This window comes from Hyla sarda, chromosome 5 (assembly GCF_029499605.1).
Source record: "Hyla sarda isolate aHylSar1 chromosome 5, aHylSar1.hap1, whole genome shotgun sequence".
Lineage (NCBI taxonomy): Eukaryota > Metazoa > Chordata > Amphibia > Anura > Hylidae > Hyla > Hyla sarda.
Window position 1 is genome coordinate 380,847,565 of NC_079193.1, and position 60,948 is coordinate 380,908,512.

Genomic DNA, 60,948 nt, shown 5'->3' on the forward strand with positions numbered 1-60,948 from the left:
GAGTGTAAGCTCCTATGGTCAGGACTCTTACTCCTCCTCCTGTATCTCCTCTTATTTCTTATAGAGTGTAAGCTCCTATGGTCAGGACTCTTACTCCTCCTCCTGTATCTCCTCTTATTCCTTATAGAGTGTAAGCTCCTATGGTCAGGACTCTTACTCCTCCTCCTGTATCTCCTCTTATTCCTTATAGAGTGTAAGCTCCTATGGTCAGGACTCTTACCCCTCCTCTTGTATCTCCTCTTATTCCTTATAGAGTGTAAGCTCCTATGGTCAGGACTCTTACTCCTCCTCCTGTATCTCCTCTTATTCCTTATAGAGTGTAAGCTCCTATGGTCAGGGCTCTTACTCCTCCTCCTGTATCTCCTCTTATTCCTTATAGAGTGTAAGCTCCTATGGTCAGGACTCTTACTCCTCCTCCTGTATCTCCTCTTATTCCTTATAGAGTGTAAGCTCCTATGGTCAGGGCTCTTACTCCTCCTCCTGTATCTCCTCTTATTCCTTATAGAGTGTAAGCTCCTATGATCAGGACTCTTACTCCTCCTCCTCCTGTATCTCCTCTTATTCCTTATAGAGTGTAAGCTCCTATGGTCAGGACTCTTACTCCTCCTCCTGTATCTCCTCTTATTCCTTATAGAGTGTAAGCTCCTATGGTCAGGACTCTTACTCCTCCTCCTGTATCTCCTCTTATTCCTTATAGAGTGTAAGCTCCTATGGTCAGGACTCTTACTCCTCCTCCTCCTGTATCTCCTCTTATTCCTTAAAGAGTGTAAGCTCCTATGGTCAGGACTCTTACTCCTCCTCCTCCTGTATCTCCTCTTATTCCTTATAGAGTGTAAGCTCCTATGGTCAGGACTCTTACTCCTCCTCCTCCTGTATCTCCTCTTATTCCTTATAGAGCGTAAGCTCCTATGGTCAGGACTTTTACTCCTCCTCCTCCTGTATCTCCTCTTATTCCTTATAGAGTATAAGTTCCTATGGTAAGGACTCTTACTCCTCCTCCTGTATCTCCTCTTATTCCTTATAGAGTGTAAGCTCCTATGGACAGGACTCTTACTCCTCCTCCTGTATCTCCTCTTATTCCTTATAGAGCGTAAGCTCCTATGGTCAGGACTTTTACTCCTCCTCCTCCTGTATCTCCTCTTATTCCTTATAGAGTGTAAGTTCCTATGGTCAGGACTCTTACTCCTCCTCCTGTATCTCCTCTTATTCCTTATAGAGTGTAAGCTCCTATGAACAGGACTCTTACTCCTCCTCCTGTATCTCCTCTTATTCCTTATAGAGTGTAAGCTCCTATGGTCAGGACTCTTACTCCTCCTCCTCCTGTATCTCCTCTTATTCCTTATAGAGTGTAAGCTCCTATGGTCAGGACTCTTACTCCTTCTACTCCTGTATCTCCTCTTATTCCTTATAGAGTGTAAGCTCCTATGGTCAGGACTCTTACTCCTCCTCCTGTATCTCCTCTTATTCCTTATAGAGTGTAAGCTCCTATGGTCAGGACTCTTACTCCTCCTCCTCCTGTATCTCCTCTTATTCCTTATAGAGTGTAAGCTCCTATGGTCAGGACTCTTACTCCTCCTCCTGTATCTCCTCTTATTCCTTATAGAGTGTAAGCTCCTATGGTCAGGACTCTTACTATTCCTCCTGTATCTCCTCTTATTGCTTATAGAGTGTAAGCTCCTATGGACAGGACTCTTACGCCTCCTCCTGTATCTCCTCTTATTCCTTATAGAGTGTAAGCTCCTATGGACAGGACTCTTACTCCTCCTCCTGTATCTCTTCTTATTCCTTATAGAGTGTAAGCTCCTATGGTCAGGACTCTTACTCCTCCTCCTCCTGTATCTCCTCTTATTCCTTATAGAGTGTAAGCTCCTATGGTCAGGACTCTTACTCCTCCTCCTGTATCTCCTCTTATTCCTTATAGAGTGTAAGCTCCTATGGTCAGGACTCTTACTCCTTCTACTCCTGTATCTCCTCTTATTCCTTATAGAGTGTAAGCTCCTATGGTCAGGACTCTTACTCCTCCTCCTGTATCTCCTCTTATTCCTTATAGAGTGTAAGCTCCTATGGTCAGGACTCTTACTCCTCCTCCTCCTGTATCTCCTCTTATTCCTTATAGAGTGTAAGCTCCTATGGTCAGGGCTCTTACTCCTCCTCCTGTATCTCCTCTTATTCCTTATAGAGTGTAAGCTCCTATGGTCAGGACTCTTACTCCTCCTCCTGTATCTCCTCTTATTCCTTATAGAGTGTAAGTTCCTATGGTCAGGACTCTTACTATTCCTCCTGTATCTCCTCTTATTGCTTATAGAGTGTAAGCTCCTATGGTCAGGACTATTACTCCTCCTCCTCCTGTATCTCCTCTTATTCCTTATAGAGTGTAAGCTCCTATGGTCAGGACTCTTACCCCTCCTCCTGTATCTCCTCTTATTCCTTATAGAGTGTAAGCTCCTATGGACAGGACTCTTACGCCTCCTCCTGTATCTCCTCTTATTCCTTATAGAGTGTAAGCTCCTATGGACAGGACTCTTACTCCTCCTCCTGTATCTCTTCTTATTCCTTATAGAGTGTAAGCTCCTATGGTCAGGACTCTTATTCCTCCTCCTGTATCTCCTCTTATTCCCTATAGAGCGTAAGCTCCTATGGTCAGGACTCTTACTCCTCCTCCTGTATCTCCTCTTATTCCTTATAGAGTGTAAGCTCCTATGGTCAGGACTCTTACTCCTCCTCCTTCTGTATCTCCTCTTATTCCTTATAGAGTGTAAGCTCCTATGGTCAGGACTCTTACTCCTCCTCCTGTATCTCCTCTTATTCCTTATAGAGTGTAAGCTCCTATGGTCAGGACTATTACTCCTACTCCTGTATCTCCTCTTATTCCTTATAGAGTGTAAGCTCCTATGGTCAGGACTCTTACTCCTCCTCCTGTATCTCCTCTTATTCCTTATAGAGTGTAAGCTCCTATGGTCAGGACTATTACTCCTCCTCCTGTATCTCCTCTTATTCCTTATAGAGTGTAAGCTCCTATGGTCAGGACTCTTACTCCTCCTCCTGTATCTCCTCTTATTCCTTATAGAGTGTAAGCTCCTATGGTCAGGACTCTTACTCTTCCTCCTGTATCTCCTCTTATTCCTTATAGAGTGTAAGCTCCTATGGTCAGGACTCTTACCCCTCCTCCTGTATCTCCTCTTATTCCCTATAGAGTGTAAGCTCCTATGGTCAGGACTCTTACCCCTCCTCCTGTATCTCCTCTTATTCCTTATAGAGTGTAAGCTCCTATGGTCAGGACTCTTACTCCTCCTCCTGTATCTCCTCTTATTCCTTATAGAGTGTAAGCTCCTATGGTCAGGACTCTTACGCCTCCTCCTGTATCTCCTCTTATTCCTTATAGAGTGTAAGCTCCTATGGTCAGGACTCTTACTCCTCCTCCTCTATTTCCTCTTATTCCTTATAGAGTGTAAGCTCCTATGGTCAGGACTCTTACTCCTCCTCCTGTATCTCCTCTTATTCCTTATAGAGTGTAAGCTCCTATGGTCAGGACTCTTACTCCTCCTCCTCCTGTATCTCCTCTTATTCCTTAAAGAGTGTAAGCTCCTATGGTCAGGACTCTTACTCCTCCTCCTCCTGTATCTCCTCTTATTCCTTATAGAGTGTAAGCTCCTATGGTCAGGACTCTTACTCCTCCTCCTCCTGTATCTCCTCTTATTCCTTAAAGAGTGTAAGCTCCTATGGTCAGGACTCTTCCTCCTCCTCCTCCTCCTGTATCTCCTCTTATTCCTTATAGAGTGTAAGCTCCTATGGTCAGGACTCTTACTCCTCCTCCTCCTGTATCTCCTCTTATTCCTTATAGAGCGTAAGCTCCTATGGTCAGGACTTTTACTCCTCCTCCTCCTGTATCTCCTCTTATTCCTTATAGAGTATAAGTTCCTATGGTCAGGACTCTTACTCCTCCTCCTCCTGTATCTCCTCTTATTCCTTATAGAGTGTAAGCTCCTATGGTCAGGACTCCTCCTCCTCCTGTATCTCCTCTTATTCCTTATAGAGTGTAAGCTCCTATGGTCAGGACTCTTACTCCTCCTCCTCCTGTATCTCCTCTTATTCCTTATAGAGTGTAAGCTCCTATGGTCAGGACTCTTACTCCTCCTCCTCCTGTATCTCCTCTTATTCCTTATAGAGTGTAAGCTCCTATGGTCAGGACTCTTACGCCTCCTCCTGTATCTCCTCTTATTCCTTATAGAGTGTAAGCTCCTATGGACAGGACTCTTACTCCTCCTCCTGTATCTCTTCTTATTCCTTATAGAGTGTAAGTTCCTATGGACAGGACTCTTACTCCTCCTCCTGTATCTCCTCTTATTCCTTATAGAGTGTAAGCTCCTATGGTCAGGACTCTTACTCCTCCTCCTGTATCTCCTCTTATTCCTTATAGAGTGTAAGCTCCTATGGTCAGGACTCTTACTCCTCCTCCTGTATCTCCTCTTATTCCTTATAGAGTGTAAGCTCCTATGGTCAGGACTCCTCCTCCTGTATCTCCTCTTATTCCTTATAGAGTGTAAGCTCCTATGGTCAGGACTCCTCCTCCTGTATCTCCTTTTATTCCTTATAGAGTGTAAGCTCCTATGGTTAGGACTCTTACTCCTCCTCCTCCTGTATCTCCTCTTATTCCTTATAGAGTGTAAGCTCCTATGGTCAGGACTCTTACGCCTCCTCCTGTATCTCCTCTTATTCCTTATAGAGTGTAAGCTCCTATGGTCAGGACTCTTACTCCTCCTCCTGTATCTCCTCTTATTCCTTATAGAGTGTAAGCTCCTATGGTCAGGACTCTTACCCCTCCTCCTCCTGTATCTCCTCTTATTCCTTATAGAGTGTAAGCTCCTATGGTCAGGACTCTTACTCCTCCTCTTGTATCTCCTCTTATTCCTTATAGAGTGTAAGCTCCTATGGTCAGGACTCTTACTCCTCCTCCTGTATCTCCTCTTATTCCTTATAGAGTGTAAGATCCTATGGACAGGACTCTTACTCCTCCTCCTCCTGTATCTCCTCTTATTCCTTATACAGTGTAAGCTCCTATGGTCAGGACTCTTACTCCTCCTCCTGTATCTCCTCTTATTCCTTATAGAGTGTAAGATCCTATGGTCAGGACTCTTACTCCTCCTCCTGTATCTCCTCTTATTCCTTATAGAGTGTAAGCTCCTATGGTCAGGACTCTTACCCCTCCTCCTGTATCTCCTCTTATTCCTTATAGAGTGTAAGCTCCTATGGTCAGGACTCTTACTCCTCCTCCTCCTTCTGTATCTCCTCTTATTCCTTATAGAGTGTAAGCTCCTATGGTCAGGACTCTTACTCCTCCTCCTGTATCTCCTCTTATTCCTTATAGAGTGTAAGCTCCTATGGTCAGGATTCTTACGCCTCCTCCTGTATGCACAAAGGTTCACAAACTTATTTGAGTAAACCTTGTAAACCCATGTTTTAATAATCTAGATCACTCGATACAGAAATATATATGAGTGGTAAATGCCGGTTCACCGATGTTAAGTGACTATTTCCTCCCTACGATCATACGACCGCCAACATATGATATGGATAAAAAATATAACTGCTATTAATATCCTCTAAAAGTCACCAAATACTTGTGCCCCCCCCCTCCAAAATAACAATAACCAGATTGATGAATACATCTCCAAAGGATCAGTTATGGAAAGTTCTTCCCCTGTTTGTGATGGGTTTTCCTGTGTTTTCGAGCCTTGTCCTTCTATTCTTATTGTTCTCATGTGGGATCTTTGAAGGGTCCATGGGGAGGAACTTTAAGATCCGCCGTAGGGGCACGACTGTCAGGTTTGTCAGGTTTTGTTGTAGTGTCCGTCATTTTGGGAAAGATTAAATCTGACATTACTACCGACATAGGCTCCAAACAGAGTCTCTGATACCAGTGTGAACATGGCCTTATATCTAACGCTCTCCTATGTTGGTTGTAGTCTAATAACTTCACAGAGATCACATGAAGGAACCCGGCATTTCACCGACCAAACATGAAAGCAAATAGAAACATGAGAGGAGTAAAATCTAAATATCGCACCTTATAGATCCTGAGGTCAGGTATCTGTCATGTCCACCATCTTGGGAGAGAATAGAGTGAGAAAACATTATACAGTAATAGACATTTTGTTCTGAACAAGAGTGGACAGCTGTTTACTCGGCGTTGCCAAAAAGGTACATAGATGACGTATTTTAGAAAGTTCAAAATGCAAGGGAGGAATTTCTTTTTGTTTAGTAGAGAATAGACTGTAATAGTTCTGAGTCTCGTAGCAGGTGGACTGTCACAGCAAAGAAAGATGAAGAAAGAGGCAAATGTAGCAAAAACACTTTACTTTCTTATAATAATGCTGAACTAGGTGAATGGTGGATTCGGGAACATGAGCTTCTGCTTTATATTTGAAATGTCGTCAGGGTTCGGCTTCCAGCTGACTGTCAATCAAACAGGGACAGGGATGGGAGGGGGAGCGAGGAGGCATTCCCGGCTTTGGCACTTGGGAACACCGCGCTTTGTCTCTTTCCACCACATGGCCATCCGTTTAGGGCTGGCTCAGCCTATAGGGAAAATAGGCAGCTGCCTAGAGCGCCCTCTTGATGTGGCGCGAAGCTCTGCCTGCCACAAGAAAATTAGACAACCAGTATCTGAAACAACCTTCAGCCTACATGAGGAGGGGGCTTGTTACAGTGTGTCACCTCAGTAGTAAGGTTGGGCGTGTCAAAGAACAAGCCAATGGGTGGAGACTAGGGTGGCGAAAAACCTTGCACCAGTCCTGTATCTGTCTTCTTATCCATGTCTCATTATAACGTTCTTGATACTTCTTACATCCAAGATATTGTTACGGTACAGAGTAGAAAGAGTAATGAGACCGGAATTACCTCTGCACCCCTGAATATGCACCCCGCACCAACTTCACACTATTTGTCCTCACTACATTGGTCAGAAATCCAAAACAGCTCTACAGTCCATATACTTACATGAGAAACAAGCGATAGTCTTGTGGTACCTACCAGGAACTTTTTACCGTGGCATTTTATTTAGCACATGAGGTCTTGACACAGATAGAGCAACGGCCATTTCATGCACAGGAATGGAGGAGCATGAAACGGCCGTCGCCCTGTCTGTGTCCAGACCACATGACAGGGTAAAAGGTTCCAGGTATTGTTACAGTGTATCTATACAGTGCGTTTTCTGCAGAGAATACATCAGTGGTACAAATCTCTCTCCTGTTGTGGATTCTAGAACTTGATTTCCCAACTAAGAAGCCTCCAGCTGTTGCAAAACCAGAATGCCCAGGCAGGCTGGTAGTTGCAGTTTTGCAACAGCTGGAGACACACTAGTCTGGAAACACTGGCCTAGACTTTGTTAACAACTTTCTATATAAGCCTCTCCAATATGTTTCACAGTCACAGCAACATCATCAGGGGTAGTGAGGCTCCACTTACAATCTCACTACCTCTGATGATGCTGATGTTACTGTGAAACATGTCAGGGAAGCTTCTATAAAGTATGCTGGGAGTTGTAGTTTTGCAACTGCTGGAGGTCCAAAGAATGCAGAACGCTGCTATAGAAGGAACAGATCAGCTCCCCTACACAGCAGCAGCACCAACTTCTTCTGATAGTTTGTTACAATGTATCGGTAGAATGTATCATTTTTATAGTCCTGGCTGTTTGGATCCTTTTAGACTGGAAACAGTTATAATAAAGTTTTCATTTGGGTCAGGACGGGGTTATCAGCCTCAAGATGGAAAAGACTCCCAGTCACTGACAGGAAGCAGAGATCTTGCAATATATCAAGGAGCAGAGAAGAAATCTGATACATTGATGCTAGATTCCACTTACTCATTGAGAGGAGGACGGAGATGTCTGATGGTCTCCGCAGAATCTGTCGCCCGTGTGTCCAGCTCCAGCGCAGTGGTCAGGACTGACGGAGTTGCACTTGTCTTGTGAATTCCAGCACATTCTTTACCAAACTGGTTCTTCTGCCTCAGTTCTACCCAAAATGTACAGTAGTCAAGAATTCTCCATCACTAATGGCCTCCGGAGAGCTGCAGTAGAGAAGGGGGGAGGACAGTAGCCTCAGGGGGTGATGGGTTTACATGTAGACTCTAAGGCAGGGCTCCCTGACCTGCGCTCTCCAGCTGTTCCAAAACTACAACTCCCAGCATGGTATGATGAGACTTGTTTTACAACAGCTGGAGAGCCATAGGTTGGGGTCCACTGTCCTATAGGGTGGGGGTCAAAGTATGAATCATTATCCATAATCCCTTGTACAAGTCCTGAGTCTTCTGAGCAACCCTTGAGGCCGCCACTATAACTTCCAGCCATAAGTGTCCACAGGGGGGCACTCATGTGCGCACTCGAGGACTATAAAGAGAGCTGTGCTTACTTCTCAGCCAGTGAGTGTTGGCTGTTAACAGCAGCTAGTACTCACCAGTAAAAAATGAACCTGTTAATTTTCTGCAGTCCATACAGGTGAAACTCGAAAAAATAGAATATTGTGCAAAGTTAATTTATTCCAGTAATGCAACTTAAAAGGTGAAACTAATATATGAGACTCGTTACATGCAAAGCGAGATAGTACAAGCCGTGATTTGTCATTATTGGGATCATTATGGTTACAGCTCTTGAGAACCACAAAGTCATCCCCCCCCAATTACTATGATTTGGGGAGCCATGTCATCTCCCCCCCCCCCCAATTACTATGATTTGGGGAGCCATGTCATCTGCCCCCCCAGTTACTATGATTTGGGGAGCCATGTCATCTGTCCCCCCCCAATTACTATGATTTGGGGAGCCATGTCATCTGCCATGTCCTCTGCCCCCCAATTATTATGTTTGGGGGAGCCATGTCATCTGCCCCCCCCCAATTACTAAGATGTTATGATTTTGGGGAGCCATGTCATCTCCCCTCCCCCAATTACTATGATTTGGGGAGCCATGTCATCTCCCCCCTACCCCCCAATTACTATGATTTGGGGAGCCATGTCATCTCTCCCCTCCCCCCCAATTACTATGATTTGGGGAGCCATGTCATCTGCCCCCCCCCCATTACTATAATTTGGGGAGCCATGTCATCTGCCCCCCCCCCAATTACTATGATTTGGGGAGCCATGTCATCTGCCCCCCCCAATTACTAAGATTTGCGGAGCCATGTCATCTCCCCCCCCCCCACCCCAATTACTAAGATTTGGGGAGCCATGTCATCTCCCCTCCCCCAATTACTATGATTTTGGGAGCCATGTCACCTGCCCCCCCAATTACTAAGATTTGGGGAGCCATGTCATCTCCCCCCTCCTCCCCAATTACTATGATTTGGGGAGCCATGTCATCTCCCCCCTCCCCCCCAATTACTAAGATTTGGGGAGCCATGTCATATCCCCCCCCCCAATTACTATGATTTGGGGAGCCATGTCATCTGCCCCCCCAATTATTATGATTTGGGGAGCCATGTCATCTGCCCCCCCCAATTGCTAAGATTTTGTGATTTTGGGGAGCCATGTCATCTGCCCCCCCCCCCAATTACTAAGATTTGGGGAGCCATGTCTTCTGCCCCCCAATTATTATGTTTTGGGGAGCCATGTCATCTGAGCTCCCCCCCCCCCAATTACTACGATTTTATGATTTTGTGAGCAATGTCATCTGCCCCCCACCCCAATTACTAAGATTTGGGGAGCCATGTAATCTCCCCCCTCCCCCCCCCCATTACTAAGATTTGGGGAGCCGTGTCATCTCCCACCTCCCCCCCCCAATTACTAAGATTTGGGGAGCCGTGTCATCTCCCCCCTCCCCCCCCAATTACTAAGATTTGGGGAACCATGTAATCTCCCCCCTCCCCCCCCCCCCCATTACTAAGATTTGGGGAGCCATGTCATCTCCCCCCTCCCCCCCCAATTACTATGATTTGGGGAGCCATGTCATCTCCCCCCTCCCCCCCCCCCCACAATTACTATGATTTGGGAGCCATGTCCCCTGCCGGTGTTGGTCACTGCGCTTCATTAATTCCAGGGTCAACGCATCCATCGACCAGGAGATTTTGGAGCACTTCATGTTTCCTTTCCTTTTAAGTTGCATTAATGAAATACAATAAACTTTTGGGCGATATTTAAATTTTTCGAGTTTCACCTGTAGCAATTGCAGCATTTTAAATGTAAAAATGACAGCTGCCAGTGGGTTCAGGTGACTGATCAGCACCCCCACAACATGATCGTTGGGTACTGATCAGTTAATATGGCCTTCTGAAGGATATATTGGCATTCAGACTGCCTCAGAAGTGCGACAAAATCAAACGTATATACGTAGGGGATCATTTTAATCGTATGGACCTACAGGATAAAGAGAAGGGGTCATTTTTACAGAAAATTATCATGTACGTCTGCACCGTAAATGTATCCTAAAAACACTGTAACATAAGTGGTGATAACAGTCGCGCTGACCGGTGATCCCAATGACGTTTTACAATTTTTCACCTTCAAATAAATTAAAATGTATTAAATATAGAAAATGTGATACATTGTAACAGATAAGAAGTACAGGATTAGAAAAACATGGCTGCATCCAACAACAGCGCCCCACTCCAGTTCACAGGTTATGTGAGGTATTACAGTTCATCCCTGTTCACTTGAATGTGGCTCAGCTGCAATACCGGACACCACCTATAGGCAAGAGTGGCGCTGTTTCTTGAAAGAAAAAAAAAAAGGTAATTTTCTTCGACACGTTCCACATTTTCTGTTCTCAGTGGCTTCAGCTTTCGCATTCTATTCATGAACCAGGAGCCTCAGGATGAACAGAGTTCTAGGGTCCTGACACTTGGAGGATTGTGGCGCAGTGGACGGAACACAGAAAAAACAGGCGGGAAAAATCCATGACTGTTAAAGAACTGATAATAAAGTGATGGATCCGGAATTTTGTATCCGGAATAATCAGCTCCTCACGGATAACGTTGGATTTGGGCAATGGCGGTTTTAAGTGTGACTAGGAGGAGTACGGGCTGGCGGCGCCCCCCAGAGGTGACATACAGTTCCTGGAGATCCCGGCAGGTATATAGGTCAGCATCAGGTCCGAGCTGCGCAGCGCGTTGTACAGCAGAGAACAAACCTGAGGAGCGAAGAAAACGATTCTATAAAGATGTGTAACATTCTGCGATCACTGCGCCATTGTGGGGGAACACGAGAAGCGACAGAATAAAATGTCACAGAAGCGACCGGGGGAGGGGAGGGGAGGGCTTGGGGAAGACTCTTCAAATGCATTAAAAGTGATGCAAAGGTTAATAAAAAACTACAATGAAAATATAAATACATTTTTTCCATTTGAGATGATTGTTTAAAAATAATTGATACAATAACTGACAAATGTAACAAGGAGCCAAATAGTCAACAAGCAGCACCACGGGCATCTCCGGTATGGGCACAATTCCTTGTATGAGCCCTTGAAGCAGTGTTTCTCAACCAGTGTGCCTCCAGCTGTTGCAAAACTACAACTCCCAGCATGCCCGGACAGCCGCTGGGAGCATGCTGGGAGTTGTAGTTTTGCAACAGCTGGAGGCAGCCTGGTTGGGAAACACTGCCTTACCATAGGTCCTCGTAGACAACCAACTACCGATATATCTATATACAGACACTACTAATATATATCTATATACAGACACTGCTAATATATCTATAAACAGACACTACTAATATATATCTATACACAGACACTACTAATATACCTATATACAGACACTGCTAATATATCTATATACAGACACTACTAATATATATCTATACACAGACACTGCTAATATATCTATATACAGACACTAATATACCTATATACAGACACTACTAATATATATCTATATACAGACACTACTAATATATATCTATATACAGACACTACTAATATATATCTATATACAGACACTACTAATATATATCTATATACAGACACTACTAATATATATCTATATACAGACACTACTAATATACCTATATACAGACACTACTGATATATCTATATACAGACACTACTAATATATATATATATATATATATACAGACACTACTAATATATCTATATACAGACACTACTAATATATATCTATATACAGACACTACTAATATATATCTATATACAGACACTACTAATATATATCTATATACAGACACTACTAATATATCTATACACAGACACTACTAATATATATCTATATATACAGACACTACTAATAAATCTATATACAGACACTAATGATATATCTATATATACAGACACTACTAATATATATCTATATACAGACACTACTAATATATATCTATCTACAGACACTACTAATATATATCTATATACAGACACTACTAATATATATCTATATACAGACACTACTAATATATATCTATATACAGACACTACTAATATATATCTATATACAGACACTACTAATATATCTATATACAGACACTACTAATATATATCTATATACAGACACTACTAATATACCTATATACAGACACTACTAATATATATCTATATACAGACACTACTAATATATATATCTATATACAGACACTACTAATATATATCTATATACAGACACAACTAATATATATCTATATACAGACACTACTAATATATCTATATACAGACACTACTAATATATATCTATATACAGACACTACTAATATATATACCTATATACAGACACTATTAATATATATCTATATACAGACACTACTAATATATATCTATATACAGACACTACTAATATATATCTATATACAGACACTACTAATATATATCTATATACAGACACTACTAATATATATCTATATACAGACACTACTAATATACCTATATACAGACACTACTAATATACCTATATACAGACACTACTAATATATCTATATACAGACACTACTAATATATATCTATATACAGACACTACTAATATATATCTATATACAGACACTACTAATATATATACCTATATACAGACACTATTAATATATATCTATATACAGACACAACTAATATATATCTATATACAGACACTACTAATATATATCTATATACAGACACTACTAATATATATCTATATACAGACACTACTAATATATCTATATATACAGACACTACTAATATATATCTATATACAGACACTACTAATATATATCTATATACAGACACTACTAATATATATCTATATACAGACACTACTAATATATATCTATATACAGACACTACTAATATATATCTATATACAGACACTACTAATATATATCTATATACAGACACTATTAATATATATCTATATACAGACACTACTAATATATATACCTATATACAGACACTACTAATATATATCTATATACAGACACTATTAATATATATCTATATACAGACACTACTAATATATATCTATATACAGACACTACTAATATATATCTATATACAGACACTACTAATATATATCTATATACAGACACTACTAATATATATCTATATACAGACACTACTAATATATATCTATATACAGACACTACTAATATATATACCTATATACAGACACTACTAATATATATCTATATACAGACACTATTAATATATATCTATATACAGACACTACTAATATATATCTATATACAGACACTACTAATATACCTATATACAGACACTACTAATATATATCTATATACAGACACTACTAATATATATCTATATACAGACACTACTAATATATATCTATATACAGACACTACTAATATATATCTATATACAGACACTACTAATATACCTATATACAGACACTACTAATATATATCTATATATACAGACACTACTAATATATACCTATATACAGACACTACTAATATATATCTATATACAGACACTACTAATATATCTATATACAGACACTACTAATATATATCTATATACAGACACTATTAATATATATCTATATACAGACACTACTAATATATATACCTATATACAGACACTACTAATATATATCTATATACAGACACTACTAATATATATCTATATACAGACACTACTAATATATATCTATATACAGACACTACTAATATATATCTATATACAGACACTACTAATATATATCTATATACAGACACTACTAATATATATCTATATACAGACACTACTAATATATATCTATATACAGACTCAACTAATATATATCTATATACAGACACTACTAATATATATCTATATACAGACACTACTAATATATATCTATATACAGACACTACTAATATATATCTATATACAGACACTACTAATATAAATCTATATACAGACACTACTAATATATATCTATATACAGACACTACTAATATATATCTATATACAGACACTACTAATATATACCTATATACAGACACTACTAATATATATCTATATACAGACACTACTAATATATATCTATATACAGACACTACTAATATATCTATATATACAGATACTAATGATATATCTATATATACAGACACTACTAATATATCTATATACAGACACTACTAATACATCTATATATACAGACACTACTAATATATCTATATACAGACACTACTAATATATATCTATATACAGACACTACTAATATATCTATATACAGACACTACTAATATATATCTATATACAGACACTACTAATATATCTATATATACAGACACTAATGATATATCTATATATACAGACACTACTAATATATCTATATACAGACACTACTAATACATCTATATATACAGACACTACTAATATATCTATATACAGACACTACTAATATATCTATACACAGACACTACTAATATATCTATATATACAGACACTACTAATATATATCTATATACAGACACTACTAATATACCTATATACAGAAACTACTAATATATCTATATATACAGACACTACTAATATATATCTATATACAGACACTACTAATATACCTATATACAGAAACTACTAATATATCTATATATACAGACACTACTAATATATATCTATATACAGACACTAATATACCTATATACAGACACTACTAATATATATCTATACACAGACACTACTAATATATATATCTATATACAGACACTACTAATATAGATCTATATACAGACACTATTGATATATCTATATACAGACACTTGATAAATCTATATACAGACACTACTGATATATCTATATACAGACACTACTAATATATCTATATATACAGACACTACTAATATATCTATATACAGACACTACTAATATATCTATATACAGACACTACTAATATATATCTACAGACACTACTAATATATATCTATATACAGACACTACTAATATATATCTATATACAGACACTACTAATATACCTATATACAGACACTACTAATATATCTATATACAGACACTATTGATAAATCTATATACAGACACTACTAATATATCTATATACAGACACTACTAATATATCTATATACAGACACTACTAATATATATCTATATACAGACACTACTAATATATACCTATATACAGACACTACTAATATACCTATATACAGACACTACTAATATATATCTATATACAGATACTACTAATATATATCTATATACAGACACTACTAATATATCTATACACAGACACTACTAATATATATCTATATACAGACACTACTAATATATATCTATATACAGACACTACTAATATATATCTATATACAGACACTACTAATATATATCTATATACAGACACTACTAATATATATCTATATACAGACACTACTAATATATCTATATACAGACACTACTAATATATCTATACACAGACACTACTAATATATATCTATATACAGACACTACTGATATATCTATATACAGACACTACTAATATATATCTATATACAGACACTACTAATATATCTATATACAGACACTACTAATATATCTATACACAGACACTACTAATATATATCTATATACAGACACTACTAATATATCTATATACAGACACTACTAATATATATCTATATACAGACACTACTAATATATCTATATACAGACACTACTAATATATCTATACACAGACACTACTAATATATATCTATATACAGACACTACTGATATATCTATATACAGACACTACTAATATATATCTATACACAGACACTACTAATATATATATCTATATACAGACACTACTAATATATATCTATATACAGACACTACTAATATATATCTATAAAAAGACACTACTGATATATCTATATACAGACACTACTAATATATATCTATATACAGACACTACTAATATACCTATATACAGACACTACTAATATATATCTATATACAGACACTACTAATACACCTATATACAGACACTACTAATACACCTATATACAGACACTACTAATATATCTATATACAGACACTACTAATATATCTATATACAGACACTACTGATATATCTATATACAGACACTACTAATATATATCTATATACAGACACTACTAATATATCTATATACAGACACTACTAATATATATCTATATACAGACACTACTAATATATCTATATACAGACACTACTAATATATATCTATATACAGACACTACTAATATATCTATACACAGACACTACTAATATATATCTATATACAGACACTACTGATATATCTATATACAGACACTACTAATATATATCTATACACAGACACTACTAATATATATATCTATATACAGACACTACTAATATATATCTATATACAGACACTACTAATATATATCTATAAAAAGACACTACTGATATATCTATATACAGACACTACTAATATATATCTATATACAGACACTACTAATATACCTATATACAGACACTACTAATATATATCTATATACAGACACTACTAATACACCTATATACAGACACTACTAATACACCTATATACAGACACTACTAATATATCTATATACAGACACTACTAATATATATCTATATACAGACACTACTAATATATATCTATATACAGACACTACTAATATATATCTATACACAGACACTACTAATATACCTATATACAGACACTACTAATATATATCTATATACAGACACTACTAATACACCTATATACAGACACTACTAATACACCTATATACAGACACTACTAATATATATCTATCTACAGACACTACTAATATATATCTATATACAGACACTACTAATATATATCTATATACAGACACTACTAATATATATCTATATACAGACACTACTAATATATATCTATATACAGACACTACTAATATATATCTATATACAGACACTACTAATATATCTATATACAGACACTACTAATATATCTATATACAGACACTACTAATATATATCTATATACAGACACTACTAATATATATCTATATACAGACACTACTAATATATATCTATATACAGACACTACTAATATATATCTATATACAGACACTACTAATATATATCTATATACAGACACTATTAATATATATCTATATACAGACACTACTAATATATATACCTATATACAGACACTACTAATATATATCTATATACAGACACTACTAATACACCTATATACAGACACTACTAATACACCTATATACAGACACTACTAATATATCTATATACAGACACTACTAATATATATCTATATACAGACACTACTAATATATATCTATACACAGACACTACTAATATACCTATATACAGACACTGCTAATATATCTATATACAGACACTAATATACCTATATACAGACACTACTAATATATATCTATCTACAGACACTACTAATATATATCTATATACAGACACTACTAATATATATCTATATACAGACACTACTAATATATATCTATATACAGACACTACTAATATATATCTATATACAGACACTACTAATATATATCTATATACAGACACTACTAATATATCTATATACAGACACTACTAATATATATCTATATACAGACACTACTAATATATATATCTATATACAGACACTACTAATATATATCTATATACAGACACAACTAATATATATCTATATACAGACACTACTAATATATCTATATACAGACACTACTAATATATATCTATATACAGACTGTTACGCCGAGCGCTCCGGGTCCCCGCTCCTCCCCGGAGCGCTCGCTTCTCTCTCCCCGCTGCAGCGCTCCGGTCACGTCCTCTGACCCGGGGCGCTGCGATTCCGCTGCCAGCCGGGATGCGATTCGCGATGCGGGTAGCGCCCGCTCGCGATGCGCACCCCGGCTCCCCTACCTGACTCGCTCTCCGTCTGTTCTGTCCCGGCGCGCGCGGCCCCGCTCCCTAGGGCGCGCGCGCGCCGGGTCTCTACGATTTAAAGGGCCACTGCGCCGCTGATTGGCGCAGTGGTTCCAATTAGTGTGTTCACCTGTGCACTTCCCCATATCACCTCACTTCCCCTGCACTCCCTTGACGGATCTTGTTGCCATTGTGCCAGTGAAACCGTTCCTTGTGTGTTCCTAGCCTGTGTTCCAGACCTTCTGCCGTTGCCCCTGACTACGATCCTTGCTGCCTGCCCCGACCTTCTGCTACGTCCGACCTTGCTTCTGCCTACTCCCTTGTACCGCGCCTATCTTCAGCAGCCAGAGAGGTGAGCCGTTGCTAGTGGATACGACCTGGTCACTACCGCCGCAGCAAGACCATCCCGCTTTGCAGCGGGCTCTGGTGAAAACCAGTAGTGGCTTAGAACCGGTCCACTAGCACGGTCCACGCCAATCCCTCTCTGGCACAGAGGATCCACTACCTGCCAGCCGGCATCGTGACAGTAGATCCGGCCATGGATCCCGCTGAAGTTCCTCTGCCAGTTGTCGCTGACCTCACCACGGTGGTCGCCCAGCAGTCACAACAGATAGCGCAACAAGGCCAACAGCTGTCTCAACTGACCGTTATGCTACAACAGTTACTACCACAGCTTCAGCAGTCATCTCCGCCGCCAGCTCCTGCACCTCCTCCGCAGCGAGTGGCCGCTCCTGGGCTACGCCTATCCTTGCCGGATAAATTTGATGGGGACTCTAAGTTTTGCCGTGGCTTTCTTTCCCAATGTTCCCTGCATCTGGAGATGATGTCGGACCTGTTTCCCACTGAAAGGTCTAAGGTGGCTTTCGTAGTCAGCCTTCTGTCCGGAAAAGCCCTGTCATGGGCCACACCGCTCTGGGACCGCAATGACCCCGTCACTGCCTCTGTACACTCCTTCTTCTCGGAAATCCGAAGTGTCTTTGAGGAACCTGCCCGAGCCTCTTCTGCTGAGACTGCCCTGTTGAACCTGGTCCAGGGTAATTCTTCCGTTGGCGAGTATGCCGTACAATTCCGTACTCTTGCTTCAGAATTGTCCTGGAATAATGAGGCCCTCTGCGCGACCTTCAAAAAAGGCCTATCCAGCAACATTAAAGATGTTCTGGCCGCACGAGAAATTCCTGCTAATCTACATGAACTTATTCACCTAGCCACTCGCATTGACATGCGTTTTTCCGAAAGGCGTCAGGAACTCCGCCAAGATATGGACTCTGTTCGCACGAGGCGTTTCTCCTCCTCGGCTCCTCTCTCCTCTGGTCCCCTGCAATCTGTTCCTGTGCCTTCCGCCGTGGAGGCTATGCAGGTCGACCGGTCTCGCCTGACACCTCAAGAGAGGACACGACGCCGTATGGAGAACCTCTGCCTGTACTGTGCTAGTACCGAACACTTCCTGAGGGATTGTCCTATCCGTCCTCCCCGCCTGGAAAGACGTACGCTGACTCCGCACAAAGGTGAGACAGTCCTTGACGTCTACTCTGCTTCTCCACGTCTTACAGTGCCTGTGCGGATGTCTGCCTCTGCCTTCTCCTTCCCTGCTGTGGCCTTCTTGGACTCTGGATCTGCAGGAAATTTTATTTTGGCCTCTCTCGTCAACAGGTTCAACATCCCGGTGACCAGTCTCGCCAGACCCCTCTACATCAATTGTGTAAATAATGAAAGATTGGACTGTACCATACGTTTCCGCACGGAGCCCCTTCTTATGAGCATCGGATCTCATCATGAGAGGATTGAACTTTTGGTCCTCCCCAATTGCACCTCGGAAATTCTCCTTGGACTTCCCTGGCTTCAACTTCATTCCCCAACCCTGGATTGGTCCACTGGGGAGATCAAGAGTTGGGGGTCCTCTTGTTCCAAGAACTGTCTAAAACCGGTTCCCAGTAACCCTTGCCGTAACTCTGTGGTTCCTCCAGTAACCGGTCTCCCTAAGGCCTATATGGACTTCGCGGATGTTTTCTGCAAAAAACAAGCTGAGACTCTACCTCCTCACAGGCCTTATGATTGCCCTATCGACCTCCTCCCGGGTACTACTCCACCCCGGGGCAGAATTTATCCTCTCTCTGCCCCAGAGACTCTTGCCATGTCCGAATACGTCCAGGAGAATCTAAAAAAGGGCTTTATCCGTAAATCCTCCTCTCCTGCCGGAGCCGGATTTTTCTTTGTGTCCAAAAAAGATGGCACCCTACGTCCTTGCATTGACTACCGCGGTCTTAATAAAATCACGGTTAAGAACCGCTACCCTTTACCCCTCATCTCTGAACTCTTTGATCGCCTCCAAGGTGCCCACATCTTTACTAAATTGGACTTAAGAGGCGCCTATAACCTCATCCGCATCAGAGAGGGGGACGAGTGGAAAACGGCATTTAACACCAGAGATGGACACTTTGAGTATCTGGTCATGCCCTTTGGCCTGTGCAACGCCCCTGCCGTCTTCCAAGACTTTGTCAATGAAATTTTTCGTGATCTGTTATACTCCTGTGTTGTTGTATATCTGGACGATATCCTAATTTTTTCTGCCAATCTAGAAGAACACCGCCAGCATGTCCGTATGGTTCTTCAGAGACTTCGTGACAACCAACTCTATGCCAAAATTGAGAAATGTCTGTTTGAATGCCAATCTCTTCCTTTTCTAGGATATTTGGTCTCTGGCCAGGGACTACAGATGGATCCAGACAAACTCTCTGCCGTCTTAGATTGGCCACGCCCCTCCGGACTCCGTGCTATCCAACGCTTTTTGGGGTTCGCCAATTATTACAGGCAATTTATTCCACATTTTTCTACCATTGTGGCTCCTATCGTGGCTTTAACCAAAAAAAATGCTGATCCCAAGTCCTGGCCTCCTCAAGCAGAAGACGCCTTTAAACGACTCAAGTCTGCCTTTTCTTCGGCTCCCGTCCTCTCCAGACCTGACCCTTCCAAACCCTTCCTATTGGAGGTTGATGCCTCCTCAGTGGGAGCTGGAGCTGTTCTTCTACAAAAAAATTCTTCCGGGCATGCTGTCACTTGTGGTTTTTTCTCTAGGACCTTCTCTCCAGCGGAGAGGAACTACTCCATCGGGGATCGAGAGCTTCTAGCCATTAAATTAGCACTTGAGGAATGGAGGCATCTGCTGGAGGGCTCAAGTTCTCCTGTTATTATCTACACCGACCACAAGAACCTCTCCTACCTCCAGTCTGCCCAACGGCTGAATCCTCGCCAGGCCCGGTGGTCTCTGTTCTTTGCCCGATTTAATTTTGAGATTCACTTTCGTCCTGCCGATAAGAACATTAGGGCCGATGCTCTCTCTCGTTCCTCGGATGCCTCAGAAGTTGAACTCTCTCCGCAACACATCATTCCACCTGACTGCCTGATCTCCACTTCTCCTGCCTCCATCAGGCAGACTCCTCCAGGAAAGACCTTTGTTTCTCCTCGCCAACGCCTTGGAATCCTCAAATGGGGTCACTCCTCCCATCTCGCAGGTCATGCGGGTATCAAGAAATCTGTGCAACTCATCTCCCGCTTCTATTGGTGGCCGACTCTGGAGACGGATGTTGTGGACTTTGTGCGAGCCTGCACTATCTGTGCCCGGGATAAGACTCCTCGCCAGAAGCCCGCTGGTTTTCTTCATCCTCTGCCTGTCCCCGAACAGCCTTGGTCTCTGATTGGTATGGATTTCATTACTGATTTACCCCCTTCCCGTGGCAACACTGTTATTTGGGTGGTCGTTGATCGATTCTCCAAAATGGCACATTTCATCCCTCTTCCTGGTCTTCCTTCAGCGCCTCAGTTGGCTAAACAATTTTTTGTACACATTTTTCGTCTTCACGGGTTGCCTACGCAGATTGTCTCGGATAGAGGCATCCAATTCGTGTCTAAATTCTGGAGGGCTCTCTGTAAACAACTCAAGATTAAATTAAATTTTTCTTCTGCATATCATCCCCAGTCCAATGGACAAGTAGAAAGAATTAACCAGATCTTGGGTGATTATTTGCGACATTTTGTTTCCTCCCGCCAGGATGACTGGGCAGATCTCCTCCCATGGGCCGAATTCTCGTATAACTTCAGGGTCTCTGAGTCTTCCTCCAAATCCCCATTTTTCGTGGTGTACGGCCGTCACCCTCTTCCCCCCCTCCCTACTCCCTTGCCCTCTGGTCTGCCCGCTGTGGATGAAATTTCTCGTGACCTTTCCATCATATGGAGAGAGACCCAAAATTCTCTCTTACAGGCTTCATCACGCATGAAGAAGTTCGCGGATAAGAAAAGAAGAGCTCCTCCCGTTTTTTCCCCTGGAGACAAGGTATGGCTCTCCGCTAAATATGTCCGCTTCCGTGTCCCTAGCTACAAGTTGGGACCACGCTACCTTGGTCCTTTCAAAATTTTGTGTCAAATTAATCCTGTCTCTTATAAACTTCTTCTTCCTCCTTCGCTTCGTATCCCTAATGCCTTTCACGTCTCTCTTCTCAAACCACTCATCCTCAACCGTTTTTCTCCCAAATCTGTTCCTCCCACTCCTGTTTCCGGCTCCTCGGACATCTTCTCGGTCAAAGAAATTTTAGCTGCCAAAAAGGTCAGAGGAAAAAATTTTTTTTTAGTGGACTGGGAGGGTTGTGGTCCTGAAGTGAGATCCTGGGAACCTGAGGACAACATCCTGGACAAAAGTCTGCTCCTCAGGTTCTCAGGCTCTAAGAAGAGGGGGAGACCCAAGGGGGGGGGTACTGTTACGCCGAGCGCTCCGGGTCCCCGCTCCTCCCCGGAGCGCTCGCTTCTCTCTCCCCGCTGCAGCGCTCCGGTCACGTCCTCTGACCCGGGGCGCTGCGATTCCGCTGCCAGCCGGGATGCGATTCGCGATGCGGGTAGCGCCCGCTCGCGATGCGCACCCCGGCTCCCCTACCTGACTCGCTCTCCGTCTGTTCTGTCCCGGCGCGCGCGGCCCCGCTCCCTAGGGCGCGCGCGCGCCGGGTCTCTACGATTTAAAGGGCCACTGCGCCGCTGATTGGCGCAGTGGTTCCAATTAGTGTGTTCACCTGTGCACTTCCCCATATCACCTCACTTCCCCTGCACTCCCTTGCCGGATCTTGTTGCCTTAGTGCCAGTGAAAGCGTTCCTTGTGTGTTCCTTGCCTGTGTTTCCAGACCTTCTGCCGTTGCCCCTGACTACGATCCTTGCTGCCTGCCCCGACCTTCTGCTACGTCCGACCTTGCTTCTGCCTACTCCCTTGTACCGCGCCTATCTTCAGCAGCCAGAGAGGTGAGCCGTTGCTAGTGGATACGACCTGGTCACTACCGCCGCAGCAAGACCATCCCGCTTTGCGGCGGGCTCTGGTGAAAACCAGTAGTGGCTTAGAACCGGTCCACTAGCACGGTCCACGCCAATCCCTCTCTGGCACAGAGGATCCACTACCTGCCAGCCGGCATCGTGACACAGACACTACTAATATATATACCTATATACAGACACTATTAATATATATCTATATACAGACACTACTAATATATATCTATATACAGACACTACTAATATATCTATATACAGACACTACTAATATATATCTATATACAGACACTACTAATATATATACCTATATACAGACACTATTAATATATATCTATATACAGACACAACTAATATATATCTATATACAGACACTACTAATATATATCTATATACAGACACTACTAATATATATCTATATACAGACACTACTAATATATATCTATATACAGACACTACTAATATATATCTATATACAGACACTACTAATATATCTATATACAGACACTACTAATATATCTATATACAGACACTACTAATATATATCTATATACAGACACTACTAATATATATCTATATACAGACACTACTAATATATATCTATATACAGACACTACTAATATATATCTATATACAGACACTACTAATATATATCTATATACAGACACTACTAATATAAATCTATATACAGACACTACTAATATATATCTATATACAGACACTACTAATATAAATCTATATACAGACACTACTAATATATATCTATATACAGACACTACTAATATATACCTATATACAGACACTACTAATATATACCTATATACAGACACTACTAATATATATCTATATACAGACACTACTAATATATATCTATATACAGACACTACTAATATATATCTATATACAGACACAACTAATATATATCTATATACAGACACTACTAATATATATCTATATACAGACACTACTAATATATATCTATATACAGACACTACTGATATATCTATATACAGACACTACTAATATATATCTATATACAGACACTACTAATATATCTATATACAGACACTACTAATATATCTATACACAGACACTACTAATATATATCTATATACAGACACTACTGATATATCTATATACAGACACTACTAATATATATCTATATACAGACACTACTAATATATATCTATATACAGACACTACTAATATACCTATATACAGACACTACTGATATATCTATATACAGACACTACTAATATATCTATATATACAGACACTACTGATATATCTATATATACAGACACTACTAATATATATCTATATACAGACACTACTAATATATCTATATATACAGACACTACTAATATATCTATATATACAGACACTACTAATATATCTATATACAGAAACTACTAATATACCTATATACAGACACTATTAATATATATCTATATACAGAAACTACTAATATATCTATATATACAGACACTACTAATATATATCTATATACAGACACTAATATACCTATATACAGACACTACTAATATATATCTATACACAGACACTACTAATATATATATCTATATACAGACACTACTAATATAGATCTATATACAGACACTATTGATATATCTATATACAGACACTTGATAAATCTATATACAGACACTACTGATATATCTATATACAGACACTACTAATATACCTATATACAGACACTACTGATATATCTATATACAGACACTACTAATATATCTATATATACAGACACTACTAATATATCTATATACAGACACTACTAATATATATCTATATACAGACACTACTAATATATATCTATATACAGACACTACTAATATATATCTATATACAGACACTACTAATATATCTATATACAGACACTACTAATATATCTATATACAGACACTACTGATATATCTATATACAGACACTACTAATATATCTATATATACAGACACTACTAATATATCTATATACAGACACTACTAATATATATCTATATACAGACACTACTAATATATATCTATATACAGACACTACTAATATATATCTATATACAGACACTACTAATATATCTATATACAGACACTACTAATATATATCTATATACAGACACTACTAATATATATCTATATACAGACACTGCTAATATATATCTATACACAGACACTACTAATATATCTATATACAGACACTACTAATATATCTATATACAGACACTACTAATATATCTATACACAGACACTACTAATATATATCTATATACAGACACTACTAATATATCTATATACAGACACTACTATTATACCTATATACAGACACTACTAATATATATATATATACAGACACTACTAATATATCTATATATACAGACACTACTAATATATACCTATATACAGACACTACTAATATATATCTATATACAGACACTACTAATATATATCTATATACAGACACTACTAATATATATCTATATACAGACACTACTAATATATCTATATACAGACACTACTAATATATATCTATATACAGACACTACTAATATATATCTATATACAGACACTACTAATATACCTATATACAGACACTGCTAATATATATCTATACACAGACACTACTAATATATCTATATACAGACACTACTAATATATCTATATACAGACACTACTAATATATCTATACACAGACACTACTAATATATATCTATATACAGACACTACTAATATATCTATATACAGACACTACTATTATACCTATATACAGACACTACTAATATATATATATATACAGACACTACTAATATATCTATATATACAGACACTACTAATATATACCTATATACAGACACTACTAATATATATCTATATACAGACACTACTAATATATATCTATATACAGACACTACTAATATATATCTATATACAGACACTACTGATATATCTATATACAGACACTACTGATATATCTATATACAGACACTACTAATATATATATCTATATACAGACACTACTAATATATATCTATATACAGACACTACTAATATATCTATATACAGACACTACTAATATATAACTATATACAGACACTACTAATATATATCTATATACAGACACTACTAATATATATCTATATACAGACACAACTAATATATATCTATATACAGACACTACTAATATATCTATATACAGACACTACTAATATATATCTATATACAGACACTACTAATATATCTATATACAGACACTACTAATATATCTATATACAGACACTACTAATATATATCTATATACAGACACTACTAATATATATCTATATACAGACACTACTAATATATATCTATATACAGACACTACTAATATATATCTATATACAGACACTACTAATATATATCTATATACAGACACTACTGATATATCTATATACAGACACTACTAATATATATCTATATACAGACACTACTAATATATATCTATATACAGACACTACTAATATATATATATATATATATATATATATATATATACAGACACTACTAATATACCTATATACAGACACTACTAATATATCTATATATACAGACACTACTAATATATCTATATACAGACACTACTAATATATCTATATACAGACACTACTATTATACCTATATACAGACACTACTAATATACCTATATACAGACACTACTAATATATATCTATATACAGACACTACTAATATACCTATATACAGACACTACTAATATATCTATATATACAGACACTACTAATATATTTATATACAGACACTACTAATATATCTATATACAGACACTACTAATATATATCTATATACAGACACTACTAATATATCTATATACAGACACTACTAATATATCTATATACAGACACTACTAATATACCTATATACAGAAACTACTAATATATCTATATATACAGACACTACTAATATATATCTATATACAGACACTAATATACCTATATACAGACACTACTAATATATATCTATATACAGACACTACTAATATAGACCTATATACAGACACTACTAATATATCTATACACAGACACTACTAATATATATCTATATACAGACACTACTAATATATCTATATACAGACACTACTATTATACCTATATACAGACACTACTAATATATCTATATATACAGACACTACTAATATATCTATATACAGACACTACTAATATATATCTATATACAGACACTACTAATATATCTATATACAGACACTACTATTATACCTATATACAGACACTACTAATATATATCTATATACAGACACTACTAATATATATCTATATACAGACACTACTAATATATATCTATATACAGACACTACTAATATATCTATATACAGACACTACTAATATATATCTATATACAGACACTACTAATATATCAATATACAGACACTACTAATATATATCTATATACAGACACTACTAATATATATCTATATACAGACACTACTAATATATATCTATATACAGACACTACTAATATATCTCTATATACAGACACTACTAATATATCTATATACAGACACTACTAATATACCTATATACAGACACTACTAATATATATCTATATACAGACACTACTAATATATCTATATACAGACACTACTAATATACCTATATACAGACACTACTAATATATATCTATATACAGACACTACTGATATATCTATATACAGACACTACTAATATATCTATATATACAGACACTACTAATATATCTATATACAGACACTACTAACATATATCTATATACAGACACTACTAATATATATCTATATACAGACACTACTAATATATATCTATATACAGACACTACTAATATATCTATATACAGACACTACTGATATATCTATATACAGACACTACTAATATATCTATATATACAGACACTACTAATATATATCTATATACAGACACTACTAATATATATCTATACACAGACACTACTAATATATATCTATATACAGACACTACTAATATATATCTATATACAGACACTACTAATATATATCTATATACAGACACTACTAATATATATCTATATACAGACACTACTAATATATATCTATATACAGACACTACTAATATATATCTATATACAGACACTACTAATATATATCTATATACAGACACTACTAATATATATCTATATACAGACACTACTAATATATATCTATATACAGACACTACTAATATATATCTATACACAGACACTACTAATATATATCTATATACAGACACTACTAATATATATCTATATACAGACACTACTAATATACCTATATACAGACACTACTAATATATCTATATACAGACACTACTAATATATATCTATATACAGACACTACTAATATATCTATATACAGACACTACTAATATGTATCTATACACAGACACTACTAATATATATATATATATACAGACACTACTAATATAGATCTATATACAGACACTACTAATATATATCTATATACAGACACTACTAATATATATCTATATACAGACACTACTAATATATATCTATATACAGACACTACTAATATATATCTATATACAGACACTATTAATATATCTATATACAGACACTACTAATATATATCTATACACAGACACTACTAATATATATCTATATACAGACACTACTAATATACCTATATACAGACACTACTAATATGTATCTATACACAGACACTACTAATATATATATCTATATACAGACACTACTAATATATATCTATATACAGACACTACTAATATAGATCTATATACAGACACTACTAATATATATCTATATACAGACACTACTAATATACCTATATACAGACACTACTAATATATATCTATATATACAGACACTACTAATATATATCTATATACAGACACTACTAATATACCTATATACAGACACTACTAATATATATCTATATATACAGACACTACTGATATATCTATATACAGACACTACTAATATATATACAGACACTACTAATATATAACTATATACAGACACTACTAATATATATCTATATACAGACACTACTAATATATATCTATATACAGACACTACTAATATATATCTATATACAGACACTACTAATATATATATATCTATATACAGACACTACTAATATATATCTATATACAGACACTACTAATATATCTATACACAGACACTACTAATATATATCTATACACAGACACTACTAATATATATATATCTATATACAGACACTACTAATATATATCTATACACAGACACTACTGATATATATCTATACACAGACACTACTAATATATATCTATACACAGACACTACTAATATATATCTATATACAGACACTACTAATATATATCTATATACAGACACTACTAATATATATCTATATACAGACACTACTAATATACCTATATACAGACACTACTAATATATATCTATATACAGACACTACTAATATATATCTATACACAGACAATACTAATATATATATATCTATATACAGACACTACTAATATATATCTATACACAGACACTACTGATATATATCTATACACAGACACTACTAATATATATCTATATACAGACACTACTAATATATATCTATATACAGACACTACTAATATACCTATATACAGACACTACTAATATATATCTATACACAGACACTGCTAATATATCTATATATACAGACACTACTGATATATCTATATACAGACACTACTAATATATATCTATATACAGACACTACTAATATATATCTATACACAGACACTACTAATATATATCTATACACAGACACTACTGATATATATCTATACACAGACACTACTAATATATATCTATACACAGACACTACTAATATATATCTATACACAAACACTACTAATATATATCTATATACAGACACTACTAATATATATCTATATACAGACACTACTAATATATATCTATATACAGACACTACTAATATATATCTATATACAGACACTACTAATATATATCTATATACAGACACTACTAATATATATCTATATACAGACACTACTAATATATATCTATATACAGACACTACTAATATATATCTATATACAGACACTACTAATATATATCTATATACAGACACTACTAATATATATCTATATACAGACACTACTAATATATATCTATATACAGACACTACTAATATATATCTATATACAGACACTACTAATATATCTATATACAGACACTACTAATATACCTATATACAGACACTACTAATATACCTATATACAGACACTACTAATATAGATCTATATAAGGTGTATATACCTGCTATTACTGGACAGGTGTCAGGTGTATATACCTGCTATGACTGGACAGGTGTAAGGTGTATATACCTGCTATTACTGGACAGGTGTAAGGTGCATATACCTGCTATTACTGGACAGGTGTAAGGTGTATATACCTGCTATTACTGCACAGGTGTAAGGTGTATATACCTGCTATTACTGGACAGGTGTAAGGTGTATATATCTGCTATTACTGGACAGGTGTCAGGTGTATATACCTGCTATTACTGGACAGGTGTGAGGTGTATATACCTGCTATTACTGGACAGGTGTCAGGTGTATATACCTGCTATTACTGGACAGGTGTCAGGTGTATATACCTGCTATTACTGGACAGGTGTCAGGTGTATATACCTGCTATGACTGGACAGGTGTAAGGTGCATATACCTGCTATTACTGGACAGGTGTAAGGTGCATATACCTGCTATTACTGGACAGGTGTAAGGTGTATATACCTGCTATTACTGGACAGGTGTAAGGTGTATATACCTGCTATTACTGGACAGGTGTAAGGTGTATATATCTGCTATTACTGGACAGGTGTCAGGTGTATATACCTGCTATTACTGGACAGGTGTCAGGTGTATATACCTGCTATTACTGGACAGGTGTCAGGTGTATATACCTGCTATTACTGGACAGGTGTAAGGTGTATATACCTGCTATTACTGGACAGGTGTGAGGTGTATATACCTGCTATTACTGGACAGGTGTGAGGTGTTTATACCTGCTATTACTGGACAGGTGTAAGGTGTATATACCTGCTATTACTGGACAGGTGTCAGGTGTATATACCTGCTATTACTGGACAGGTGTCAGGTGTATATACCTGCTATTACTGGACAGGTGTAAGGTGTATATATCTGCTATTACTGGACAGGTGTAAGGTGTATATACCTGCTATTACTGGACAGGTGTAAGGTGCATATACCTGCTATTACTGGACAGGTTTAAGGTGTATATACCTGCTATTACTGCACAGGTGTAAGGTGTATATACCTGCTATTACTGGACAGGTTTAAGGTGTATATACCTGCTATTACTGCACAGGTGTAAGGTGTATATACCTGCTATTACTGGACAGGTGTAAGGTGTATATACCTGCTATTACTGGACAGGTGTCAGGTGTATATACTTGCTATTACTGGACAGGTGTCAGGTGTATATACCTGCTATTACTGGACAGGTGTCAGGTGTATATACCTGCTATTACTGGTCAGGTGTATATACCTGCTATTACTGGACAGGTGTAAGGTGTATATACCTGCTATTACTGGACAGGTGTAAGGTGTATATACCTGCTATTACTGGACAAGTGTAAGGTGTATATACCTGCTATTACTGGAGAGGTGTAAGGTGTATATACCTGCTATTACTGGACAGGTGTAAGGTTTATATACCTGCTATTACTGGACAGGTGTCAGGTGTATATACCTGCTATTACTGGACAGGTGTCAGGTGTATATACCTGCTATTACTGGACAGGTGTATATACCTGCTATTACTGGACAGGTGTCAGGTGTATATACCTGCTATTACTGGACAGGTGTATATACCTGCTATTACTGGACAGGTGTCAGGTGCATATACCTGCTATTACTGGACAGGTGTCAGGTGCATATACCTGCTATCACTGGACAGGTGTCAGGTGCATATACCTGCTATCACTGGACAGGTGTCAGGTGCATATACCTGCTATCACTGGACAGGTGTCAGGTGCATATACCTGCTATCACTGGACAGGTGTCAGGTGCATATACCTGCTATCACTGGACAGGTGTCAGGTGCATATACCTGCTATCACTGGACAGGTGTCAGGTGCATATACCTGCTATCACTGGACAGGTGTCAGGTGCATATACCTGCTATCACTGGACAGGTGTCAGGTGCATATACCTGCTATCACTGGACAGGTGTCAGGTGCATATACCTGCTATCACTGGACAGGTGTCAGGTGCATATTCCTGCTATCACTGGACAGGTGTCAGGTGCATATACCTGCTATCACTGGACAGGTGTCAGGTGCATATACCTGCTATCACTGGACAGGTGTCAGGTGCATATACCTGCTATCACTGGACTGGTGTCAGGTGCATATACCTGCTATTACTGGACAGGTGTCAGGTGCATATACCTGCTATTACTGGACAGGTGTAAGGTGCATATACCTGCTATTACTGGACAGGTGTAAGGTGCATATACCTGCTATTACTGGACAGGTGTAAGGTGTATATACCTGCTATTACTGGACAGGTGTAAGGTGTATATACCTGCTATTACTGGACAGGTGTAAGGTGTATATACCTTCCAAGCCCACCAACTAATATCTGTCTTTTTCCTTCCTATTCTCTTAGATGGGGCCATTGGGAAGCCCTGGCCCCCTGAGCGGAGTATCGGTAAACCTGCGGGGTCGCCAGACTTGGGGGTACTGGCTCGTGGGACCCCTCTACATGGCTGAGCAAGTCTGGCCTTAAATGCAGTTAAATTCGGCTGCTGCAGGGTTACTATCCATCCCCCCCCTGTTTGCTGGCTTTGGATGAGCCTGGCTAGGCCGTCCCCCTGGAGAGCTGACCTGTTTACAGTGTAGCATAGGATCCCCTGCGGTCTTGGGGCTCCCGATGATTGATTTCACTTGCTAGCGCGTCCATGCGCTATGTGGCAGCGCGGTGCTGCGGCGGGGAGCTCCGGTGGAGGCGGCCATTAGATTCCGGTGTGGAGATGCGTCATTCGGCCGCCGGTGCAGGATGGGAGTTCCAGGGGAAGCCCTACATCAGAGCGCCGATCATGGCGCCCGCACCTGTTGTGCTGGGCAGCCGGATTGCGTGTTCTATAAGGTATGTGGGGGCACATTGCGTATGCTGGGGTTACTTCTGGAGGGCTGTCTGCCGGCTGGTATCTGTATTAATGTATATGGAGGCCATAATATTCATAGTCTATCTTTGTTTGGTGTTCTGCATATACTAGGCTATTGCAGTGTTGTATATTGCTGGTCTGTTATGTGCATATACTAGGCTATTGCAGTGTTGTATATTGCTGGTCTGTTATGTGCATATACTAGGCTACTGCAGTGTTGTATATTGCTGGTCTGTTATGTGCATATACTAGGCTATTGCAGTGTTGTATATTGCTGGTCTGTTATGTGCATATACTAGGCTATTGCAGTGTTGTATATTGTTGGTCTGTTATGTGTATATACTAGGCTACTGCAGTGTTGTATATTGCTGGTCTGTTGCTATGTGCATATACTAGGCTATTGCGGTGTTGTATATTGCTGGTCTGTTGTTATGTGCATATACTAGGCTATTGCAGTGTTGTATATTGCTGGTCTGTTATGTGCATATACTAGGCTATTGCAGTGTTGTATATTGTTGGTCTGTTATATGCATATACTAGGCTATTGCGGTGTTGTATATTGCTGGTCTGTTATGTGTATATACTAGGCTATTGCAGTGTTGTATATTGCTGGTCTGTTATGTGCATATACTAGGCTATTGCTGTGTTATATATTGCTGGTCTGTTATGTGTATATACTAGGCTATTGCAGTGTTGTATATTGCTGGTCTGTTGCTATGTGCATATACTAGGCTATTGCAGTGTTGTATATTGCTGGTCTGTTATGTGCATATACTAGGCTATTGCAGTGTTGTATATTGCTGGTCTGTTGCTATGTGCATATACTAGGCTATTGCAGTGTTGTATATTGCTGGTCTGTTATGTGCATATACTAGGCTATTGCAGTGTTGTATATTGCTGGTCTGTTATGTGTATATACTAGGCTATTGCAGTGTTGTATATTGCTGGTCTGTTATGTGTATATACTAGGCTATTGCAGTGTTGTATATTGCTGGTCTGTTGCTATGCGCATATACTAGGCTATTGCAGTGTTGTATATTGCTGGTCTGTTATGTGCATATACTAGGCTATTGCAGTGTTGTATATTGCTGGTCTGTTATGTGTATATACTAGGCTATTGCAGTGTTGTATATTGCTGGTCTGTTGTTATGTGCATATACTAGGCTATTGCAGTGTTGTATATTGCTGGTCTGTTATGTGCATATACTAGGCTATTGCAGTGTTGTATATTGCTGGTCTGTTATATGCATATACTAGGCTATTGCGGTGTTGTATATTGCTGGTCTGTTATGTGCATATACTAGGCTATTGCGGTGTTGTATATTGCTGGTCTGTTATGTGTATATACTAGGCTATTGCGGTGTTGTATATTGCTGGTCTGTTATGTGCATATACTAGGCTATTGCTGTGTTGTATATTGCTGGTCTGTTGCTATGTGCATATACTAGGCTATTGCAGTGTTGTATATTGCTGGTCTGTTATGTGCATATACTAGGCTATTGCAGTGTTGTATATTGCTGGTCTGTTGCTATGTGCATATACTAGGCTATTGCAGTGTTGTATATTGCTGGTCTGTTATGTGCATATACTAGGCTATTGCAGTGTTGTATATTGCTGGTCTGTTATGTGCATATACTAGGCTATTGCAGTGTTGTATATTGCTGGTCTGTTATGTGTATATACTAGGCTATTGCAGTGTTGTATATTGCTGGTCTGTTGCAATGTGCATATACTAGGCTATTGCAGTGTTGTATATTGCTGGTCTGTTATGTGTATATACTAGGCTATTGCGGTGTTGTATATTGCTGGTCTGTTATATGCATATACTAGGCTATTGCTGTGTTGTATATTGCTGGTCTGTTATGTGCATATACTAGGCTATTGCGGTGTTGTATATTGCTGGTCTGTTATGTGTATATACTAGGCTATTGCGGTGTTGTATATTGCTGGTCTGTTATGTGCATATACTAGGCTATTGCTGTGTTGTATATTGCTGGTCTGTTATGTGTATATACTAGGCTATTGCAGTGTTGTATATTGCTGGTCTGTTGCTATGTGCATATACTAGGCTATTGCAGTGTTGTATATTGCTGGTCTGTTGCTATGTGCATATACTAGGCTATTGCAGTGTTGTATATTGCTGGTCTGTTATGTGCATATACTAGGCTATTGCAGTGTTGTATATTGCTGGTCTGTTATGTGTATATACTAGGCTATTGCAGTGTTGTATATTGCTGGTCTGTTATGTGTATATACTAGGCTATTGCAGTGTTGTATATTGCTGGTCTGTTGCTATGCGCATATACTAGGCTATTGCAGTGTTGTATATTGCTGGTCTGTTATGTGCATATACTAGGCTATTGCAGTGTTGTATATTGCTGGTCTGTTATGTGTATATACTAGGCTATTGCAGTGTTGTATATTGCTGGTCTGTTGCTATGTGCATATACTAGGCTATTGCAGTGTTGTATATTGCTGGTCTGTTATGTGTATATACTAGGCTATTGCAGTGTTGTATATTGCTGGTCTGTTATGTGTATATACTAGGCTATTGCAGTGTTGTATATTGCTGGTCTGTTATGTGCATATACTAGGCTATTGCAGTGTTGTATATTGCTGGTCTGTTATATGCATATACTAGGCTATTGCGGTGTTGTATATTGCTGGTCTGTTATGTGCATATACTAGGCTATTGCGGTGTTGTATATTGCTGGTCTGTTATGTGTATATACTAGGCTATTGCGGTGTTGTATATTGCTGGTCTGTTATGTGCATATACTAGGCTATTGCTGTGTTGTATATTGCTGGTCTGTTATGTGTATATACTAGGCTATTGCAGTGTTGTATATTGCTGGTCTGTTGCTATGTGCATATACTAGGCTATTGCAGTGTTGTATATTGCTGGTCTGTTGTTATGTGTATATACTAGGCTATTGCAGTGTTGTATATTGCTGGTCTGTTATGTGTATATACTAGGCTATTGCAGTGTTGTATATTGCTGGTCTGTTATGCGCATATACTAGGCTATTGCAGTGTTGTATATTGCTGGTCTGTTATGTGTATATACTAGGCTATTGCAGTGTTGTATATTGCTGGTCTGTTATGTGCATATACTAGGCTATTGCAGTGTTGTATATTGCTGGTCTGTTGCTATGTGCATATACTAGGCTATTGCAGTGTTGTATATTGCTGGTCTGTTATGTGCATATACTAGGCTATTGCAGTGTTGTATATTGCTGGTCTGTTGCTATGTGTATATACTAGGCTATTGCAGTGTTGTATATTGCTGGTCTGTTGCTATGTGCATATACTAGGCTATTGCAGTGTTGTATATTGCTGGTCTGTTATGTGCATATACTAGGCTATTGCAGTGTTGTATATTGCTGGTCTGTTATGTGTATATACTAGGCTATTGCAGTGTTGTATATTGCTGGTCTGTTGTTATGTGCATATACTAGGCTATTGCTGTGTTGTATATTGCTGGTCTGTTATGTGCATATACTAGGCTATTGCAGTGTTGTATATTGCTGTTCTGTTGTTATGTGCATATACTAGGCTATTGCAGTGTTGTATATTGCTGGTCTGTTATGTGTATATACTAGGCTATTGCAGTGTTGTATATTGCTGGTCTGTTGTTATGTGTATATACTAGGCTATTGCAGTGTTGTATATTGCTGGTCTGTTATGTGCATATACTAGGCTATTGCAGTGTTGTATATTGCTGTTCTGTTATGTGCATATACTAGGCTATTGCAGTGTTGTATATTGCTGGTCTGTTATGTGTATATACTAGGCTATTGCAGTGTTGTATATTGCTGGTCTGTTATGTGCATATACTAGGCTATTGCAGTGTTGTATATTGCTGGTCTGTTGTTATGTGTATATACTAGGCTATTGCAGTGTTGTATATTACTGGTCTGTTATGTGCATATACTAGGCTATTGCAGTGTTGTATATTGCTGGTCTGTTATGTGTATATACTAGGCTATTGCAGTGTTGTATATTGCTGGTCTGTTGTTATGTGTATATACTAGGCTATTGCAGTGTTGTATATTGCTGGTCTGTTATGTGCATATACTAGGCTATTGCAGTGTTGTATATTGCTGGTCTGTTATGTGCATATACTAGGCTATTGCAGTGTTGTATATTGCTGGTCTGTTATGTGCATATATTAGGCTATTGCTGTGTTGTATATTGCTGGTCTGTTATGTGCATATACTAGGCTATTGCAGTGTTGTATATTGCTGGTCTGTTATGTGTATATACTAGGCTATTGCTGTGTTGTATATTGCTGATCTGTTATGTGCATATACTAGGTTACTGCAGTGTTGTATATTGCTGGTGTGTTATGTGTATATACTAGGCTATTGCTGTGTTGTATATTGCTGGTCTGTTATGTGTATATACTAGGCTATTGCAGTGTTGTATATTGCTGGTCTGTTGCTATGTGTATATACTAGGCTATTGCAGTGTTGTATATTGCTGGTCTGTTATGTGTATATACTAGGCTATAGCAGTGTTGTATATTGCTGGTCTGTTATGTGCATATACTAGGCTATTGCAGTGTTGTATATTGCTGGTCTGTTATGTGTATATACTAGGCTATTGCAGTGTTGTATATTGCTGGTCTGTTGCTATGCGCATATACTAGGCTATTGCAGTGTTGTATATTGCTGGTCTGTTGCTATGCGCATATACTAGGCTACTGCAGTGTTGCATATTGCTGGTCTGTTGCTATGTGCATATACTAGGCTATTGCAGTGTTGCATATTGCTGGTCTGTTGCTATGTGCATATACTAGGCTATTGCAGTGTTGTATATTGCTGGTCTGTTATGTGCATATACTAGGCTATTGCAGTGTTGCATATTGCTGGTCTGTTGCTATGTGCATATACTAGGCTATTGCAGTGTTGTATATTGCTGGTCTGTTATGTGCATATACTAGGCTATTGCAGTGTTGCATATTGCTGGTCTGTTGCTACGTGCATATACTAGGCTATTGCAGTGTTGCATATTGCTGGTCTGTTGCTATGTGCATATACTAGGCTATTGCAGTGTTGTATATTGCTGGTCTGTTATGTGCATATACTAGGCTATTGCAGTGTTGTATATTGCTGGTCTGTTAGGTGCATATACTAGGCTATTGCAGTGTTGTATATTGCTGTCTCCCTATCTTATGCTGTTTCTCTCCAGGTAATAGCTGCTGGCAGACAGAGGGATTGTCAGCTGTGCGGGCTGTGTAATTAGGCTCAGCCTCCCCAGCAGCAGTGTGCAGAGTTAGTGCAGAGTCTCTCACTGTAATACTCTATGGCAGGATAAGTGTGTGACGCTGTACGCTCACGGTAACACTTTCTATATACTATGTATATTGTGATGATGGTTCTCAGTATATATACAATGTACGTGGTGATGATGATTACTCCCCATATCACTCATATTGTAATCCCTGCCATGTTATTGCTGGTATAGTGTGTAATGCTGCGCGCACTAATACACGATCATGCAGTATTTCTGTGCGGTCACATGAGATGATGTGTATTGGTGACTATGCGGGTTATGTCTTCAGCTTATACTGTCTGTACGGATCACAGATGTCCAGCTACTCCCTGGTTGAGCTGGCTGTATATGTATATGTGTATATATATATATATCTCCCTGCTACGAGTGGGGCCCCGGAGGAGCCTGTAAGTAGGCGATGCTGTATACTCACATTATACTGTATACATAACCCTGTCAGTAAGTGATGCTGTATACTGATATATAATCCAGTCAGTAAGTGATGCTGTATGCTCACATTATACTGTATACTGATATATAATCCTGTCAGTAAGTGATGCTGTATACTGATATATATATATATATATATATATATTCCTGTCAGTAAGTGATGCTGTATACTGACATACAATCCTGTCAATAAGTGATGCTGTATGCTCACATTATACTGTATACTGATATATAATCCTGTCAGTAAGTGATGCTGTATGTTCACATTATATTGTATACTGATATATAATCCTGTCAGTAAGTGATGCTGTATACTCACATTATACTGTATACTGATATATAATCCTGTCAGTAGGTGATGCTGTATGCTCACATTATATTGTATACTGATATATAATCCTGTCAGTAAGTGATGCTGTATACTCACATTATACTGTATACTGATATATAATCCTGTCAGTAAGTGATGCTATATACTGATGTTTTCTATATATTCCTGTCAGTAGTGAGGCCCTGCTCACTATATACTGATGTTTTCTATATATTCCTGTCAGTAGTGAGGCTCTGCTCACTGTATACTGATGTTTTCTATATATTCCTGTCAGTAGTGAGGCTCTGCTCACTATATACTGATGTTTTCTATATATTCCTGTCAGTAGTGAGGCCCTGCTCTCTATATACTGATGTTTTCTATATATTCCTGTCAGTAGTGAGGCCCTGATCACTGTATACTGATGTTTTCTATATATTCCTGTCAGTAGTGAGGCCCTGCTCTCTATATACTGATGTTTTCTATATAGTCCTGTCAGTAGTGAGGCTCTGCTCACTGTATACAGATGTTTTCTATATATTCCTGTCAGTAGTGAGGCCCTGCTCACTATATACTGATGTCTTATATACATTACTATATAGTCCTATCAGTAGTGAGGCCCTGCTCACTATATACTGATGTTTTCTATATACTCCTTTCAGTAGTGAGGCCCTGCTCACTATATACTGATGTTTTCTATATACTCCTGTCAGTAGTGAGGCCCTGCTCACTGTATACTGATGTTTTCTATATATTCCTTTCAGTAGTGAGGCCCTGCTCACTATATACTGATGTTTTCTATATACTCCTGTCAGTAGTGAGGCCCTGCTCACTGTATACTGATGTTTTCTATATATTCCAGTCAGTAGTGAGGCTCTGATCACTGTATACTGATGTTTTCTATATATTCCTGTCAGTAGTGAGGCCCTGCTCACTATATACTGATGTTTTCTATATACTCCTGTCAGTAGTGAGGCCCTGCTCACTGTATACTGATGTTTTCTATATATTCCTGTCAGTAGTGAGGCCCTGCTCACTATATACTGATGTTTTCTATATATTCCTGTCAGTAGTGAGGCCCTGCTCACTATATACTGATGTTTTCTATATATTCCTGTCAGTAGTGAGGCTCTGCTCACTATATACTGATGTTTTCTATATATTCCTGTCAGTAGTGAGGCCCTGCTCACTATATACTGATGTTTTCTATATATTCCTGTCAGTAGTGAGGCTCTGCTCACTATATACTGATGTTTTCTATATATTCCTGTCAGTAGTGAGGCCCTGCTCAATATATACTGATGTTTTCTATGTATCCCTGTCAGTAGTGAGGCCCTGCTCACTATATACTGATGTCTTATATACATTACTATATAGTCCTGTCAGTAGTGAGGCCCTGCTCACTATATACTGATGTTTATTATATATTCCTGTCAGTAGTGAGGCCCTGCTCACTATATACTGATGTTTTCTATATATTCCTGTCAGTAGTGAGGCCCTGCTCCCTGTATACTGATGTTTTCTATATATTCCTGTCAGTATTGAGGCCCTGCTCCCTGTATACTGATGTTTTCTATATAGTCCTGTCAGTAGTGAGGCCCTGCTCACTATATACTGATGTTTTCTATATATTCCTGTCAGTAGTGAGGCCCTGCTCACTGTATACTGATGTTTTCTATATATTCCTGTCAGTACTGAGGCCCTGCTCACTATATACTGATGTTTTCTATATATTCCTGTCAGTAGTGAGGCCCTGCTCACTATATACTGATGTTTTCTATATATTCCTGTCAGTAGTGAGGCTCTGCTCCCTGTATACTGATGTTTTCTATATATTCCTGTCAGTAGTGAGGCCCTGCTCACTGTATACTGATGTTTTCTATATATTCCTGTCAGTAGTGAGGTCCTGCTCACTATATACTGATGTTTTCTATTTATTCCTGTCAGTAGTGAGGTCCTGCTCACTATATATTGATGTTTTCTATATATTCCTGTCAGTAGTGAGGCCCTGCTCACTGTATACTAATGTTTTCTATATATTCCTGTCAGTAGTGAGGCTCTGCTCACTATATACTGATGTTTTCTATATATTCCTGTCAGTAGTGAGGCTCTGCTCACTATATACTGATGTTTTCTATATATTCCTGTCAGTAGTGAGGCCCTGCTCACTATATACTGATGTTTTCTATATAGTCCTGTCAGTAGTGAGGCCCTGCTCACTGTATACTGATGTTTTCTATATAGTCCTGTCAGTAGTGAGGCCCTGCTCACTATATACTGATGTTTTCTATATATTCCTGTCAGTAGTGAGGCCCTGCTCACTATATACTGATGTTTTCTATATATTCCTGTCAGTAGTGAGGCCCTGCTCACTATATACTGATGTTTTCTATATACTCCTGTCAGTAGTGAGGCTCTGCTCACTGTATACTGATGTTTTCTATATAGTCCTGTCAGTAGTGAGGCCCTGCTCACTATATACTGATGTTTTCTATATATTCCTGTCAGTAGTGAGGCTCTGCTCTCTGTATACTGATGTTTTCTATATATTCCTGTCAGTAGTGAGGCCCTGCTCACTATATACTGATGTTTTCTATATATTCCTGTCAGTAGTGAGGCCCTGCTCACTGTATACTGATGTATTCTATATATTCCTGTCAGTAGTGAGGCCCTGCTCACTATATACTGATGTTTTCTATATATTCCTGTCAGTAGTGAGGCTCTGCTCACTATATACTGATGTTTTCTATATATTCCTGTCAGTAGTGAGGCCCTGCTCACTGTATACTGATGTTTTCTATATACTCCTGTCAGTAGTAAGGCTCTGCTCACTGTATACTGATGTTTTCTATATATTCCTGTCAGTAGTGAGGCCCTGCTCACTATATACTGATGTTTTCTATATATTCCTGTCAGTAGTGAGGCTCTGCTCACTATATACTGATGTTTTCTATATATTCCTGTCAGTAGTGAGGCCCTGCTCACTATATACTGATGTTTTCTATATAGTCCTGTCAGTAGTGAGGCTCTGCTCACTATATACTGATGTTTTCTATATATTCCTGTCAGTAGTGAGGCTCTGCTCACTGTATACTGATGTTTTCTATATATTCCTGTCAGTAGTGAGGTCCTGCTCACTGTATACTGATGTTTTCTATATATTCCTGTCAGTAGTGAGGCTCTGCTCACTATATACTGATGTTTTCTATATATTCCTGTCAGTAGTGAGGCCCTGCTCTCTATATACTGATGTCTTATATACATTACTATATAGTCCTATCAGTAGTGAGGCCCTGCTCACTATATACTGATGTTTTCTATATATTCCTGTCAGTAGTGAGGCCCTGCTCACTATATACTGATGTTTTCTATATATTCCTGTCAGTAGTGAGGCCCTGCTCACTATATACTGATGTTTTCTATATATTCCTGTCAGTAGGGAGGCCCTGCTCACTATATACTGATGTTTTCTATATATTCCTGTCAGTAGTGAGGCTCTGCTCACTATATACTGATGTTTTCTATATACTCCTGTCAGTAGTGAGGTCCTGCTCACTATATACTGATGTCTTATATACATTTCTATATATTCCTGTCAGTAGTGAGGTCCTGCTCACTATATACTGATGTCTTATATACATTTCTATATATTCCTGTCAGTAGTGAGGCCCTGCTCACTATATACTGATGTTTTCTATATATTCCTGTCAGTAGTGAGGTCCTGCTCACTATATACTGATGTTTTCTATATATTCCTGTCAGTAGTGAGGCCCTGCTCACTATATGCTGATGTTTTCTATATAGTCCTGTCAGTAGTGAGGCTCTGATCACTGTATACAGATGTTTTCTATATATTCCTGTCAGTAGTGAGGCCCTGCTCACTATATACTGATGTCTTATATACATTACTATATAGTCCTATCAGTAGTGAGGCCCTGCTCACTATATACTGATGTTTTCTATATATTCCTGTCAGTAGTGAGGCCCTGCTCACTATATACTGATGTTTTCTATATATTCCTGTCAGTAGTGAGGCCCTGATCACTATATACTGATGTTTTCTATACATTTCTATATATTCCTGTCAGTAGTGAGGCCCTGCTCACTATATACTGATGTTTTCTATATATCCCTGTCAGTAGTGAGGCTCTGCTCACTGTATACTGATGTTTTCTATATATTCCTGTCAGTAGTGAGGCCCTGCTCACTGTATACTGATGTTTTCTATATATTCCTGTCAGTAGTGAGGCTCTGCTCACTATATACTGATGTTTTCTATATATTCCTGTCAGTAGTGAGGCCCTGCTCACTATATACTGATGTTTTCTATATATTCCTGTCAGTAGTGAGGCTCTGCTCACTATATACTGATGTTTTCTATATATTCCTGTCAGTAGTGAGGCCCTGCTCACTGTATACTGATGTTTTCTATATATTCCTGTCAGTAGTGAGGCTCTGCTCACTATATACTGATGTTTTCTATATATTCCTGTCAGTAGTGAGGCCCTGCTCACTATATACTGATGTTTTCTATATATTCCTGTCAGTAATGAGGCCCTGCTCACTATATACTGATGTTTTCTATATATTCCTGTCAGTAGTGAGGCTCTGCTCACTATATACGGATGTTTTCTATATATTCCTGTCAGTAATGAGGCCCTGCTCACTGTATACTGATGTTTTCTATATATTCCTGTCAGTAGTGGGGCTCTGCTCACTATATACTGATGTTTTCTATATATTCCTGTCAGTAGTGAGGCCCTGCTCACTATATACGGATGTTTTTCATGTACAAGGCTTTGCTGACATTTTTTCTCTTGAGTAGACACAAGAGTGGACAAAGCCAGACAGGTACATGAGATGGACTCCAGGCTCAAGTCAGAGTCCAAACATTGGGAGAATCCAGGTAAGGCTGGGTCCACACTACGTTTTGTCCCATACGGGAGCGCATACGGCAGGGGGGAGCTAAAAGCTCTCGCTCCCGTATGTGACCGTATGCGCTCCCGTATGCCATTCACTTCAATGAGCCGACCGGAGTGAAACGTTCGGTCCGGTCGGCTCATTTTTGCGCCGTATGCGCTTTTACAACCGGACCTAAAACCGTGGTTGACCACAGTTTTAGGTCCGGTTGTAAAAGCGCATACGGCGCAAAAATGAGCCGACCGGACCGAACGTTTCACTCCGGTCGGCTCATTGAAGTGAATGGCATACGGGAGCGCATACGGTCACATACGGGAGCGCGAGCTTTTCGCTCCCCCCTGCCGTATGCGCTCCCGTATGGGACAAAACGTAGTGTGGACCCAGCCTAAGACAGACTCTGCAGTTACTTAACTATGTAAAGTCACTGGTGTCCTCAGATATCCAACTCTGCCACCGTGAGTAGTCTGGCTGAGCAGAGACATTGAGGACAAGGTACCTGGAGAAGAATTGTCTCCCAAGTGTCATCACTCAGGTCTGTATCGGACGTCCTATGTGATTTCCCTTAGATGTGTTTAGAATCTCATCTGAGAATCAGCCCGGTTGTCTGATGGGTCGGCAGTATATGAGGATCCTAGAGTTCCTCCAAGGAAAGGAAGAGCTTGGCCTTTCCACAAGCTGCCAAATGGAAACCATCTTAGTCCTGCTGCTCTAAAGGGCGAAACTTCTTCTCCAAGAGCCAATGTTCTGCAAAAGGGCTAAGAATAAAGGAACCAGGGAGAAGACTACCAAACCAAATCAGTTTGATGTCAGAAGGACAACCATGGTTGGTGCAAGACTTTCTGGATTCCTGTCAGCCTGAGGAAGGGTGGCATGTGTTATGGACACTAGTGTTGAGCGGCATAGGCCATATTCGAATTTGCGATATTTCGCGAATATATGGACGAATATTCGTCATATATTCGCTAAATTTGCATATTCGTTATATTTGCGTTTTATTTTTCGCATATACGAAAATTTGTGCATGCGAAAATTAGCATATGCGGAAATTAACATAAACAAAAATTAACATAAGCGAAAATGCGCATATGCGAAAATTAGCATATGCAAATTTTCGCATGTGCGAAAATTCGCACGCCAGTCTCAAACAGTAGAATTAGAGCCTTCTTTACACCACACAAGCTGGAAGCAGAGAGGGATGATCACTGTGATGTGTACTGTGAAAAAAAAACGAATATTCGTAATTACGAATATATAACGCTATATTCGCGAATTCTCGAATATGCGATATTCGCGAATAAAATTCGCATTGCGAATATTCACGAGCAACACTAATGGACACCTATCTACATGTGCCCATACATCCATCCTCAGCGGAATATCAGAGTGGTCATCCAGTCAGGAAAAGGAGTGCTTCACTATTCTGGACCCTGCCGTTAGTATATACTCCCAGGGTGGTAGAGCCATTGTGGTAGTGGCTGTTCTTCATCTTCAGGGGATCCATGTGGTGCCGTACCCGGGCACCTGACTCCGGCTGTTTTTTTCACTGAAGAAGTCACATTCTACAAACAGTCTGAGAGATTTCCAGGAGAAAGTTCAGTCTGTCTGGACAGGAATCTCCAATATTTTTCCTCCCCGCTTGGGCTGTCAGTCGCACATGCAGGAGTCTCAGATTGGGGCTTTCCAAAAGAAAATCTCCCAATAGATCGTAGCTTTTGACCTACGGATGTGGTCCTGCTCACAACAGATGCCTCTGGATCAGATTAAGGAGCTTACATGTTGGATCTTTGAGTCCAGAGGAGCTGGACACATGAAGAATATCAGATGTCAGCCAACCTGAGGAAGATGGGGCCAGTGAACTTGGGTATTTTGGCTACTCTTTAACCCAGTGCCCAGTATCCCAGCGGTCCCAGCAGGCACTCTGAATATCCAGGCGGATCATCCGAGCAGAACTATTCTATGTTCAAGCAGAGGTCCCTCACTGAAGTATACCTCTGCCAAATAGTCAGCAGGAGAGGTCTACCTGATTACGACATGAGGGCTACTATAGAAAACTGGAAGGTTGCTAAATTTGCTTCTCTGAGTTGCAGAAACCAACCAGACATCTTGGATGCACTGACAGTATCATAGAGAGGCCTTTACATCTATCTATTTCAGCCTCCAGTCATAAGGAAGATCCTGATGGACAAGCCAGACATGATCCTAATAGCCCCATACTGGCCAAGACAGGGTTTGTTTTCCCTCCTGTTACAGTTGAAGGAAATGTCCTCCCCACAGGGACCTGCTGACACAGAACGGGTCCTTCATCGACAGCCGGAGAGGTTGCCTTTGCCTGTGTGGAGTTTGAGGAGGATAGATTCCATATGATGGGCTCATTGGAGGAGGTGATATCTACTCCTCTTTTCAGCCGAAAGAGAATCCTTAAAGGCGCTCTACTTGACACTCTAGAGAAAGTTCACGTTCTGGAGGAGGATCGAAAAGAGGTTCCATTTGCAGTTGTTTTGCATTTCCTCCAAAATGGATTTGAAAAAAGCCTGTGAGCGAATACATTGAGGCTCCATGTCTCAATAAATTCCTTCAGTTAGCAGATTGGCAGTCATCCAGTCATCACTTGATTCTTCACAGCACTAAGGCAGGTCAGACCAGTCGTGGGTCTTCCTCAGACCAGTCGTGGGTCTTCCTCAGACCAGTCGTGGGTCTTCCTCAGACCAGTCGTGGGTCTTCCTCAGACCAGTCGTGGGTCTTCCTCAGACCAGTCGTGGGTCTTCCTCAGACCAGTCGTGGGTCTTCCTCAGACCAGTCGTGGGTCTTCCTCAGACCAGTCGTGGGTCTTCCTCAGACCAGTCGTGGGTCTTCCTCAGACCAGTCGTGGGTCTTCCTCAGACCTGTCGTGGGTCTTCCTCAGACCTGTCGTGGGTCTTCCTCAGACCTGTCGTGGGTCTTCCTCAGACCTGTCGTGGGTCTTCCTCAGACCTGTCGTGGGTCTTCCTCAGACCTGTCGTGGGTCTTCCTCAGACCTGTCGTGGGTCTTCCTCCGGTGGTGATGTCTAAGCCTCTCCCGAGTAAGTCGACCTGAAGTGATTGTCCTACAAGTTCTTTCCTGATTGCGATAACATTCTCACACAGGTTGGGATAAAATACAAGCTCTCTCCCTTTATAATATTTGTACCAGAGGGAGTCCTCTGAAGGTGTCATCTGAGATGACATCATCAGGGAATTCGCTTGCTGAAGTTCTTACTGGATCCACTGTTGAGGAGGAAGAGTTCTTCACCATCTGGATGGGTCTACAGCACTGATCTGCTACCACCATAGAACCAAGATATTCAGGGTGGAAGAGAATCTGTTCGAACAGTTGCCGGTGTGGTAAAGGGAAGAAAGGTGTCTAAAGCTACCTTGGTGGAATGGCTTAAGTCTACGACTCTGAACGCCAGTGAGATCACAGGTGTTGAGCCACCAGATTCCATCATAGCTCAATCTACACTCTAGACAACCAAAGCTGGGGTCCAGCCTCTGGCATGTCGGTGCTCTATGCCGTGTTCAATTAATTATCCCCCCCTTATGTTGCTATACAGCTCCCTTCTGTGCTGCCGGAAGACGAAATGGAAAGGGAAAATTTGTACTTACCGTAATTTTGCTTTCCATGAGTCTGAAGGCAGCACATACAAACCCTCCCTACTATAGGTCATCTTTTTGCATCAGAACTGAGTCTATTCAATAACACAAGTGGATTAGGTTCTGATGGATGGTTATAGCCAGGCCTAGCCTGGTGCTTGTTAAGGAGCTATTAACCCTTATTAACCCTTCTGTGCTGCCTTCAGACTCATGGAAAGCAAAATTACGGTAAGTACAAATTTTCCCTATATACAGACGCTACTAATATATATCTATCTACAGGCACTACTAATATATATCTATCTACAGGCACTACTAATATATATCTATCTACAGGCACTACTAATATATATCTATCTACAGGCACTACTAATATATATCTATCTACAGGCACTACTAATATATATCTATCTACAGGCACTACTAATATATATCTATCTACAGGCACTACTAATATATATCTATCTACAGGCACTACTAATATATATCTATCTACAGGCACTACTAATATCTATCTATCTACAGGCACTACTAATATCTATCTATCTACAGGCACTACTAATATCTATCTATCTACAGGCACTACTAATATCTATCTATCTATAGGCACTACTAATATCTATCTATCTATCTATCTATCTATCTAGTGAATTCAGGTAGAAAACAGACATGGTCGCACATCTACAATTTTGTATAATGATCTGATTGCTTCTCAGCATAATATCAAAAACTAACAGGTTGTTAGTATACATTTTTGATCAAAAAGTACAAGCCCACTCGCTACGTCAAGGCCATCTATTTAGAGTGGGTCCCTAACGTCCCTAGCATAAAATGGCGTAGCACTAGGCAGCGACCACCACCGCCGCGACACCAGTGCCCACAGGGGAAACGACCCACTGGCAGAGCGGCCCCAATGCCTCTCAAACCAGTCTATAGGCCGCACCCCCCCGCAGACACGGCGCCACGGCAGCAACGGACGCCGCACAGCACCACACCAGTGTGAACAAGGTGTAATAGCTCACTTGCCATGCTCTCCCAGTCAGACTGGGAGGCTGCTAGGAAAGAAATGGCCCATGTGTAGCTAACTACTACTTATATAGGGTTGGGCTGAGGGGGTGGGGAAGAGTGCAGACACATGTTCAAACAAAAAAAGTGTGGGCGAGTGGGCGATCAAAAATGTATAATAACAACCTGTTAGTTTTTGATATTATGCTGAGAAGCAATCAGATCATTATACAAGATTGTAGATGTGCACCATGTCTGTTTTCTACCTGAATTCACTGTGTTTTCTATCCCCTCCTTTTTTTTTTTTTTTTTTTTGAACATGTTGTCTGCACTCTTCCCCACCCCCTCATCCCAACCCTATATAAGTAGTAGTTAGCTACACATGGGCCATTTCTTTCCTAGCAGCCTCCCACTGGTGTGGTGCTGGGCGGCGTCCGTTGCTGCCGTGGCGCCGTGTCTGCGGGGGGATGCGGCCCATAGACTGGTTTGAGTGGCATTGGGGCCGCTCTGCCAGTGGGTAGTTTCCCCCCCGGGACACTACTAATATACCTATATACAGGCACTACTAATATACCTATATACAGGCACTACTAATACACCTATATACAGGCACTACTATTACACATATATACAGGCACTACTAATACATCTATATACAGGCACTACTAATACACCTATATACAGGCACTACTAATACACCTATATACAGGCACTACTAATACACCTATATACAGGCACTACTATTACACATATATACAGGCACTACTAATACATCTATATACAGACACTACTAATATACCTATATACAGGCACTACTAATACACACATATATATATATATATATACACACACACACACACTACTAATATACCTATATACAGACACATAAATGCACAGTCTGAATTCTGCTCTATACAGTTGATGTTATAAATCAGCCATGAATTACCTTCTGTATGACGGCGCCGATTGTGGCGTCCGCAGATGAGAGGCTCCTGAATTGAACTTTAAGGACTGAGGTTCCTGGGAAAAATACATAAAGGTCACTAGAGTCTGAGGACGGGAGAGACATAAAGGATAAAAGGGAACGCCGCCCAATTAAGGAACCGATCACACATGACATCACTCAAGCGTCCATCTTGGCTGCGGCTATAGGTTGGGGGTGTTTTTGTCTTCCCTATGGAAGAATCCATACATTGCTCCCTATGAGATGCTGTCTCCCTGTCATGGCTCCTCCCCAGTCTCTATAATGTATATAATATATAATGTCATTAGTCATTAGCGTTACATGGGGCGGGGCTATTATCTGGGGCTATTGTGCCTGCTTTGTCGTAGCTCTGATGAATGCACTTTGGCGACCCACCGGAGTCCATCACACGTATCAAAAAGATTCAGGGCATGCTGGGAAATAAGACTCTTGGTAGTAAAGGAGAAGGGATGCGCATTGACAAAACGGAGAGACTGCTGGGAATAAAAAGTGAACCGCTACTTGTTGTAACGTAAGACAGTGAGGGAATGTATCATCCCCGAAACCGGCGCAGAATGGTAACATTTTGCTAAATTTTTGCGCAAGTTCAGTTTTTTGGGGGGTTTAAATTGTTCTGTTTGTTTATTATACAAAGAGTGAGTTTGCTCAAAATTTTTCCCAAAAAGACGAGGCTTGCACAAAAAAAGTTGCCACTTTGCACTGGACCCCCCAACATGTAAGGGATGTAGGAGCTTTTTTAGGGGGCCCTTTAACACCACAGGAAGTAAGATATAGCTGTAGAGGAAACTCTGCCGGAATGACACCTCTTATGACATCACTTCCTGCTCTGCAGCTATTGGCTGATACTTGACCTCATTGACTTCTTTCCCTGCAGCTGTTTGTTGAAGCTGCATCTCACAAACTTCCTGGTCTCCGCCCACTTTTTGCTCCTTCCTCTAGAATTTGCATCAGAAAGGAAAGGGTGTAAAAGTAGATTCGTTAATTTCTAACGATAATTTGTTTTCCCTTAGTCCTAACAGTAGCACAGATGGGGTATTCTACCCCCCGCGAACTGGTAGGACAGATGGAATTTTTATTGATTGATAAACTAATTAACAAACCACACCCACAATACCCTGTATAAAGGAGGGGTCACCCTCTGTCCCCTTGTGTTGTAACAAGAAGAACTAAGACCTAAAGAAAATAATAATAATAATAATACTAGGGAGGGAAAGTTGTGCTACTGTTAGGACTAAGGGAAAACAAATTATCGTTAGAAATTAACGATTCCCTTACGTCCTAACCAGTAGCACAGATGGGGATATGGCAAGCAGAAACCCTATGAGGGAGGGCTCTCATGCCTGGCGGCAGATAATACTGACCGTCCAAAGGAAGAGTAATCGGCAACTCTACTATCAAGCCTGTAGTGGGTGATAAAGGTGGAGAGTGAACTCCAGGATGCAGCCTTGCATATGTGTTCCAAGGGAACTAAATTCCTTTCCGCAAAGGAAGTAGATACAGACCTGGTAGAATGAGCTCTTACGAACTCAGGAGGCTCCATGTTCTGAGATACCATTGCTTCACAAATGGCATTTTTTACCCATCTACTGATGGAAGGTTTAGAGGCTTTGTGACCCTTCGGGGCCCCTGCAAAAAGGATTAGAAGATTTTCATCCTTCCTAAACAGCTTAGATCTCTCTAAGTAGATCCGGAGACATCTCGAAATATCGAGGCAATGCAGGCCTCTTTCTTCGTCAGTGGATGGACGTGGAGCTAGGACTGGAAGAGAAATTATTTGATTTATGTTCTGGAAAGAAGGTACTTTAGGGATAAAGGATGGAATAAATCTCAATAGTACCCTATCTGGCAAGAATTTTGTATAGGGTTCAAACGCAGAGAGCGCTTGTAATTCACCAATTCTCTTGGCAGATGTTATAGCCAGTAAAAATGTTGTTTTAATGGTAACAAACCTCATGTCCACGTCCTCCATAGGCTCAAAGGGAGGAGATGACAGTCCCTTGAGTACGACTGATAAATCCCAAGTGGGAACTGGTTGTATAATTGTAGGTTTCAACCTTGAGGCCCCTCTCAAGAATGTTTTGATCAGTGGGTCTTGAGATAAAGGCTTATTAATGTAAGCAGAAATGGCCGAAACTTGGACCTTGACAGTAGAAGGAGACAAATTCTTGTCTAGTCCATCTTGGAGAAAGCTGAGAATGGTAGGAGCAGCTATATCTCTTCCAACTTGCTTCTTGGAGCACCAAGATTGGAAAATTGTCCAAATTCTTTTGTATGTTTTATTGGTTGACTCCGCTCTGGAGTGTGAGAGTGTTTTCAAGACCGCTCTGGAAAGCCCTTCTAAATGTGGAAGGGACTGATCAACCTCCATGCTGTCAGGTTGAACATCTGAAGATTCGAGCAGCTGTGCGTGTCCCCCGACACTAATGCTTGCTCTGGGGGAAGCCTCCAATATTGTCCCCGACTCATCTGAAAGAGTTGGGTGAACCAAGCTCTCTTGGGCCAAAATGGGATTATGGCTATGACGCATGCTTGGTCTTGCCTGATCTTCATCAATACCCTTGGGATCAAGGAAATTGGAGGGTAGATGTAGGTCAGCCTGAACCTCCACGGGATTGAGAAAGCATCTATTGCCACCGGGTTGTCTTCCCTGTAAAGGGAACAGAACCTCTCCAACTTGGAGTTGAACCTCGTTGCCATGAGGTCTATCTCTGGCACACCCCACCTGAGCGTTATCTCTCTGAATATGTCTGGGTGGAGAGACCACTCTGCGGTTAGGAGTCCTCTGCTCAGACGGTCGGCTATCATATTGAGGGATCCTCGAATATGAACCGCGGACAGGTGGGTGAGGTTCCTTTCTGCCCAATCCAAGATCAGACCCACCTCTCTGAGGAGGTTTTGTGACAGAGTGCCTCCCTGCTTGTTGATGTACATCACAGCCGTCATGCTGTCGGATTGGATCTTGACAGCTTTCCCTTGGAGGACAGAAGCAAAGTGCAGCAATGCTAGCCTGATTGCACGAATCTCCAGGAGATTGGAGGTTAATAGTTTGTCCTGAGGAGACCAAGCACCTTGCACTGTCAGATCCTGAAGATGCGCTCCCCAACCCACAAGGGATGCGTCAGTAGTAAGTATGATCCAAGAGGGTTGGATCAGGGACCGGCCGTCCTCTAGGTGAGACCACCACCTCGGAGAAGAACGGGTTGCGCAAGACAGGGAGTGACACCTGTTCAGGCCGGATGGCCGGTGATTACAAATGGCAAGAACCTCTGCTTGGAGAGGGCGAAGATGCCAAAGAGCCCAAGGTACCGCATCTGCGGTAGCGGACATAAGTCCCAACATCCGCATGAGAGTGCGAATGGACACTTTCTGGGATATTAAAAGATGTTGAGCCGATTCTTGAACCCAGAGTTTTCTCTCGGGAGTGAGGTAGAGTGTCATTGAGATTGTATCGACTATGAAGCCAAGGAACCTCACTGATGTTGTCGGGAGGAAATTGGACTTGGCCCAATTGACTATCCAACCCAACTGATGAAGGAAGGATACGGCTAGCTGGAGATGTTGGGACAGGATCGTTTGCGATGGAGCTCTGAGGAGCCAATCGTCCAGGTAGGGAACAATGCTGAGCCCCTGGAGCCTTAAAGCAGCTACCACTGCCACCACAACCTTGGTAAATGTGTGAGGGGCAGAAGAGATCCCAAACGGGAGGGCTACAAACTGGAGGTGTTTTAGAACTCCCCCTACCTGAACAGCGATCCTTAAATACTTCCTGGATGCAGGATGAATAGGGATATGGAGGTAAGCATCCTTTAAGTCCAGGGTGGCCAGGTAATCTCCTGGCGAGATAAGGTTGACCACAGACTGAATGGTTTCCATGCGAAAGCGTTTGTGCTTTACAAACTGATTGAAAAATCTTAGATCTATAATCATCCACCAGTCTCCCGTTAGCTTGGGAACAAGGAAGACTGGGGAATAGATCCCTGCCCCCAAATCCGGTGTAGGAACTTCCTCCAGGGCACCTTTCTGGATATACTCCAGAATGTAAGACTCTAGAACCAACTGCTTGACTGGGGGAAGAACTCTTGTTTGCACATACCGGGAAGGAGGAATTGATACAAGATCTATTGAATAACCAACTGAAATTATTCTCAGGACCCAAGGATCCTGAATAAGTAGAGTCCAAGCATCTAAAAAATGATGTAGGCGGCCGCCTACAGGAATATGGGGGGCAGGATTGGAAACTGGAAAGGTCAACCCGGCAGGGAACCCAGAGCTTCCTAGAAGCCCATAGTCAGAGTCTTCTCTCCTTGGGACCACGGGAGCGCTTACCGCCCCGGCGTTGATTACCCCACTCCTTCTGGGGTCTAGGTTGGGCAGCTGATCTGTCCCCAAAACGCCTGCCCCGACCGCGAAAGGACTGCTGAGGAAGGGACTTTCCCTTTTTGTCAGACAGGCCCTCCATTATGCGGTCCAACTCTTTACCAAACAAAATGCCGGGTTCATAGGGCATACTACAAAGAGTATGCTTGGAGGAGTTGTCAGCCTTCCACGGCTTTAACCAGCGAGGACGTCGTCCGGCGGAAGACAAGGCCATAGTCTTAGAAGCCAGTTTTAGCTGCTGGATAGCAGCATCGCAAAGAAAATCCATGGCCAGATTGGCCGTTTTGAAGGAGGCCCAAATTTCGTCTCTAGGGACCCCCCTGGTCTAAATCCGCCTGAATGGAGGAGAGGCGAGTCTTCAGGAAGTTTGCCACTTCTGAACTGGCAATAGAGACTGAAGCTGAAGCAGCTGCTGTCGAGTAAGAGCGCCTAAAAGCGCAATCAGCTTTTCTGTCCATTGGATCCTGGAGGGAAGACCCATCCTCTGAAGGAACCAAGGTTCTCTTGGACATTTTAGCAACCACTATGTCCACTTTGGGAACAGGGCCCCATGAAGCCAGCTGATCTTCCCTAATGGGAAACATGGTCTTGAAACGTTTGGACAAGACCGGGCCTTTTTCAGGCTTTTTCCATTCTGTCTTAAGTACAGACAATAGGGTCTCGTCCGCTTTAAAGGCCCTAGGCTCCTTAGAGGCGGAGGAGGAAGCTTCCCCGGGATCAACATCCTGGTCCCCCGACCTGATGGATCTCAAAAGTCGCTGGGTTTTTTCCAGCGGAAAAAAATAAGGGATGGTCTCTTCCTCATCGGAAGAGGATGATGTAGGATCTTCTTTATCCGGTCCCATAGATACATCCATTCTAGGGGGAGAGGCCGGTCTGGGACGTTTCTGAGCAACCGCTTGCTTTAATTCCTCAATGGATGCATGCATAGCAGACATATTCGTGGAAACCCACAAATACATATCTTGCACAGTAGGTTCCGCCAGCTGGGAGGGTAGAGTCTTGGCCCTACAAGGTGGACATCTAGAAAATTCATAAGAATCTTCTAGCGGAACACTACAATCATGACAAGGGAGGTGTTTCCGCTTGGAGGTCCTTTTCCCAGGACCTTCACGGTCAGCGGAGCCTTCCGTAGACATAATCTGAGGAAGATATTGATATTATTACTAAGCAAGCTCAGAGAAAAAAATACTCATAAAATCTAAAGCAAAGAAGACTACCGAAAAGCAGCCAAAGCGCAAGTGAAAAATAAGTCACAGTACTTTCCACAAGGACAGTACAGGCCTAAGATCACAATCTCAAAAGACAGATACGTGGACAAGCCAATGCATCTGAGCTCAAGGAGACTGAGCTGCACTCTGGAAGGGATTAAAACCCTTCAAAATTGGCGCCTAGAGGAAGCTCCGCCCACTAGGGCGGAGCAACCTGAAAATAATTTATTCTAATAAAAAATTTATATCTAAATGTAATTATCTAAAAAGTGTCTGGGAGAGACTGATCCCCATGCCTGGGGAAACGATATTTACATTGGAAAAGCTGTTCTTTTCTCTTTTTTTTCTTTTTTTTTTTTTTTTGAAAGGAGGGGAAGTGACATAAGACGCCGCTGACGTCACTTCCGCCGGCCCGAGATGCGGGGCTTAGCCGCACATAGAGAGGAAGAAAGAGCCGGGCCGGTGGGCGGAAACCTCAGAGCCAGGTCGGCATCAGAGGGATAGCCATGGAGAGAGCCTGCTCGAAGGTGAGCAGAGCTAACTATAGATTTTTCCCTACAGCCGCAGAAGGCTGTTCAAGGGGAGCCAGTAACTGGCAGTGGAAAAAGAGAGAACACCTCCTAAGCACGGAGGGTCACCATCTGTCCCACTGTCCGGGAGGACAGAAAAAAACACAAGGGGACAGAGGGTGACCCCTCCTTTATACAGGGTATTGTGGGTGTGGTTTGTTAATTAGTTTATTAATCAATAAAAATTCCATCTGTCCTACCAGTTCGCGGGGGGTAGAATACCCCATCTGTGCTACTGGTTAGGACGTAAGGGAAATTATCAGTATAAAGTGAAGACGATGGGTGGAGCAGGAAGTCTGTAAGATGCAGCTTCAGCCAATAGGTGCAGAGCAGGAAGTCTCTAAGGTGCAGCTTCACCCAATAACCAATAGGAAGTGATGTCAAGTGGGCGTTGTTCTGACAACTTCTATCCAAAAACTCAAAACAAAATTGTAAATACACATTTATTAGAAGAGAGTATTATATCTATCCCCCTGTATCTTTACATCACGGCTCCTGTGTAGATCTGTTTTTTGCCTCTTATTTTGGATAGAAGATACCAGAACTGATACTTTCTGTACAGAATCCCCATCATCATCTCACAGGTCACCAAGCTCATGGCTTTCATGAATCAACCCTAATGATACAAAAAGGACTTGGGCAATGGATAATCACATTATGGTCCCCGCTGCTGCTGTTCCAATGGTGTCCGATCCGATCCCCGCTGATCAATGTCCTGTCTCAACATGCAAAAAATTCCAATCTCTAACCATAGTGGTGTCCAACCTCACCAGTGACTGTCTAAGTGGGGACCAGAAAGTGTTGATGATCAAGGACCAAACACCATCAGAACAGCAGCAGCGGGGGACCGAGCACCATCAGAACAGCAGCAGGGAGGGACCGAGCACCATCAGAACAGCAGCAGACAGGGACCGAGCACCATCAGAACAGCAGCAGTGAGGTACCGAGCACCGTCAGAACAGCAGCAGGGAGGGACCGAGCACCGTCCGAACAGCAGCAGCGAGGGACCGAGCACCATTGGAACACACCCTCATTGGTCTTATTGACTATAGAATGAAATCTCATAATGCTTCTAATGACCATGTGACATTTCCAATCATATTAGTCCTAAGTTACCTATGAGAAGGACATAGAACTTACCAGTTGTTGAGCTGTGTACAGTAGTAGTTGTAGTGAGAGTAGTAGTAGTGCTGGTTGTAGTATTGATCACAGGACTCATAGTTTTATTTGCTACAGTCCGTGAAGTAGTCCTTGAGGCTGTTGTATTTGCTGCAGTACATGAAGTAGTCCTCAAGGATGTTGTCAGTGTTGTAGGAGTAGAAGTAATAGTAGTAGTCTTAGTGCTGGTTGTAGTATTGGTCACAGGACTCATAGTTGTATTTGCTGCAGTCTGTGTAGTAGTCCTCAAGGATGTTGTCGGTGTTGTAGTTGTAGTAGTAGTGCTGGTTGTAGTATTGGGCACAGGACTGATAGTTGTATTTGTTGCAGTCTGTGTAGCCCTCGAGGATGTTGTTGGTGTTGTAGTAGTAGTAGTAGTAGTGCTGGTTGTAGTATTGGGCACAGGACTGATAGTTGTATTTGTTGCAGTCTGTGTAGCCCTCGAGGATGTTGTTGGTGTTGTAGTAGTAGTAGTAGTAGTAGTAGTAGTAGTAGTAGTAGTAGTGCTGGATGTAGTATTGATCACAGGACTCATAGTTGTATTTGCTGCAGTACATGTAGTAGTCCTCGAGGATGTTGTCGGTGTTGTAGTTGTAGTAGTAGTGCTGGTTGTAGTATTGGTCACAGGACTGATAGTTGTATTTGCTGCAGGCTGTGTAGTAGTCCTCGAGGATGTTGTCGGTGTTGTAGTTGTAGTAGTAGTGCTGGTTGTAGTATTGGTCACAGGACTGATAGTTGTATTTGTTGCAGTCTGTGTAGTCCTCGAGGATGTTGTCGGTGTTGTAGTAGTAGTAGTAGTGCTGGTTGTAGTATTGGTCACAGGACTGATAGTTGTATTTGCTGCAGTCCCTGTAGTAGTCCTCGAGGATGTTGTTGGTGTTGTAGTAGTAGTAGTAGTGCTGGTTGTAGTATTGGTCACAGGACTGATAGTTGTATTTGCTGCAGGCTGTGTAGTAGTCCTTGAGGATGTTGTCGGTGTTGTAGTTGTAGTAGTAGTGCTGGTTGTAGTATTGGTCACAGGACTAGAAGTTGTATATGTTGCAGTCTGTGTAGTCCTCGAGGATGTTGTCGGTGTTGTAGTAGTAGTAGTGCTGGTTGTAGTATTGGTCACAGGACTGATAGTTGTATTTGCTGCAGTCTGTGTAGTCCTCGAGGATGTTGTCAGTGTTGTAGTTGTAGTAGTAGTGCTGGTTGTAGTATTGGTCACAGGACTTCTGGTTGTATTTGCTGCAGTCTGTGTAGGCCTCGAGGATGTTGTCGGTGTTGTAGTTGTAGTAGTAGTGCTGGTTGTAGTATTGGTTACAGGGCTGATAGTTGTATTTGCTGCAGTCCCTGTAGTCCTCGAGGATGTTATCAGTGTTGTAGTTGTTGCACTTTCCTCAGTACTTGATAGTAAAGTTGTATTGGTTATGGTCGTCTGACTAGTTGTTATAGGAATAGTGGAGGTTACATTTGTAAGAAGAGTTGTCATATTTGTTATAGTTGTAAGACTGATACTTGTAGTGTTTGTTACACTTATTTGCGTAGTTGTTGGTGTAGTTGTGCTGGGTATTAAGGTTTGACTTGTAGTATTGGGAAGGACAGTTATTGGAGGAAGGGTAGAGGTTAATGATTCTGTTGTCTCTATGGTGGAGCTGATGTCAGTGGTTGTATCTGTTGTCTCTGTTGTATCTATTGACTCTGTTGTATCTATTGTCTCTGTTGTATCTATTGTCTCCTCTGTTGTATCTATTGTCTCTGTAGTATCTGTTGTTTCTGTTGTCTCTGTTGTCTCTGTTCTATCTCTTTCCTCACCTGTCTCTATGGTATCGCAGATGTCTGTATTTATCTCCTCACTTGTGTCTATGATGCTGATATCCTTCTTACCATAAAGACAAGGGAAATGAATCCCAGTAGTAGTTTTACTATCAGTTTTTGGGCCGATACTATTTGTAGGACTGGCACCAGTGGGGACTGTAATATTGGTTGAACTTCCATTACTTGTTGGATCTATCAGGTTGACAGTCTTGTTTTCAGTGGATGTATCTTTAATATTCGTTGTACTGGTGTCAGATGTTGGTTCCATCCCGGCAGTGGAGCTGGTGCCGATACCATGGTCAGGTGTTGTACCTGGAGTAATAGTAGTATTATCTGATATGGTGATCATAGTTGCAGCCTGGCTTCCATTATGGTCTACCACGGTGGAGCTGGTGCCGATACCATGGTCAGGTGTTGTACCTGGAGTAATAGTAGTATTGGTATTATCTGATATGGTGATCATAGTTGCAGTCTGGTTTCCATTATGGTCTACCACGGTGGAGATGCCGATCTCTGGTGATACAAAGCCGCCATCTTTATTGTCCTTAGCTGTGGTGCTGGGCTCAGACGATGTTATGTAGTTCTGTTCTGATCCTGTAGATGATGGAGCCGGTGATGTCGGAGCTTCAGACACCACAGTATATGTTGGAGTGATTATCTCACCATACGTCATAGCTGTGAGTGCAACAGAAAGTAATATATATAAATGATCAATAACGTAACAGAATATGGCAGAAAATGAGGCAGCAACTTTAATAAAGGGTTAACATTTGTGCATTATTAGGTCTCAAAAGATTCATGACCTGATCCTCACAACCAATGGTCCCTAATCCGGTCCTTCTCTACCAGGGGATGAGATCAGGCCGAACTCTGTTAATCCAGTCTAGGCCTGGCTTTTGCCTGCAACATCTGCTAGTTTTTTGTTTTTCTGGGCAGACGGACACTTAGGCCAAAAGTGTCTCCTCTAGGTAAAACTCTGTCTACAATGAAGTCTCTGTTCCTGTCAACACTGTGAGGATAAGGAGTTTGAGTTCTTTATATCCATAGAAACACAGATTGTAGAGAGACCCTTGTCCAGCCTTATTCTCACTGATAATGACCTATTTGTCTTTGTCAGTGAGAATAAGGCAGAAATATAGATTGTAGAAAGACCCTTGTTCAATGTTTCATATGTCCTGTGAAGATTCTCATCAGAAAGTTTAATAAATTGTCCTTAAATTATTTATATGTGTATCAGTCATTACACGTACCTGTGAGAAGAGGCCCCGGAGCGATTGCTGAGTTCAGTAAATCTGTAAAATATTTAATCAAAGGGACAATGATAAATACATTCCAAGCTGTACAAAAGTATCTATATTATATTGAATATGCACAAGAAGTTTGAGTAAAGTTCTTAAAGTTGATTCAAGAAATCA

At 40.1% G+C, this 60,948-nt stretch overlaps 1 protein-coding gene across 1 annotated transcript; it reads right to left on the bottom strand.

Moving 5' to 3' along the window:
- Nucleotides 1-10,326: 10,326 nt before the first annotated feature.
- LOC130274600 (mucin-2-like) lies at nucleotides 10,327-60,206 on the bottom strand. The gene is made up of 3 exons (XM_056523034.1): nucleotides 59,531-60,206; nucleotides 50,383-50,456; nucleotides 10,327-11,116 (listed from the first exon to the last, which is right to left on the bottom strand). Exons 1-3 carry the CDS (start codon nucleotides 60,204-60,206, stop codon nucleotides 10,994-10,996), a joined length of 873 nt encoding a protein of 290 aa, XP_056379009.1. The 3' UTR covers nucleotides 10,327-10,993.
- Nucleotides 60,207-60,948: the final 742 nt, after the last annotated feature.

Bases quoted from the DNA above. Each gene is read 5' to 3' on its own strand.
- LOC130274600 (XM_056523034.1), bottom strand. From the start codon at position 60,206: ATGACGTATGGTGAGATAATCACTCCAACATATACTGTGGTGTCTGAA. The intron at 50,457-59,530 runs GTGAGGAAAGAG...TATTTTTCCCAG, and splicing joins CTGCGATACCATAGAGACAG to GAACCTCAGTCCTTAAAGTT. The intron at 11,117-50,382 runs GTAATTCATGGC...TTCGCTCCTCAG, and splicing joins TCGGCGCCGTCATACAGAAG to GTTTGTTCTCTGCTGTACAA.